Source organism: Parambassis ranga, chromosome 3 (assembly GCF_900634625.1).
Source record: "Parambassis ranga chromosome 3, fParRan2.1, whole genome shotgun sequence".
NCBI classification, from domain to species: domain Eukaryota; kingdom Metazoa; phylum Chordata; class Actinopteri; family Ambassidae; genus Parambassis; species Parambassis ranga.
In genome coordinates this window covers 14689903-14761515 of record NC_041024.1, presented here as the reverse complement: position 1 = coordinate 14761515, position 71613 = coordinate 14689903, and the positions used below count along the sequence as shown (strand labels likewise).

At 41.2% G+C, this 71613-nt stretch overlaps 6 protein-coding genes across 6 annotated transcripts in view; 1 reads left to right on the top strand and 5 right to left on the bottom strand.

Moving 5' to 3' along the window:
- Positions 1-3729, bottom strand: part of LOC114433882 (genetic suppressor element 1-like) — a 165233-nt gene extending 161504 nt beyond the window's left edge. The window contains exon 1 of the mRNA XM_028402643.1: positions 857-3729. Within this exon, the coding sequence (XP_028258444.1) occupies positions 857-3370 (2514 nt within the window). The 5' untranslated portion in view covers positions 3371-3729. The remainder of the gene's footprint in view (positions 1-856) is intronic.
- Positions 3730-22373: 18644 nt separating this feature from the next.
- Positions 22374-24483, bottom strand: LOC114433603 (protein phosphatase 1 regulatory subunit 3E). Its single transcript, XM_028402245.1, has one exon. It carries the CDS (start codon positions 24166-24168, stop codon positions 23242-23244), a length of 927 nt encoding a protein of 308 aa, XP_028258046.1. The 5' UTR covers positions 24169-24483; the 3' UTR covers positions 22374-23241.
- A 5560-nt stretch (positions 24484-30043) lies between these two features.
- On the bottom strand, positions 30044-37198 carry atmin (ATM interactor). Its single transcript, XM_028402597.1, has 4 exons — positions 36853-37198; positions 34742-34867; positions 33740-33939; positions 30044-33643 (listed from the first exon to the last, which is right to left on the bottom strand). Exons 1-4 carry the CDS (start codon positions 37102-37104, stop codon positions 31870-31872), a joined length of 2352 nt encoding a protein of 783 aa, XP_028258398.1. The 5' UTR covers positions 37105-37198; the 3' UTR covers positions 30044-31869.
- A 1356-nt stretch (positions 37199-38554) lies between these two features.
- cenpn (centromere protein N) lies at positions 38555-41398 on the bottom strand. Its single transcript, XM_028402192.1, has 10 exons — positions 41103-41398; positions 40946-40991; positions 40790-40849; positions 40518-40591; positions 40243-40416; positions 40033-40134; positions 39755-39809; positions 39525-39634; positions 39299-39422; positions 38555-38806 (listed from the first exon to the last, which is right to left on the bottom strand). Exons 1-10 carry the CDS (start codon positions 41271-41273, stop codon positions 38688-38690), a joined length of 1035 nt encoding a protein of 344 aa, XP_028257993.1. The 5' UTR covers positions 41274-41398; the 3' UTR covers positions 38555-38687.
- A 428-nt stretch (positions 41399-41826) lies between these two features.
- On the top strand, positions 41827-44081 carry cmc2 (C-x(9)-C motif containing 2). The gene is made up of 4 exons (XM_028401506.1): positions 41827-42123; positions 42621-42728; positions 42814-42885; positions 42984-44081. Exons 2-4 carry the CDS (start codon positions 42648-42650, stop codon positions 43065-43067), a joined length of 237 nt encoding a protein of 78 aa, XP_028257307.1. The 5' UTR covers positions 41827-42123; positions 42621-42647; the 3' UTR covers positions 43068-44081.
- A 158-nt stretch (positions 44082-44239) lies between these two features.
- On the bottom strand, positions 44240-71058 carry LOC114433142 (chromodomain Y-like protein 2). Its single transcript, XM_028401505.1, has 7 exons — positions 70748-71058; positions 55970-56576; positions 52662-52879; positions 47621-47793; positions 47315-47525; positions 46756-46899; positions 44240-46672 (listed from the first exon to the last, which is right to left on the bottom strand). The coding sequence occupies exons 1-7, from the start codon at positions 70769-70771 to the stop codon at positions 46514-46516; spliced, it is 1536 nt and encodes a 511-aa protein (XP_028257306.1). The 5' UTR covers positions 70772-71058; the 3' UTR covers positions 44240-46513.
- Positions 71059-71613: the final 555 nt, after the last annotated feature.

The window sequence follows — 71613 nt, the reverse complement described above, 5'->3', positions numbered from 1 at the left end:
CACTGACCAGAATTACTCATTACAACATGCAGAACTTTGTCATGAATATGAATAGACACTAGAATAATAACAAAACACAGCATGTCTTCAAACACACATTACTGCCAAATCATCCAAATACGGGAAGAATTGGAGCCACAGTGTGTTTACAAGACAGAATGTGGGGCTAGAGGAATAAACAACTTATGGAAGATCTCCGTCGTATGGCATAAAAATTCAAAAGTATCAGTAACTAATAACATTTTGCTTTTATAAAAAGCAGCATTCAATTTGATAAAAAAAAAAAAAGAAATACAGCATTGTGGACTCTGAGAGATTCTCACTGGGCTGACTTTGCAGGTAACCTGTGACAGAGTGATGAAGCTGACCTTTCTAGAGGAAATAAGCTCTAATTAAGAGCAAATTAAGTCAAAAGAAATACATTTCCTCATACACAAACCCAAACAAACTGCTCTGCCCTAGGTGAGATACACTCAGTCAGGCTTGCTCAAATAAACACACACACATACACAGCAAACACATGGTCATCAGATCCCCCATCGTCTTCCTCTGGTGTTTACAGAAGTACGTTTCGATGAAAATATTTGAGTCTCCAGCCATGCACAGGCAAACACTGAGTCATCAGCCCAGAACAGAATACAATACTGCAATAAGCACTTTAAGGATATTAACGCACCATGACCCCTTTATTGGATGGAGAGGTCAACTCAGGGCAAAAGCAGTCTGCACTGCCCTGTGGATTAAGGGAAGTTAACAGCTGACAGGAAGCTTTCAATTCCAAGCTTATGAATTAATTAAGTAAAAAAAAGTGATCAGAAGAATATAACCATGTTAAGTCACATAGAGTTGTTCTTACCTTATGTCTAGACTGTGGTGATGCTATTTCCGGGTCTTTCTTCTCCCTGTTTGATGCTCCAGGTCCACAACGAACCCTGTCCTGCTGCATGCTCTGTCCCACCTGCACCATTGCTTTACATTCCACACATGAGCCAATCACCAGCTTCCTATCATCATCCACCATGAGTGTGCTTGTGCTGCGAGGTGCATATAAGAACACAGGTAGTCGGGCCACAGTAACAGCGCACAGCCTGCCTTGCCTGCTTTGCTCCTGCCTGCAGAAGAAACACACAAATGTCTCACAGCTGTACTGGCGGGCCCACGGGGAGCTGGGTGGCTGTGGGTTGCCACTGGATAAGCCAGAGGTAGAAGGGGTGGAGGGACCCATGATTTTGCTCTCATGTTGTGCCCACTGAGCATGCAGATCATGGTAGCAAAGCTTACAGGCTGACACCAGCCCTGTGGTATCAACTGGCTTGGCACGGGGGGCAGGGGGGTGGACAGTGAGAAATGGAAAGAACGGCTCCCTCTCCCCACAGCGACCAGGTGGGTTGACATGCAGCTGATACTCTCCTCCTGCCACCAGTTCAGCTCCACACAGGTAACACACAGACATGGAACTGCTGGAGTGTGAGGCCCCTCCTGTCTGAGAATGGGACGGTCCAGATGTGTCTGTGGATATGGCTGCATGGTACCTGACCAGGAAGGAGCTGACAGAGGTGATGAGGTCTTCACTGAGGCTGAGTCGATAAGCACCCCAAATCTCCTCCAGGATAAAATGGCACTGAGGGCAGCAGTGTACGCGTCCATTTCTTACCCCCTGAGCATTAGGTGGACAAGGCAACATGTTAATAAAGGGAAAATACATCATGCCACGGGATTTGCCAACCCCAGCTTGTGCATAAGCTACTTTGATATCCTCTCCACACTCCTGGCCACAGAGGTAACAAGCCTCATGGGAGGTTTTAGGTTCAGGTAAGAACTCCACAGGCCCTGTAGGTATTCTTTTTTGTGAAGTAGACTGAGAATGATGAAGAGTGCTGGGAGTCTGGTTAAGGGGGACTACATACAGGCGCTGGAGGACAGGCACATCAGCCAGCTGGAAGCTCTGCCACTGCTGCAAAAGTGATGTGTGACAGCTGCCACAAACCAGGGTCGTACCTGCTGGACTGATAGGCACTGCCCCACGGGGAGCCGAGTGAAGCCACAGGAAGGGAAAGAATGGCTCGCCCTGTGTGCTCTCCTGTTTTTGGACACTGACTTTAAAACGGCCATCACGTCTGAGGCCAGTTCCACAGATATAGCACACACACTCCTCTGGACTAGCATGGTGCTGCAGTGGGCTCTTTCTTGTTGAAAAGTCTTTGGCAGGTTTAAGCCTAGTTGTGTAGCCTGTTTTGCCGTCATACATGTTCCTGTCATCATCACTTGTAATGTTAATCTCATCTTCATCAGAGTTGTCAGAGTTATTCTCTCTGGGAACAGTTATGTGGCATTTAGGGGTGCCAGCTGAGGACAGCGCAGCTTTGGAGCCACCCTCGCCTCTTCCTCGGTACAGCAGAGATGGATGTCTGGACGGAGCACAGCTGCTGTCGGCAACACGCTGGATCTGACGCGGCTCCACACGTCTGACATTCTCTTCTTCCACCCATCGCCTGTTGCGCATAATGACCCCGTTGTCTTGGACAGGTGTATCAGACAGGGGGTTGTCATAGAATCGTTGGGGGAATCTCTCTTGGGACTTTGCCAGAGATTCTGATGATTGACAGACATTATTTATAATTTTAGCACCGCGTCTTGCCGGCAGAACGCTCTCCGCTTTTGGCGATCCCTGTGTCCCGTAAACACCCACCGGGTAGCGCACTGAACGCTGTGAATCTGGGCTGTTTTTAATACTGATGACATTGTTTTTCCTGCTGCTGTCTCTTGATGATTTTCCAGATGCCCTCGGACACTTGTCCTTGCCAACACCGGCTCTGTCGACTAAATCCATCTCCTGGTCTGAAATGTTCTCATTTTCAGAAAAAGATGAGAAATCAGACTCTGCGCCCCCGTCGTAGTTCTGGCTGCTGACACTGATTCTCCTCTCCAGATCATATGATATATTCCACTCCTGTGGGACCCGCCGTGAGTCGCACTGGTAGGGTCGTTTCAACCAGTACATGCGCTTCTCAATTGGCGTCCTGCTCCGCTCGAAGGAGTTCCACTGCTCCGTCAGAAAGCAGTGGCATACAGCGCACACCAGCGCATGTCCATCCGGGCTCAGTTCAGACGCACCCGGTGCTGGCTCCTGATTTTGCAGAAACGGGAAAAAGGGAAGCCTGTCTTTCTGATATGTCACTTGCAGCCTTAATTCCTTCCCTGGTGTAACTCCACTTCCACATATAAAACAGTGAACTAGTCCCCCTAGTCCATTCCGATCAGCCCTCGACGTGTTGCCGGGCAATGGGCTGTCTTGACCGGGCATGGCTGCAGCCATGAGTCGGTGTTTCCGAGATAAGGGTGCCAGGTCCTGGTCACGGGGGGAGTTCATTGTTTTTAAACACCCAAGACTCGGCTACATGGCACAACGTCCACAGCTAAGTCATACTCGTGATAAACACTTTTTCTCCAAGTCAGGAAACCATGCAATCAATTTGTGTCCAAGTTACTCACTGAGTGATAAGATAGACGACAGTCCATTGAAACGACAGCGTGCAGCGAAGGCAGCAACGCGTTCACTGCTCACTGATTAAATTCACTGAAAACGTCCACAAAGCTGCACAGAGGTCCTTGTTAATTGAAGTCCGTGGTCCGCATGTTTGCACTGACACAGGATCACGGGTCGCCTCTGCAGCAAACTTTCCTGCCTGCGCTGAGCAACTTTGGCTGCTAACTCGCTCACACTGTACACAGCGCCATCCCCAATTCATGGGACCCGCTCTGACACCCCTAAGGAAACCTCCACCCCCTGCCAGCCCCCACTCATAATTTTTGCAGGGATTATGAGCACACACTCCTTCAGTAGCTGGCCATGCGTCAGAGTAGCGACCATGCACAGGATATCCAGTTAAACATGGAAGGGGGCGTGTGTTTTAAAAACAGTCCCCCATGGGTCTTCTTCACCTGCAAGCCAAACTTCAACAATCCTCTATCCTCCACGGAGAGCTGTGAGTGAGAAAAGTTTTTATGATACCACAAGATGACTTTTTGCATTTCAATGCAAAATGAGCACAGAATATTTTGATACGATAATAAAATCACAATGTGCTGCAGAGTGTGACGTCACTGAATCATTCACGTGATTTTTATGTAAAAAAAATCACGTAAGTTCCTAAAAAGTTTCTTAATTGGATGTATTGGTCACTTAAACAAAGACAAAAGTTTACATATCTAACATATAGCTACATTAGTTATTTGTTGGCAGCAAATGTGAATTATTATGTTTTTTTTTTATAATCAATAGACTAAAAAACACAATGTTACCACAACAGTGACATGACAGAAACAGACTGCTTAAATGAAGAAAACTGAAACAATGCTTAAGAGCTACAGTGAACTCACACCAATCTTAACGTTCTCTGCTCTTACAATGCCAAACCTGGCCTTTTGCCATGTGCATCTTTAATCCAAAAGCCTACCATTATGCATGGTGGCAACAGCACTGTCTGTTACCAGAGTTCTCTGTAACAGACTTTTGTAGATTCACAGAGCAAAAAAGTCTTGGCAGAGAGCCCTCACTGTGCAGCTCTACTCCAGTATGTGACAACCAAGATTTATTCTTCTAGAAAGACAATGACCCCAAACATAAAACCAAAGCTACATAAGAAACAATGTCTGAATCCAGAGCTAAGACATCTATCTATCTATCTATCTATCTATCTATCTATCTATCTATCTATCTATAGATAGATAGATAGATAGATAGATAGATAGATAGATATATCTATCTATCTATCTATCTATCTATCTCTGTCAACAGTATTCACACCCCTCTTCTGTCTTACACAAAAATGAGACAGCAAGTCGAGTAATCAGACCTCAAACAGTCACGTCATCTAACAATAACACACATAAACAGTTATGACTACTCTACCACTATGTGCAGTCCCTGGTTTTGTGTCCTGTCCAGTGAGCCAGACACAGCCTCTTCAGTCCTTTGGACTTCCCCATTACATCCTCCCATTTTATTATCATCCTCATTGTGTTCTCTGCAGGGAAATTAAGTTGTACTTCCAACCTGGAAGCCTAGAAGGGTTTTAATGATCACAAGGAGCCTCTTTGTAACTTCCAGTGTGTTTTTCTCATAGGGCAACAAAGCAAAGTCACAGCAGCAAGCCAGGAGAGGAGTTTTACTTCACTACTTGTTAATTCATAAATTAAAATACCAGTATTAGCAACATATACCCCAAATTACTCCATTCTCAGAAGTTATTCAAACAGAGAATAAAAAACTGATGATGTGCTGTGAGCATAGATTTACAACACTGCCTTGTACTGTTGTATTTTGGTACTGCATCCTCTGGGAAATCCCCCTATTCAGCCAGAGACTCCTGCAGGCAAATTACAGATGAGCAGAAAAAAAACACTCAACAAACAGAGAGCCGGAGAAGAAAATGAAATGATCATTAAGTAAAAAAAATATGTCCAAAGTAAAAATTGCACACTATCCTCCACTGTCCAGCTACAGTACTGCATGACTTCAAGCTTTCAAACATGGTTATTTTTTAAGGACAAGTGACCCGTGTTATTACTTGTGGTTGTTGCTCTGCTCTCACAGAGCTAAGAAGAGTGAAACGTGAGGCAGTTTTCAGGAAGAAGAATGTGTGTGTGTGTGTGTGCGTGCGTGTGTCTGTGTGTGTTGCAGCGAGAAGACAAAAAGAATGTAGTTTGTGAAATATTTGAATAAAAGTTGAGTGTTGGGCCTCCAGGTTTGTCAGATAGAGGTGATGACAGAGGCAGGAGGAGGACCCAGACCCTGCTGTGTGTGTGTGTGTTAAAGTAGCATATGTAGGCTACAATAAATAAAATCATAACAATACTTTTGAACATACAAAACCTGGTTAATTGCACAGACCCTCATAAATATACCGGTGTATGTGTGTCTGGGCATGTTACATTACTCAGTATCCTGTATGTGTTTGTGCTTTCATGGCCATATGGGAGGAATTACTGTATTTTACAGTTACACCACAGGGCTCCACACTTCACTGGTTTGGCCTCCTGGGACCTGGACATGTCAGTAAGAAGGAAAGGGGGGAACAGTATAGGTAATATTATTATGAAAAAAATACTTTTTCAGTTTATGTGACAGCAGAGTTTAAAGATTATATCTTAAAGCTTCTTGCTGCTTTTACTGTCAGCATGTCCAATAATGAGAGGAGATATAAAAAGATTTTAGACCAAAGAGAGGAACAGAGCACTGATCAGCACAGTATTGAGCCTTAGATGTGTCATTTGTTTATTAAGTTTTGGAAGAAGCAGATCCCTTTTGATGCCAGAAATAACAGCCATGCTTAGCTGCCAGCTACAGCTCTGTATCCTGCCAGGCAGGAAGTGAGGGTGTACATGCCATTACAGGGAGGTAACACGTAGAGGAAGTAAATGAAGCCAAAGAGTCAGAGGTTCATTCACAGCGACTGAGCAGCAGGTTACAAATTGTCACAGTAAAATAAATAAATAAATACAACAAAAACATTGCAGCATTTCAAGTTTGCTATGTAGTTCATGCTGGAGTTTTATTCATGTCCACTTGACACTGAAATGTGTCAAGCACCCACACACCCACAGACACACACGGTAAAGCAGCCTCTGGGGAGAGGCCTGGGCTTTCTCCATGTTGTTTATTTATTCATTTATTTCTGCAGGATCTCTCTTCTCTCTCTCCAAGGTCAGAGGTGCAACTAAGGAATGTGTTTCCTTTTGAACAAGAAAAAAACACTTTATGTCCAGTTCATGCAGACTGGGCCATCACTCTCAGGTTTATTAACTATTTTTACATATCTAAGCAGAAGTTAAAGAAGCTCGCAGTTGAATGTATTTACATACATTTTCTGAGTAGTATTCATGTTTGCCTTAGTCATTTAATCCTAAATTATATTGCTCAGCCTGAATTTCAGTGGAAAGCAGAGAAGACTGTAATGTAAATTAAATGTAGTCATGTGATGTGACATTAAGGTCAAAGAGCCTCTGCTTTCCCTTGTAGTGAACCCCATCACAGCTGTAGTTGACCTTTCCCCTCTTTCCCACAGAGGCACCGCCTGGCTGGAGCCTCTGTGAGCGTGTGTGTGTGCCTGTCTGTGTGTGTCCTCATTGACACAAGGATGACCTGAACCACTTTCACCTGTACTTGTCAGTCACAAGGCCCCTCCCAGGCCTGAGGCTCTAGGCCCATCCCACTGGACACTCTGAAAACTATTGACATACTTCTGATGCACATTCCTGCCTTTTCAGGTCACTGAGACCTACTAGAGGAAGACTGCACATGAGGGAAGATGAAGAGAACATTTAAACGGTAGAGGAAGTAATGAGGAGAAGCAGACAGAAGGAGTGAATGTGCAGAGGAGGAGACCCTGTGGGTGTTTCGCTGTCATACATGTAGGACTGGACAGCTTTGGACACCTGTTCGCTGAAGCAGATGTTTGCAGGCTCTCTATAGGTCACAATGATTTACTGCTGAAAAAGCATGTAGCACTTTAAGAGATACAGAATTGGATAACTGTTTTACTTGACCTCGTATGACCTAAAAGCTCTGGTAGTTAGAGCCCTGTCTAAATGGAATATACACAAACTCCAGCAAGGTTTGTGGTAGCAGAAGCCTTTCTGCCCCTCTGCCCCCCCCCCCCCCTTCTCTGGCAAATCACCATCTTTCGTCTGAGCAGCGGCAGCTAATAACCTAAAAATAATGACGAAGATGAAAACAGAAGACATCAGTGGAGAGAGGAAAGGCCAGCCGAATCCGGGGATGGTGCTGCTCGTAAAGAGACGCCTCGAATAATGGGAAAGGAATGTGGTGTAACGACTCCCCTGGGACCGGCCCAGCCGAAGGCCTTCTAGCTCAGGAACAACAAACGGGAACGCTTCAGAAGAGCAGGGTGCACACATAAGGGCTTTAACAGGACCCCCTTCCCACCCACCCCCCTCACCCCCCCACACACACACACTCCACATACACTCATTCAAATATACACACATGTACAAAGATCCACACACTCACCCCCACCCCCTGCCCCCTTCCTGTGCCGACCTACTGGAGTCGGCTGTTGTTGTTGGCTGCTTGCCGCCTTCGGAAGAAGAGCGCCCTCAGCCTCTCCCTCCTTTCCCTCTCTTCAGTCCTTCTCGCTCTCTCTCTCTTTCTTACTGCCAGGGAAATGCTGATGACATGACATCTTCAGAGAGGTCCCTGGAAAAAGTGATTACCGCCCACCCTCGTCCCTATCAAATAATCCTGTTGCCTGTCTACAACTCGCCTCTTAGTTCATTCAGCACTCAGTATCCACCTCGCCACCTCCTCCTTTCTCCATCACCTCTGTGTCGTAGTGTGTGGTGCTGTGTAGTGTGTATTTCCCATCACCTATCTCTCTTCCCTCTCAACCCCAACAAATTTACACACATGCAGTTCCAGTGGCCAGGAACTTGCATTTTCTTCTCTGCGCTTTATTGCCTGTAATCATATGTGTGTGTGCATTTATGTGCGTCTGTGTGAGCAGTGTATCTGACCCAGGTATGAAAGCCCCTTGCCTACTGTTCATTTTGCTCCAGAGAGCAGAGGTGCTGTCTGATACATGAGGTGCCTGACACACACACAGCTTGTATAAGGAGTCTTTAATTCCCTGCACACACTCACAGACACACACACAAAGACACATACACAGAATCTCCTCTCATGGCTTGTCTGAATTCCTGGGGTGTGTTGGTCACGCGAGGAGTAGTGTAAGCCCTGAGTGTGAGCCAGTAGTAGGAGGCGGAGGAAGAGTTCAGAAAGAGAACGGAGGCAGGCTGCGGCTGCTGTGTTTGGGGCAGAGCCATCTTTACATTCAGCCTGGTCCTTATGCCAGAAATCCTAAACTGCTGAGAACTTTGACTTTTGAGACAATGCCTTGGAAGGCAGCTTAATGGAGGGAGGCACAGTTTTATTATTTGTATCAGTGGGGATGACTAAATAACTAGTAGGTGACCTGTCATAAAATGTTTTTTATAAACGTTAATTTTACCCCTCTGACTTTGTGACATCTACTGCACATAGTCTTTATGTTTACAATGAAATTCTTTCTTCATCTAGAGCAGTGCCCATTCAAACCTGTCTGGGACACACAAATAGCTGCTTAACCTAAAGACATTGAACGTCTTCAGGTCCACCTGACTATTACCCCTGCTATGACATGCAGTAGTTGTCTTATACTTTACACTGGAGAGAAAACATGTGATCAGTAGTATGCATTTCCAGAGAGCAAATCTTTTCCTCTCCAATCCCCAGTTCCTTCTCTCTGTTCTCCTGCTCTCCACCATGACAACCGATTTCACAATCCCCCTTCTTATACCATGCTGGGCCAAGAGCCAGTGGCCTGAGAGCAAAAGAGCCTTTCTTTTCTTCTTCTATCTTTCTCTCAGAAAACACATTTCCATTACATTCAAATCACAATGCTTTGGTAGTTATTGGCCTTCTCTTAAAGGCACTCTTTGCAGACATGGTTCCACAATATTTATTAATCATTAAACAGTGTAGTAAATATTAGCTGAGACATCTATAAAAACATAGAAAATGTATTTATGTTGATACAAAACCATTTACACAGAAACATAAAGCCAATCAGAGCATCATTAGAGGTTTGAAACAGTGCTCTCTGCTCCCTGTGACATCAGTGTGTTTATGATGACACATCAGGGGAGGCATTTCTCATTTGCACCACTAGAGGTCCCTCATATTGCAAAACACTGCACAATGTGCTGGACTGTGTTGTTAAAAGAAGATATCATTAATGTCTTCACCAAACCTCGGCAGATGAAACTAAATGGTCTGTGATGGATAATGTCTGCTGTAATATTGTTAGTTTAACGTAGTCATTTGGGCTTTGGCTGCATTCTGCAGCATCCAGTGCTTCTGTGGTATGAATCAAATGTGTGATTGTGCATAATGTCTGAGTGTGCACCTATTTCTGGAAGCCCTGGGAAGTGCGTGTGTGTTTATGTGTGCGTGGTACAGTGCTCATCCCAGATGTTCTGAGCAGGTGGTCACATTATTCGCCTTTGAGCTAAACTGCAGGCAGCTGAGGCCACTCACAGCAGCTCACACACATATTCACATCTATCACCATTTACATGATGACAGAAAGAGGACAGAATCAAACCTCAGCCTCCTTTTCACTCATGTTTCATTTTATATGTCTGTATGTCTGCAAGTTCTCACGAGTGTGTGCATATGTGTGTTTATCATGATGCCTCACCTCAGCTCTCCCACAGCTTCCCAGCAGCTTCCCGAGGATGAAAGCAAGTGAAACCCCAGACTAGTGGGGCTCCACAGCCAATTAGGATTGTTTATTTAGCCAGCCACGGCCGCCTAACAGAACAGGAGCACACAGCCAGCCACACAGCCCTGCAGGGGAAACCTCTCCGCTCCTACTTTCTTTCTTTTTCCACTCCTTAAAACTCAACTGGCTCCATCTCCTTTCTAGCCTTTCTGCACCCTTTGCCCCTCTGTTCTCCATTACCTTCCAGTCAGATGCAACCATTCCAAGTTCCCGGAGTCATTAAGTCATAGTAGTGATTTGATTTGTTTGTTTGTTTAAGGATGTAATTGTTGCTACTTGCATTACTTTATATAATCCCTCCTTTATTCAGCACACACAGTGCTCACAAAGACTGGACTATTGGTTATTTTCTCTCTCCAGCACTCTGATATTCATCCTCTGGTAAGATAATAGTCTAGTTGTGGTAAGGCCTGTCATACATTGTTGCATTTCCCAGCAGTCCAGTATCTGCATTTATCCAATCTTCAAATGTTGGACTCAGATCATGACAGTACTGTGGTTTCTCCCTGTCTGAGTTTTACAGATTTCTCACCAGAAGAACTCCTCCAGCCTTGTCTGGTGTTTTCATTGCAGAAAAACTGACATGGAGAGTGTTGCTGTGCAGGATTTCTCACGCATATTGGCTCTATCCAACACTACTTTTTATAGTCATGACAAAAACTTCAAAAGTGGATCATATACATATTACGTATGCTCATATCAGCGTGTCTCCATTCACTATCTACATTTCCTTCCAGGTGCCCAGTGTCACTTCACACAAACCATCCGCACGTTTTCTCTCCACACGTGGGATCTGGGGGGGGGGGTGTAGACATCAACAAGGATTCTCTCCCTCATCCATCACTGTGATCAGGGCTTTACATCTTCTCTCGTTCCCTTCTTCTCCCTCCGTAACCCCACATGTGTCTTTTTCTTCCCCCCTTTACTGCTTGTTTTCCCCCTCCTCTTCTCATCAGTATGAATGTCTCATGATGGATTGGCTTACTGACTGGTGCCTGAGGGGGGTTTTAATGTTGTGTGTGCATTGGAGTATGTGTTTGGTGACAGTGGAAAGATGCAGTGTGCCTGCCGAGCATAGAGATTGAGGTGAACGTGCAACATGATATCCCACTAAGAAACATTTAGCTTGTGTAGGATAGCTTCACAGGGGAAAGATAAGTCTTTATTGAATTAACCACTCCAATCACACCTCATACATTTTTAAACACACGTGTACACTCAAGGCGAGTGATCAGGGCTGAGGTGTTTGCAGCAAGACATTTGAGTGGAGAGTCTTCTTTCACTTTATGGAAAACTGAAAACCCTTTGAGTTTTTGTTATATATAAATGACCACACATGATCAAACGCAAATATACACACATACAACGCCGCCTGGGACCTTTGCCCTCCGGAAAGTGGAAAATGTAAACGAATCTTTGTAGACCTCTGCACACGCCTGCGTGACTGAACTCTTGGAAAGGTGGGGAAGTACCTGTTTACTCCAACACACACTGAGTAACCTAATCAGTGCATCAGCCAGGTACTGAAGAGCAAAATGGGCTGCACGTCACACACCGGGCAACAAGCCAACCTGAGAGAGTTCCCTCTGAGGTCACAGAGCAGGGAAACAAAGCTTTCCAGGTGAGAAGGTCAGCACACGAACCAGACAAAAGCAACTTACTGAGGCACATTCAGTACACTCAGTCGTTGTTCAGTCAGAGCTGCCAATGAACCTTTAATGTGACTAAATGATAGAAGACTCACAGAGGTTAAGAAAGTTTGAGTCAGTTTACTCAGAGCAGCTCAGGGTGAGAATAAAGGTCTGTTCACTGACTCGTTCCACATGGGTGCCTGTGGTTTGGGCCTGTCGTGACCACAGTGCATACATGTGTGTGTATGTGTGTGTGTGTGCGTGTGTGTTTCCGCTAAACCTTCCTGAAATCATCACTCAACAACATGGACATTGCTGTGAAGAGCCAATAATCATGGAAACCACCCAAAGTTAAATGACGTCATTTACCAGGACCTGACAGCACTTTGATGAGTAAACTTGGACAGCTGAGAATTAGTTAAGACCGTGTTGACTAATTTCTTTGCTTTCCTTCTGTGGTTGTACAGTGAAGACCTGAACATTTTACCAGAGGGGAGTTTTTTCCATTATTGTGCACCAGTTGTGATACAATACTGTATTATTAAACAGACTAATGACTTCGCAAGACTTTATGAAAGGGCCTTGTAGCGTCAAGCACCCAGGCAACAGCACATATTTAAGACCTGCACCTCGTGAGACAGAACCTTCTTGGATTGGACATGTTTTTCCAGCACATCCCACAGATGCTTGAAAAGTTCTGAGATGTAGAGAACTAGCGGCCATCATTTCTAAAATAACTATGTTTAAATATATAATCATTTCTATATTGGTGTGAGAAAATTCACAAATTATTCAATATTGTAAATAACATTTTATATTTCTGATGGAACAATAGTCAGTGAATAAAATACACAAAAATAGATCTTGTGATACAAGTGTAATCATTTCTAGTAGATTATGTGATCTCTGTAAAATACAAAACAAAAAACACAATAAATAAAAGTTGTTTTTCATCAACAGCACATTCAAGTTACCCAAACGACCCCATCGCTCTGTTCTCCCATTGCCTTGATAGATAATATGGATGGTCACGCACAATCAATCTCCCTTATTCACCCCCAGTGGAAACATGTTAAAAAAAATGCTCTCTGGTCTGTGTTTGGTACATCACAGTCTTTCTCTCACAGTTTCTGTCTCTCTGACTTACTGTCAGGTTGGCAGAGCTGCTGCTGGCCTGCAGACATGCAGGGCTATTGTTTTCATTTCCCTTCCATTAAACACAGCCTTGGGAGAGAGAAAAAAGAGGGAAAGTAGGAGAGGAGGGGTGGGGAACCATCTTGGGAGAATCTGTTGCTACTAGACAGCGTGTTTATCATAACAGCTGCTGTCCACAGGGGAAACTTGGCAGGTTACATCAAAGGCTCATTCACAGCCCACCTCTACCATCTGACAGCCCATACACAAGCATGCATACAGGCGCACATATTCACGTTTTTCTCCCATTCACTGGGAAAAATATACTCAAAAGAGAAACCCTGTAAAAGGCTAGCTCTCAAGATAAAGCAACTCATGTTCCAGCCTTTATTACCTAAGCTGTTAGCTCTCGGCAGTGAGGTCTGTTTTTACGATTGTTCTGGTTTTCGTGTAAATGAATTAAAGTTCCATTTGAGTGGCGCCCCTTGTATATGCCAACACATTCTTCAGATTGAGAGCTGAGCTGGCCTCGATTCAACACATCTCTCTCACAGACTCTCGTTAATAAGCAGCAGTCCTTACAATTCCTCCCCTGAAGACAGAGAAAGCAAGGGGAGGGCCACTGGAAGAAGCCAGTAAGAGCACTTTTACACAGCACTTTTACCAGACTCCTCAAAGGCTCAGAGGATGAGGTTACAATTTATTTCCTTGTTAAATCCCCCTCTGATCTGTCAGAAAATCCCCAATCATGCCACTCTGCTGCCATCATGAGGCCAAACACATCAACTACAAGCTTCCCCATCAAAGCCAGTAGATCTGTTCCTGCAGGTGGAAGTACAAAGCAAAAAATATGTTTGGGGAAAATGAAATAGATTTAAAAGATCAAAGTATATTCAGTCAATTATATAAGCTATTTCAGGGCAGGCAGCTCACTCAGTGGTGTCAAAACAAATAAACCATCATGTTTAAAAGGGCTAGTCATTAACTGTCAACCATATCGTTCCTGACACTGTTAGTGTTGTCATTATGGACAAATGTCACATTGTGAATGTGTGTATATCTGCATACTCATACCAATAAGAATTCAATTTTGTTTTTTGTGACTGTGGGGAAAAAGGCAACACGGATTTAGCATGGTACGGCAAGAAAGTGCAACCTGCCTCGATCTCTGTGTGTGTATTAAATGAATCCTTCTGCCACTGACTGAACAGCAACAGCTGCTGAAAAGCTACTCTGACCTGAAGCTTCCATCAAGACAAAGGTACAGTGTCTGGCTCATGCGTTGCATGAACATATAAATGCAAATATATTGGTATGGTTTTGTGAATTTCTCCTGTAGGGGTCTAATAAAGGTTTATCTTATGCTCATGCAAATCATTGGGAAGTGATATCCACACAAAGATGCTTTGTTCATCCATCTGTCTGTCTGTCTGTCTGTCAGTCTGTCAGTTGGTGGTGTGTGCTGCAGAAATCTTCCCCTCTGGATCTCTCCCTGCTTTCCCAGCTGAAACAACACAGAGTTGAGGACACTTAAGAGCCCTGCTTTATCCTCCCTCACACATCACTGCCAAAACCTTGAGCCCTCTACTCATCTCCTGCCAAACTCTCTTCTTTGTGGCACTGAAGTGACACCTATGTTTGACAGCTTCTGTGATATATCAGTAAAGAACTCCATTGCTTAAGTCAATATTTGTACGATTTACAGAGACATCAGTGTAGTTAATCTGCAGGTACGACTGTCTGCTCACCTCACCAGACTAAGGTCTCACCTGTGAAGTAGTAGCAGGTCACCATGGCAACAGAGATCTTGGTGAGATGAAAGCACAATAGAAAGAGAAAATGGCCAGAGAGGAAAGGGAAGTGCCTGATTAGCACACACCTAGTGAAATAAGTGATTTGCTGTGTCATAAATGTGAGCATGTTCTCCTTTCCTACGTGTGTGTGTGTCTGAGCATGTGTGTGATCATGTTAGTCTGAATGAAAACATTTGGAGCAATTAGAGTGCAATCCTATCTGTCTAAAACACTTCATTGCAGTAGTTGTGATGCTAATAAATGTAGCACTAACTTGAAAGTGGCCAGATGGTGTGGTGTATGCAGTGCTTTTTGCAGATGGAGGCAGTGATGCTGTTTGTGATGACTTAGCCCCAGAGACTGAGGTAGGATCCTGTGTCTCTCTCTGCTGCCAGCAGCCTCGTATTTTGGGCTTTGTTCTCTTTAGTCTTGTAACCTGGGGATGACCCACACAAATGAGGCACATTTAGAGGTTGTAAGCAAGAACACAAGCCTTCAGATGTGGCACCAACAAAGCCTTGTTCAATAGCCTAACTAGCACTGAGAATTTACACAATTTTAAGAGTTAAGCTGTCTGTGTGTGAGCTGAGGTTTTTATTTGTTATGTTGTTTATTTGTTATTTTATTTGTTATTTGTAGGATAATAACAAGTTATTAACTATAAGGCATGTTTGAACAGATTTAAACAAGAGAGGGCAGCAGAGAGAGCGTTTCAGACCTCAGGAGGAAAAGTCACCATATGTAGCTTCAGCGCACACATGCATGAAGAGATGAGTTTGGAGCGTCACACAGAAGCACTTTCTTCTACACGTGTGCCTGTGCTTCTCAAACTCCCTCTTTGGCACACAGAACATTACTATTATGGAAACACTGGTTTAATTTAAACTATATGTATTGTGTGATTTGTTTATATTAATTTCTGTAGAAGGTCAATGTTTGGTCTAAATTCTGTGGTTGACCAGCTTTTGCATTTTTTTCACATTATCTAACAAGCAGCTCCTTCCAAGCTGCAGAAACAGATCATGAAGCAGAACACTTAACACATTGCACTGAAACAAAACAGACACTGCAGGCTACCACACTGGGGTGTATTAGGAGCTGAGTTTAGGGTCAGTGAAGACCTCCAGGCACACACTCCCTCCATGTGACCTGCCAGTGTCTGTAGGAGACAGCACAGAGTGCTTGGGGATAAGAGCCAGACACAGAGAGAGGTGTATGAGAGTGCAGCAATATAATTATTTCATGAGACCTGTTGTGAGTGCAGTGCCCCCAAAGGCAACAGGACTCACAGAGATGTAGCTACTGGGGTGAAAATGATACGATTCTGGTTACCATATAGCAGACGCAGAGAGCGAGGGGGTGACCTAAACATACACACAGCCCTCTGTGCATAGATAACCTCATGTTTTCATGTTCATGCATGGCCGCGGATACATCTCAGCTCTTCAGGACCCATCTGCATCCGCTAAGGAAGATTTGTACTGACAGCAGTCACGTTTTGCTGAATCACTCACGCGCCTGGTCCTGCTCCTAAACAGCAGACAGGGTTTTTTTTTTTTTTTTTTAAATTGGGGGGGGGTTTGTCGTCACTGACGTCATTCCCTGTGACAAAGTGCCTGTGGCATCCCTGACAGTGGTGTGGAGGCAAGGAACGGGCTGCTAAAGTCACCCCACAGCAACACACGCCCGGGCATCAGCATCTCGTGTTACAGACACTGGAGACACACCCTTGGCATCCATTTTTAGCACTGTTGAGAGTTGTTATGGGTGACCTTCCTATGCTGCTAAGTGGATTTTCTCTGATGCACTCTTATTCATAAACATACAACTAAATTGTTTATACACACAGTTCCAAAGTCCTAGATCCTGCCCCAGCTCAGTCTTTATTTATGCCACATCTCTTGGCTCCAGTCCATTCATACTTTTTTTGGTTGTCTTTTATCACTGTAAAACCTCCACCTGTATCACTTTACCTAATCAAATATGAAAACAGCCACCACTTGCTATCCATCATCCACCCGCCGGACCCTGTCCACACGTTTGTGTACTTGTGGTCTACATCCCTTTTTAATCTTGTGATGTTACCAAACATAATAATGTATTAGATGGCAATGCATGAAGTGATGTTTGGGTCCAGTTGGAACTTTGGAGGCCTGTATCACATCATCAGTGCCCAGCATGAGGAATAATGTGTCTCCATAGGAACCAAATACCAGCATCCAGCTTTGTGCAGACTCATTTTATTTTTATGGGCACTGTGAGTCAAACACTTTCACATACTGCACAGATCACTGACAAGTTTGCATTTGTCACCATAAAGGAGAAAATCCTTCATGTGTCCTTACTGAGTAACTTATCTTGGCATCATAGTGAAGACATTTTAGAGGAGGAATGGCAGACCTGTCAGCTGGGAACTGATGATGTTTTGTTCCATTGATTATCTCCTCTCAACAGATGGATTCTCTTGCTCTCTTTCTCCCCCTGTTTGTCAGTGTGGGGCTTTTTGTTTTGCTTGTCTTAGGTAAGATGGTTCATAAGAAGGTGGAAAATGCTTCTTATTGTGGATCAGTACATTATTTATGACTGTGTCTCTGGCCTCATGTTCCTGACTGGTGCCGGTGAAATTTACTGTGTCTGCAGTAGTCTTGCTTGTTGCGTTACTGGAATACAAGATACAGACCAGACCAAACACCTTTGTAAATGAAGAAGGAGAAAAGAGTGGAGAGAAAAAAGAATAAGAGACATATTGAAAGACATTAGCAAATACGTATATGAAACAACTGGATAGAAAAAAAATGAGTGCATTGATGGAGGAATATGAAAATAGTGGAAAATGAAAGAACAGGGAAAGGAAATATTATATTTATGAAGGACTGTACCTTTTGTTTTATTCAGAGTGATATTTCTGGGTGTAATGTTATTATGAGATCTAGTCTTCTGGGGTTCAGGAGGAGATCAGCAGCATACAAAACAGTCGCTGAATGGACTAAACAGCCCTTTGGAGTCAAATTGTGCCTGTAGGTGACAAGACGGCTACTTTTCAAGATTCTACCTTATACTAAAATAATTCCAGTCATTTAGTGTTAGACATATTACATTTGCTTAACACAAAATATCATTATAATCCAGGCATTCTAATAGCATGCACCAGTTCCATGTGGCCATTTGGTGAAAAACTACATATGGCAGCATCTTTGTCAAATACCACATGAATATATCATGTTGTATGATATATTTAATTCAAACTCTGTCGCTCTAAATACAATCATCTTTCCCAAACAGCTGCCTTTCCAGACATCACCAATAAAACTGTAAAGATAAACAGGGGTCAATTCTTTGTTTCTGTAAAGGCAGTTGTTTTGTAAATCACTTACGCAAATCAGTGGTATGCAGCATTGTTATGTTGGGAAAGTGTTTCCTATGAAGCCTCTCTGACTTAGTTCCTTTACCATGTCCAAATATGGTGAAACAAGCCGCCTCGCTTTTTTTATGAACTTCCACTGAGCACTCATGTCAGAAAATGAGACAAGGGCTGGACGCTTCCTGAATTAGATAAAGTTATAAAAGTTGTACACAAAGTGCTTTAACTTTACATGTGAGTTTCAGATAATGGAAAATTATTATTCACACATTTTTTATGAAAGCACTAAGAGCATCTGGATGATGAAGCAAGTGTTGTAAATAAGGTAAAAAGGCAGCTACCTGGGTTGTCTCTGAGTGGTGACACGTCCAAACAGCTAAATTACTCTTCTAGAATTGCAAAACATCATTTATCCTATTAATTATTCAGGTCCAGTGCTCTATGAGACTGAGGTATGGCTGCACACATTGCCACCCTGGCTGCTGTTGAGTCAGCAGCCGATGGTACAGCAATTCTCTCCTATGAAATATTAACACAGGAATCATGAAGCTTCTTCTGTGTTTGTGGACATGACATCATTATTATAGCCAGAGGACGCACAATTTTTGGATGAGGTGAGAGAAGCGGTTCAGGTGGTCTGTGGCTGCAGCCTAATAATGCCAGAAGCCTGAGGCATAGAACAATCAGGGCATCATCATCATCACATGAACCCAGCAGTTATGTAAGCAGCTGCTGTTACACAGCATGACAGTATTGCCTGATTACCCCTGCAGTTGCACAGACAAGCTCATGCACATTGCTGTTACACATGCTGTTTATTTTCAGACACACGTGTATGTATGTTAACTGTACAGTCAATGGTTTTCTAATATTATTATAACCGATAGATCTTTCAAACTGTGAAATAGATTTCAGACATGTGCCGCTTTGCAGTCAAACCAAACTGTGCATGTGTTAATTTCCTGCTTCAGCCTTGATATTGGAATGTTCCTTTATCTGTATTCTGGGGGAATTATGTGATTTTCCAGTTGGAGCAAGCTGCTGAGTAGCTCTAATGAAAGAATGAGATTGGAGTCGCACAGCGGGTTTTTATTGACTAGCCATATGGATTCCCACTGACTGGCTGCTGAAAGTATTAATGCACAGCATGCTGCTACAAACTGTCAGGAAGCTTTAACACAATAAGTAAGCAAAGTTTGACTCCAATTCCTTTGAATGTGGGCCAACACAGCTCAGTCATCACCCTCTGGGGGTTTACAGGGAGATTAGGCAGGATCATGTTTTAAATCTGACACCTTAGCCCACCCTAGACACATACACATCTATACATACCCAACATTTGACCTACAACATATCACTGCCCTGCACACATCACAATAACAGAACTTGCATTATCAAACTCTTTTTCATCAGTGCAAAAAATCTCTGACATTTAATCCTTTTAATGAAAGGGTTGGAGGCAGACTCTTGAGACTGCAGCTTTATTTAATTACTTAATTTCTTTAGGCGGGATTGCCAATGAGATTTACAGAGAGAGCCGTTGGATGAGATGTTGGAAACACTTTACATATTCTTTATATGCCTTCTATTGTCTGCTTATTGATCCTTTGCCTGGCCCCTGCTGTGCAATTTCCTGCTTTGTGCTTGGACCCCTCCCCCCAGAAGGGGGTGCGGTGTCACACTGCAATCGATTCAAGGATATGTTGAGGAATGGCTTCAATGGTGTCGCTGGCTACAGCTTCAGAAATGGAGGACCAGCAGCAGCTCTTTGAAAACAACAGGATCAGGAGCAACACACAGCACACATGCCACATTAATATTAAACAGAGGCTCCTCTTTAGAGGCTACATCCGGTGAATGTGATTTAAAAATTCATTATACAGTATTATGTTTCCATCACAAATGCTTTTATTGACTATTATTTTAACAAAAGTGCTACATTAAAAACTAAACAGACAAAATAAAAGGTGCTTTACATGCAAATGTGGTTAAAAACCAACAAAACATACAGCTCACTGGGCTGATGTTACAACACAAAAAGGTTGCATAGGAATACAAAAAAAAACTCACAGGAATGCAAACAAAAACAAAACATCAGTGCCGTAATGAGATGGTTATAAATTAGATTAAAGTGATTTAGTCTTTATATAATAATGAAAAATCAGTACAATACCAGCAATTCACAGGACAAGCTTTCATGTACATGTGCAGCACTTTCCTTCTTCCCCACTGCATTACACCTGTTTCAGCTGAGTCGGCCCAGTGTCAACTACAATCATATGTCACTCATGCCAAAGTGCATCTCATTAGACCTCATACTTCACATGTTCTGTTATCACATCACTTCCAAACAAATAGCACCTGCTGTCTCCGCTTCTCTCACACTCAGTAAGGCTGCATACACATGTAGCTGTGTACGCGTTTCCAATAGATTCATTTCTTTCAGATACATTATGGTACACATTTTGCTGGTTTTTGCTAAACCAGTTATACATACCAGTTATAGTACAGTTATCTAAAACTATTTTCAAATGGTCCTGAAGGAAAGTGAGATTAGTAGCGTGCTTAACCTCAAATAGCTAAATATGAACAAACCTTTATCACATCTCTCAGCTCTGCTTTTAAAGTTAATCAAAATACACACAACACTGAACAGTAACAGGAAGACATTCAATATGAAACATTAAGACATTTACATACATATCTATATATCAGTGAGTTCTGATGCAAACTGTTATGTGCACACTGAAGTAAAAACGAGTTCAGGATGAACCAATAACAACAGTGGGACAACACCAGCTTCCAACCTATGGATTTTCACACTTTTTTGGATGCTTAACCCAATTAAGAGTCTAAGTCACAAGTGTCAAGCAACTGCAACAATACTGGATGTACAGAGTGAATGTGATCAGGTGTTATTGGTACATCTGTTCCTGCAGTCACCTCAGCCTGGACTAACTGCATGGATGCTTGAGTTTACACATACCAGAGCACACAACATGTAAATACCCACCGATTTAACAACATAACACACAGTAAGCTCTGCCATGGCCTGGCATTTTATATCCACAATCTATGTAAATAAATAAATGACAGAACTGCAGCTCCGTATGTGAAAAAGCTAAGCTGTGCGGTAACAAATATCATTTCAGTGCCGATCGTCTCATCAAAACGAACGCCTAACGTCATGGTGTAGCCCTGACACAAATCATGTCATATTAGGAGACAAACAGCACTGATGGATGCACAGTGGAACTGCTCCAAAACCTAAGTGGTTACAGGAATATTCTACATCCACATCACAACCTGATGGCCTCATTAAATGGAGAGCTCCCCTCTGAGGCCACGATGATGTAAACCAAAGGCCAAAGTGATGTTCAGATTACAGTCAAAGCAGTGGAATTAAAAGCAGCCAGCCTGTTGTTTGTCCAGCTGCTGCAGCCTGAACGCACACACTCATAAAGTCAAATAAATATAAGTGCATTGAAGTGAACTTGTTCACAAAGCACGAGCTTTTATCAACAAAAAGGCTGAGGGGTGGAACAGGATCGAGTTTGGAAGACTACTCACCACTCAGTTAATCAAAAACACAGTGTGGTCTAGAAATGGAAAGTTGGCTGTACAACGCTGATCAAGGTGTATGTTGTGGAAACAAAGCAATGAAAGTGGTTCGTTTTGGTGTAAGGAGTAAAAAGGAGCAGCACTGTTTGCACAGTGGTGAGCATCATGGACATTAACAGCAGCAGAAACTGGTAAATAGCTACTTTTTACAGATAGAACAACTCTGTGAAAAACTAGAAAACTACAAATCAATAAGCATTGTGTTTTAAATCTGCACATGTACATTAATAGATTTTTGATTCAATGTATCTGTTAGAAAATAATAACAGTGAAAATATCTGTTATAACAAGTAACCTGAAGAAGAGAAGGTCCAGAAATAATCTGAGGTAAATTTTAGCTTTCAAATGGCCACAATATATATATATATATATATATATATATATATATATATATATATATATATATATATATATATATATATATATATATATATTCCTAATGAGAACATCAACCGTGCTGGAGGGGCTGAATGTTCAGAAAAGAGCCTTTATGATTTAGTGGCGTTGAATTATTCAGTAATAATGTTGTATTTTAGACTTTGGTTAGACCTTGTATACACAAAATCATTATACATTAGTGCAGAAAATGTACAATAGTTAATGAATAGCTGCAAAAAGGCAGATTCTTTGACTAAGTCAGGTGTCCCTGGATAGTTAGGTTTAATAATGATCTAATGCACCATTCTTTCCAGCCTCAATGGAGAGTATACTATACAACAGGCAGGGTAAAATTTCCTGCATCATGGGTTGGAATAAGGCATTTTAATAGCATGACGGCAGGAAATTATACACTGAATATCTAAGTAAAATAACCTTCTGCATATTTCTGTCTCCTGTCCAATCAGGACATGTTCTGACAGTCTTACCACAGGAGGAGGATGCTACGTGACTTGTTTGGGCTCCTTTCTGCTTCTCGTTAAGTCGTTATTGTTTGCACACATGCAAAACAAATTGACGATTATAATAACAACATGCCAGCAAATGAATGTACAGCATCTTCGGAAAAGGAGTTTGATGCCTGCATGGAGTTGGCATGCCTGGCACGTTTTCCTCAGCACGTGTCATTTACATTACATAACGTGAACATGCCCTCCCAAAGGGCACCAAGGTGTACAGAGACCTGACATCAAGGCAATATTTACCAGCATCCCACACTGACAACCTATCAGGCTTAATGCAGTATGTTTAAACACCCGGAGTGTTATTATTACACAGCAGGGTACAGGTTTGGAATATTGGGGGAATACTATTTTCTGTGTTTCAGACAAATTCAAAATGTTAACAGGCTACAGTCGTATGTAAGGTACCAGGGATTTCATTACGCGTAAATTACGCACACGGTGTGCCACTGCAGACGTTCAGATAAAGTGAATCCATCCATTCTCCCATTCACGAGGCGGAGACATCTTGAGCCGCTGACGTCGCACTTTGTAATTGTTCCCATTATTATTGTCCCAGAATTCTTGCCCTCCCACACAGTATTTTATTGCAAACTGCAGTGTTCCTCCGTTATCGGGGTAAGTAGGCATGACGATCTTAAAACAGAACTTATCAGTGACGCCGTCGCTGGAGTTGGGAACATAAGAGGCCAAACTGTCCATGAATGTGATCCAGTTGTTTAGTGAGTAGCGCAAAGAGACGCTCTTTTCAAAAGCCAGATTTAACACGCGCACAAACCCGGAGAGGCTGAATTCATCCGCCTCTACGCTCTCCAGCATGACTTTCACCTCCCTCACTGTCTGCTCAAAGCCGGGCAGTGTGCCGGGGTTGGTGAACTGCAACTCCATGAACACAGACCGTGTAGGAGCTCGGGGGAATTTGGTGTCCATATGATTAAGGTGCAGGGTTCCTTTGGGTAATTTCGCCAGGATGCGCTCCGGCACCTCTGGCACATCTGTATCATCGAAGTGCTTCACTGTGATCAACTCCAGACCCAGAGAGTCCGCGAACCGGACCTTCTTCTGGCTGGTTGGACTCCTGCTGCGTGAGATTTCTAACTTTGCTCTCTCTGTGGGTGTCGGCAGAGACTTGCACCTCCGACGCAGATTCGGGCTCTGCGAGGGCTTCAGGAAAATCTCTCTGCCCCGTGGTCTCTCGTCCACCACTGGGCTCTCGATGGGTTCACACGTAGTTCCGTTCACCATGTCTAAATCTTCCCCATCTTCGAGCCTCGGGTTGGCTGCAGCCAGACTCCCGAACAGTCCGGCTATGCAGCTGTAGTTCCTTGGCAAGCAGTTCTTTGGGGGCAGCATGACAGCGACAGGATGCACAGGCTCCGCTTCCATAAAACGCAGCAGTCCCTGCACTGCAGAACCGTATGTGTGTTGTCGTGATGGGAAAGACCGGCGAACCGAGCGCTGGAGCCGTCAGGTGTCAGTGTCCCTCTCGCGGATAGGTGCTCCGGCTGCGTCAGAATCTGACACTGCAGCTCTGGACCAATAAAGCAAGCTGTTGCTATTCGACAGCAAAGTGTGAATTTGCTCCTGCAGATGTCACACACAATTTTGGGATGTATAAACACATTTCACTGTCTACACAGTGCAAAAAGCAGCTTATAAACAGAGAACACCTCATCACCTGCACGCTTCCTGATGATGAGCGTGTCGTGGTCCTCTCGGCTCTCCTCGGTCTACGTGCAGAAGTGAGCATCGCTAACCAAAATGGTTTCCTCCTTCTCAAGCAATAAAAGCGTTTGACTTCCTCATTTCACACTGACACATTATTGTACATGATCCTTACAAATCAATACACAATAAATAAACATTTTCTATTATCTGGGCAAAAAAAACATGATTGCATTTGGACACTTTTTTTATAACATTCATTCATTCACAAGTGTGACAGCTCTACGTTTATTTTAGGCTCTTCCATTCATGCACCACTGGATTACCCATCAGGAGATACCGTGTTAATTCATTATGAGGCTATTGCATAACATAGATATAATAATTTGTGTGGAGCAGACTGGACTGCAGCACAGGAGCACCCAGCCCTCCCCGTGTGTCTACGTCAACACCGTCACGGTGTTGCCCTCACGGGTTGTTATGACGACGGCGTTGCAGCTGGGTCTCTGAAGGCATTCACCGCTTCCTCAACTGCTGTTTAAACTACCAAAGAAAACAAACCTCGACAGACTGCAGCATTGTTTGTGAATGGTAAAAAAAGAGAGAAACAAATCCATTTAATATTCAGCATGGATCCGCTGTGCTTTGTTTGGGTGAGTACAAAGTCAGCGGTTTGTTTCTCATGTTTAAAGCGCAGTGTTTGTGTGTTTGTCGGTATGCTGCGCGCTGTGTGTGTTACTTTGGCTGTTTTATGTCATTTTCTAGATATCACAGTGAAGCATATGCTCTAACTACTGTCTGGAAAAAAATATAGACTTTTATGTTTCAGTTTTACAGGTATTAGCATGCAAAACATGCAATCCACAATTTTTACATGCTCTTTTATGTGTCATGAATACTTTGTTCACTCTAAGCAATAAAACTTTTTCTGTTCTATCATAAACAATATTTGTACTGTGTGTCATGTTGTATACAGTAAAAACTGTATCCGGACTCTGGAGCAGACATGGAGCTTTTAACACAGGAGAACACAGCTGGTGAAGAGTCATACAAGACTCCAGAAAGAAGATCCGTTGAAGCCCTGCTGGACATCAGTGAGGAGAACTTCTTGAAAGAGCTGGAGCCACATGAGTATCATTGTTACTCTGAATGGGAAGAAGCTGTGAGTAAACGCTTGGTTTTTATCTTTACCTCTAAGTTATACCTTTCTTGGTCTTTAAAAGCTTTTGCATAAACTTTATTTAAGCATATCAAAGTTTTAAATGTGTGTCTTTGTGTCAGGTGTGTGGTTGGGCCAGAGTTGCTCCACTGAGCTGCATACTTGTGACTCAGAAGACCGACATAAAATCAAAGCATAAGGAGGCCGACAATCCACCCCCCTTTGAACCAACACCATCCAATGCAGACAGCACAACCACCCCTGTACAGCAGAGCTGTGAGTCTCATGTAGGCCCGCATAACTTACAGAGTTCCATGTCATCACAGCAGACAGGATTTTGGAGACAAACTGCTGTGGCAGCTCAGAAAGCAAATACTGCAGAACGGCCTGTTCTCAGTGTCATTCAGAAAAACACAGCGCATCTACCCCTTGAAGAAAACATCAAGACGGAAGGAACTCTTAGAGGAACTACACCTCAGCCTTGCCACATGTCCTCAAAATACTCTGTGCCAGAGAACAGGCCAGTGAAGCGTCAGAAAAACAGCCCCAGGCCCAGTAATACAGTGGTTTCTATTAAAAACCTCACATTTTTTCCACCGATCAAATTACCACACCTGAATCCCAAGGATGGCGCCCACCTCTGCAGAGGCAAGAAGGCCCCAAAAGGCGAAACCCTACAGGTCAACTGTATCATGTTGGACATGAAAAGTGGGACAGGCACGGGAAAAAGAGACCTAGATGTTCCTTTTTTCTCTGCACCCTTGACCTGTCAGCTTAACCCACACGTGTCTGCTGTAAGCGTTTCAGTCCCCAGGAGGTTTCACACACCAAAGATGCCCAAACCTGACATAGTGTACCAAAATGGCTACTCAATGGGCAAGGGCTACTCTCATGCAATTGCACAAGCCCGTATGCACCCTAGCTGCCTGTTCTCATGAACAACTGTTTGTGCTGTGTGTGAAATCTGTGAAATTGAAGATGCTGACATTTACAGTTTTTTTCGGTCGCTAACAACATTTGTCCTAACAATTGTAAAATTTTCAGAACTCTTAATACAACGTGCACAGCATCGGTGTGTTGTGACCATACCATTCACAAATTTCACACAATATGCAGTCAGTAAACACATTTCTACAATGCTTACATTTTCTTAACAGATAACCTATACCCACCACCAAAATGATGGATCATTTTTGTCTTTTTTACAAATGTTAGCACACAACAAAAACAACAATATTCCAACCTTTAGCTACAGTATAAAACCTCTACTTCTGCAACAATATCAGCTCAAAAACAACACATCAACTCAAAAATAAGCTGATAATTAACAAACAGTTCCAAAAAACAGCTGATTTATGATGGATAAATTGGGCCAACCACAGCTGATTGTAGACTGGATTGCAGAGGCAGGTGCTGAGGATTCTTCAATGAACTTGACACACACAGGAGGACCTTCAAGAGTGATGTTTTTAGGAGCGTACACATGAAAAGACAAACAAAGTAATGTCTGGATGAGGGTTCAATCTGGCCAAAAGGTGTTGGCGAGCACGCAATGTTATAGGTAAAAGGGCCACAGCTGAAGTGCCAGGACAGAGAGGGGCAAACATCACAATGTGTGCAGCACTTGGAAATACTGGGCTGATCCATCATAGATGTCAGATTGGACCCTACAATACCGAGCGCCTTCTTGCCCTTTTGAATGACCTTCACCAGCACCTGGTTCCAGAGCAGGATCAGGAGGGAGAGGACATGAGCATCTTCAAAATGGGACACCTGGGACAATCTGGCTTTCCATTCATCTACTCTCAAGCTATCACAACATGGTTTGAAGTGCACCCAAGACTGGTCCGTATCTCCCTTCCACCCTATTCACCTTTTCTCAATCCCATAGAGGAGTTTTTTTTCTGCCATGGAGGTGGAAGGTTTGTGAACATTAGTTACATGACCAGACGTCACTCCTTGATGCCATGGATGCTGCCTGCAGGGACACTGCAGTTGAAGACTGCCAAGCATGGATCCGTCATACCAAGCGGTTTTATCCCCGGTGTATCGCCTTGGATGACATCATCAGATGCGACGATGACGAAAACATTCCCCATGCAATCCACAATTTTTACACTACATTTCTTGGTTGTGCCCCCCCCCAATCTGAGCCTTTTTGTTGCTGTTTTTTGTGTGTGTATATTCAGAATACTCTTTTCATACTTCATACTCCGCCTCCCGACCTCTGTACCAGCAGAGGTCGGGAGGCGGAGTATATGAGTGTGGTGGACAGCTTTGTGGAGTGGTGCGGACAGAACCACCTGCAGCTGAATGTCACAAAGACAAGAGAGCTGGTGGTGGACTTCAGGAAGCACCAGACACTCCCAAACCCGGTCAGCATCAAGGGTACCAACGTGGACATTGTGGACAGCTACAAATACCTGGGTGTCCACATTGACCACAAACTGGACTGGTCCACAAATGCAGAGGCAATATACAGGAAGGGACAGAGTCGCCTGTATCTACTGAGGAGACTCAGGTCCTTTAACGTCTGCCAGACCATGCTGCAGATGTTTTACCACTCGGTGGTCTCCAGCGTCATCTTCTACGCTGTAGTGTGCTGGGGCAGCAGGATGAAGACGGCCGACACCAACAGACTCAACAAGCTCATTAGGAAGGCTGGCTCGGTGCTGGGAGTGGAGCTGGAGTCTGTGGTGGAGGTGACAGAGAGGAGGATACTGAGGAAACTCCTCAGTATTCGTAACAACACGTCTCACCCCCTGCATGACACACTGCTGTCCTACAGGAGCACATTCAGCGGTAGACTGAGACTACCGAGGAGCAGCACAGAACGCCACAGGAGGTCCTTCCTGCCCGTGGCCATCAGACTGTATAACTCCTCCCCTTTCTGTAGGGAGAAGCGCTAGATAATCATGTCAGGCATCACTGTCATTCCTATATTATGTTTACTTAGCACCTTACATCTCCATATTGTATCCATGTATCATATATTGTGCTCATACTGCGTACTGTACTCTTATTTTGGATTATAGTGACACTTATACTCTGTACTTAACTGCATTTATTGTGACTTGATACCTCTGGCACAAGAATTTCCTTCGGGATTAATAAAGTTTTATCTTATCTTATCTTATCTCATACTGTTGTTCACTCTAAGCAATAAAACTTTTTCTGTTCTATCATAAACAATATTTGTACTGTGTGTCATGTTGTATACAGTAAAAAAAAGTGATTTGCTTTTTACTGGAATGCTTTAGAATGTGAACATTACATGTGGACATACAGTTCCCAACCAACAAATGCAGTGTAAAACGGTGGATTGCATGTTTTGCATGCAAATACCTGTGAGACTAAAACATAAAAGTCTATGAAGTTTTTGTAATGCCAACAGTTGCCAGTATTTTTAAGCCCGGTGCACTTTGATTGACTGCATGTACCTTGTGAACTGAAAACACGTGTTTTTCTGTGACACAATAATTTCATTTTCCTGATTTCCAGTGTTTTGGTGAAGTTAGTGTGTTAGAGAAAGATGTATTTTGAAACGAAGTGTTAGTGTATATTTAACAAAATGTGTTTTTGAGAATAAAATTAACCCTTTGGCCGTTTGTGTGTGTCTGTGTTAAGAGTTTAGAAAAAGTATCTGAAGAATGGCTAAGCGCTTGTTAGCGATTGAAAAAAACTGTAAGAATGGCTTTGAGTGCAATTTCTCAGGAACAGATGTCTTGTATACCATTTCAGACCATACCTTAACAAACGGTGAACAGTGAAGAGAAAATTCAAATGTTAAACTCTTCGTTAGGTTGGACTGACCTTCATTTTGTTCTGACCACTTCCCGCAAGTGCTTTTGCTGCTGTTCTTGTTACCTAGCAACAACCTACCCTGTATGAAGCTGTGTCTGGCCCACAGCTTCTGATAGCCTACAACATATGTCTACACATCAGTACTGTTTCACTTTCATGTCAGGGAATGACTGCTGATGGTTGTGCACAGGGTCTCTGTTAGGCAGTGAAAACAGTCTAAAGTGCAGTATTATGCTGAGCTCCACAAACACATAATGGTTCATTTGGAAGATGTTACTACTGTGTGTATGTTATGTCAATAATAAAAAAAAATCAACAGTGATAAGCAGACCAAACCTTTCTTATCTGGATGTGTGTAAAATAAAATGACTTGAAAATAGAAATGAAACAAGTTGCTTTATCCAGGACAATCAAGTTTTGCAGTTTTGCAACATTCAATATGATAAAATGTATTTTTTAAGCCATCTGACTAAAAACTGACAATGTTTACACAAACTTCAACAAAGAACTCAATATGCAGTTTCCAGCTATTTATTAGCAACATCTGTAGTGTAGCTTCAACAATTCAAGGCAACCATTTAACTCTACACATATAGGCAACAGAAATCCTGCTATAACAAATATTTTGTGCTGGAAAAAATATCTGCATGCGCTCCCCACAGGGAGAAAAGAAAGCACTCTAACTGACACTTGAGACTGACAAGGCTTCTACACAAAGTTCTGTTTGTTTCATGGCATTTCCCCCTTCCACTAAATTTGTGGAGAGAAGCTATGCTTTATATGAATTCAAGAATTCATACTCAGAAAGGAGAAATGTTTAAATTTAAAATGGAAAAACTTAACAAGAACATTGTTCTTAAATAAGTTGCAAATGGTGGTGAAAATAGAGCATGGTATAGTTGGGCACAGTGTCATGTTCTGGGCATTCTTTAATTTTATCAGCCTAACCATCCGTTTATAAAAATGGCGAGATGGAATCAAAGTTACTGTGTGCATAGCAATATTCTGTTATGACAGAATATAAATCTTCCAAAAATAGTATGGAGAACAAGGAGCATTCCAATATTCATGCAGTCAAAATGAAAACATCAATACAGAATGAATTAAACATGCAAAGCAAGGACTGAAAGTATTCAGTCTATCCCCCAGTGTTTTTTTCCTTCTCTAAATCATATTCTTATAGAAATATGATAATTGTTTCAAAGCAGCAAAATGATGTGTAACAGAACTCAAGAAACTTGCGCATTAAGGCACCGACCTAACAAAAAGAATAAATAAACAAGGCCTATAGCTCAATGCTCCTTGGCAGAGCAGCCTGTATGCGGTGCCTATGAGGTAATGAAATACATAAATTGTTAAACTGTCACTTGGAGATGAGTAAAAAAATAAATAAATACCATTTTATTAAAAAGCTGTGCCCAAATGTTAAATTGTGGAAAACATGATATTTAACAAGACGTCTTTCAGTAAATATCAGGTGGTGAATACACACAATAACTCTGTGTTAATACTAGCTCTAATCCACTGCTTTTCTCTATAGTAACATTACTGGATTACTTCAGCACAGAGCACTGCTACTGTATACACTTACACCCAGCTAATGAATAAGTCAAAGACGATGACAGACTAGCCTGCTTACTGACTTTAACTGACTGATTAGCTATAGAGTCCCAGACACAAAGAAGTGTTCACACAACATCAGACTTCACAATCACATTTCACTGAATGATGCACAACAACCAACATTTAGAGTTTTACTTGTGCCATAGTTATATGACTAACAATTTATCTTAAACTGGCTGTGACTCAGCTGCAAAGCCTGCATTGTGTTATTTAGTTTATAGTCATGTTGTCACTGACATATTAATATTGAAAAATCAGCCATCAAATGCACAAGAGCAGAACTTCTCTTTTATGTTTTTGTGCTGCTGACCATGTCATGGCTTCATGCACATTTGAAAAACAACTACATGTATGATACGGTTAACTGTACAGCTGAGGAGAGATTGTTTTATGCAGTATATTCATATTTAAAGGTGCCATATAGCAAAACAATTTAAGCCTTTGCATGATGCAGGTGTCATCCTGCAGTACATTTATAAAATGTTCAATAATTTTTGAACTGCAAATTAGACCAAACAGTGAAAACCAGTCACAGTGCTTAAACTGGCATTTCAGACAAGACACAACAATATGTTACCTTATGTGCAAATAAATATGTAAACTGTCTCAGAAGCTGATAAATCATGTCCTTTGAGCTAATAAAGTACAGCAAAGCTGTCAAGATTTATACCCGGAAAAGCTCTAGACATGATGCCCTCAGCGGAATGGTCAACATTTCTTACTGCTAAGACTAGGATCTGACCAGAGGACAGCACAGACTGACTCTTCTTCTAGAACGAGGCAGATATCAGAAACCTGTATGAGATAGACTTGTATGAAGCATCACTAAAAGTGCTTCAACGGTTGGGTTTCTCGGGGTGCTGCAAGAGAGCACAAAGCTGCTCACATGTCTGGGTTTCAACAGAGCTGAAATGGGACTCCATATTCCAAGCCAGGTCTGCTGACAAGAAGTCATCCATGACAGTTTGTGTTTCATTGCTGGTCAGGAAGAGGTGTCCAAGGCCTTCTGCCTGGCTGGTAACAGTCTGAGTCTCTGTGCTGTTCAGTAGCCGTGCTTGCTCACCCTGACCAAGAGAAGTCTGAGAGGGGAGACCTGTAGCAAACGAAGGGAGATCTGTTTGTGTTTCTGTATCTGAGGACTCTGTGCTCATAGAAAAGCTTGAATGTCGTAGGATGCTGCTCAGGGGCATGTGGCTTCCGGCATTCAGCAGGAAATTGAGGTCTGTTTGAGTTTGAGTATCAAACAGCTCCAGGTCACTTGCTTGGGTACGACTTGGTCCCTCGCTTTGGTCCAGTTCGTCCATTAGGAGGAAATCCGTCTGGGTCTGAATGTCCAGAGACTCTAGTGGTGTGTCACCACTCAGTGCTCCCAGCTCACTCTCCTCTGTCTGTGTCTGGATGTGCACAGCATTGAGGAACTCCTCAAAGTCAAAGTCTATGCCATTGTGTTGTTCCTGAACAGAGCTGAGAGCTGACCCACAACCTGCAGAGGCCTCAGTGAGAACCTGGTGGCCTGACATGCTATCAGAAAGAATATTTTCTAGGTCATTTAACAAAGTCATTGTTTGGGTCTGGTTGTCTGCCATGTTATTTGTATTAAGCTCATGTGTCTGCACCCCAAAACACATTCCGCCTGCTGGCTTTGAGTCCTCATACATACTCTCTCCTGCAGCATTAAGGGTGTCATCTATGTTCAGAGTTGTCTGGGTGGAGACACTAAGGGAGTCATTGCCAAAGAGGTCTGAGCACATGATGGCCTGGTCTTGGGCCTTCTCCTCTGCTTGTGGCATGGCAAAGTATGTCTGTGTCTGCCTGGTTTTGTATGGGAGCACAGTTGATGCGGAGCAAGGAATTTGGCTCAGGCACAGGCTGTCTGTCTGAGCTCCAATAGAGGAAGTTGCTTTGGCTTGAGAGAAGAATGTCTGTGTTTCAACACTGACTGGCAGCAAGACTTGGGCACTCACGCTGATGTCTGTTTGTGAGCAGGATGACACTGAGGACTCACTCAAAGAGCACAAGCTTATTCCTTCCCCAGTCCCCACACTAGATGGAATTCTTGACAGGTAGGATTTGTCTGTCTGAATATTAGTGGATGTGCTTCTTCCTCTGTGTCCTGCCACATAGGTGGAGGACTCCTCTGCATCTGCAGGATCCAGACTGACCTGCACTCCAGTACTTATAGGCCCTAGGCTTGAGCGTGAAGTAGGCATCGTATCCCTGAAACCCAAACTTTTAGCATCAAGCTGGGGTACCACTGCTCCCATGGCTTGTGGCAGGAGCTGAAGGGTGCTGACAGAACCCTGGCTGTCTACTGCAAGCACTACAGACCTCAGAGCCCCACCTTCTGTAGACGGAAGGAGAACAGGCAGATGGGCCACCTGCATCACTGGAACACTAACCAAGGCCATCTTGGGCTTCGGTAGGAGTAACTTGTGAAGGCTCCTGCGGGGGCTGGAGTTCTGATTTGTACAGTCAGATATATGAAAAGTTGTTTCAGAGGGGGGGGCTGTCTCTGTCAGCTCTTTAGTGGCATGCTTTGAATCACTAATCTTGAGCTTTTCAGACCCATTTAACAATCTCTCCATCTTTCGCTTCTTTACTGGAGGAATTCTGTGAAGAAACAAAACAGAAAAAGACAAAAACTTTAGTTATTAAACAAAGTTCAACAATTAGATAAAACAGTATTTGGACTATTAGAGCACATGCCTGTGTTCTGTAGGGATCTCGTGACCCGTCCTGTAGATATGTGAGAGTAGGGCAGCTCTGCTAGCATATGGGCAGCCACATGTGCAGTGGTAGGTCTTTCCACAGTCCTCTATGTGCCTCTTTAGGTCCCACTCTGTGCTGTAGCCATTGTTGCACTTGGAGCACTTATGTTTCTTCTCTGCATGCATCTTCATGAAATGCTACAATAAAAGTGATCAAAAAACAAAGAATGTATTGCATTCAAAAGCTTTTTAAACACCTGGTTATTATCAACTTCAAGAATGTAGATGGAAATATATTTAACTATAATATTTATTTCATGCCAATGAGCACTGAGAACTACAAAATTACAGACTAAAAAAAACTAATCATTGGAAAAAGACTGTTCTTATATTCAGAGGGTTATGCTGCCTCACAGGATTTGAACATGTTGGTGATTCTGGCATATTGTAATCGTTTTTGGACAAATTTGTAAGTGGTGAGGACTAAATAATACAAATACTTAGACAAAACATCCGAAGAACCAACAAGCACAGAGATCAAATCAGCAGTAGAACAAAAATCTGCAGACAACCTTTAATCTGTCAAAATAATAGGTCTTACCTCGTAGTGCTCTTGGTGACCAGTAATGTTATGTTATAGATAATAATGAAGTTTATTTTCTTCTCTGCATACTAGAGTCTAAGTATGACATTTCCAGTTGTCCTGTTGTTCCACCACTGATATTTGGATGAGCAGTGTTAGCCCGGTGTCTGCCATCAGCTAAATGACCGATGGACTGATTAGCTTCTCACTTCATGGAAGTTTGTTCAACATGCAAAGCAGTTTTGGTGTTCACATACTAACCAAGCCAAAGCCCTCGTTGTTGTAAGGGCAATATTAAATATTGATATTGGTACTAGTAACAAAAGGTAGCATTGACTGTTTGACACCCTGACTTTAAGTATTAAGCAAAAAGAGGAAAATAAATCATTACAGGCCACTGGAGGAACTGAAGCTTACTTGCTTAACCAGGGAGAACTGGGAGAAGGGTCTGTTTGGCCCCCTGGGACAACCCTCAATAGGACAACAGTAAAGCTTCTGAGAACCCTTCATGTCCTTTCTGACCGTGGGATTAACAATGCCGTCCTGAGGATGAGAGATAATGTTAGGCAGAGATCCATGTATGCATTACAGCCTTTTTGTCACACACTAAGCAGTAGAAGGAATTTAACAGTTTGTTGCGCCACTGTTTTAATAATTTCTTTAACTATCTGTCTGCACATTATATCACTGAAATTGTTGACAGATCACGCTTATAAAAATCTGCACCATTAAAAGTATTTCACTTTCTGAAAGAAGACACCATCACACATCATAACAAGCAGTTATACAGTAGCCTTTGAGCGGTCAAGGTCACCTTCATCTGCTGTAACCCCCGAGGGAGCAGAACGGCTAAAGCTGACAAACCCTCTGCTTTGTCATTAGAAGAAGAAAAGACTGTATGTCTGTAAGCAATGACTGTTTATGCCGTTTGCTCCAGCTTCATCATATGGTCGTAGGCTGACAACTGAGTCATGTCAAGTATTGTCATCAGTTTGTAGGTGGTTGAAGCAGTACAGAAAAAGCAAGCCGAGATTTATGGGTTTTGCAACAGCAGGGTACAGTCTTTTTAAGTACTTATTGCTGCCGCCATTTCATTTCTCTGAGAGTCTGTACACTACAGTAATAAGTGAGAGTAAGAGTCTCTGAACTCTGCTTTCCCTGCTGCTCACAGGGGGGTGATGTGGATTGAAAGACAGCTAAAAAGCTAAGCTTGAACTGCACAGATTAAAATGATATGTGTCAAGTCGTCACAGTAAAACAGCTACATGAGCGCCGACTGCTGCTATTGCTGCTGTGCAGTGATGCAGTGAAGCAGTGAAGCTTTATTGGTGTTAAAGTGCATGTAATATAAACAGATATGGCCTAACTCTCGCAGCATGTCTTTATGAATAATGCAGAAGATGCATAGAGTGAGACATTTCAGCATTAAACACTTTGTCAGTGTTGCTCACTTCCTTTCCTCCGTTTGTATCCCGTAAAGATAGACTCTGCATACAAAGTGGGACTGCTCAGTTAGGGTCTTGGTCACTGATGGAATTGATTTATATCGACATCATCATGATGCATATTATATTGCAAACTTAACGCAGTCCTTTATGTTCGACTGCAGCTTTGTTAAAAAGACTGCACAGTGAAAAATGAAAACACAAGACTGGAATCTGCCAAAATCTCAGACACAAAAGATTACAACGTCTAATACAGTTATCAATGCGTTTAAAATTTGGTTTATGTCAGTAATGATAATACAGTGGAGTAAAAGATGATGAATTAAATGTGAGCTCGAAGTTTTTAATTAGAAATTGTTAAATTATATTATGGTAACACTAGCAGTTTATCGAGCATTAGAACAGACTGCTGGCTGTGCCACATAAAGTTACTTCCAAGAGCTCATTCAAATTCTCACATTCACCTTTTTAAACAAAGAGCTTAGTCTATTGCAGTACAAAAGGCAGCCTTTCCCAGCAAAGAACTTTATTCATGAACGGGAGACAGTGAATTACTGCCTCCTACGATGAAGCCCAGTCCAGTGAGGACGTAAGAAGAACAGGGTCAGAGGTAGACTTTGGTCTGAATGTCTGAATGCTTCCACTGTCCTGATATATATATATATATATATATATATATATATATATATATATATATATATATATATATATATATATATATATATATAGGCTAATAGATTGTAACTTAACTATAAGTGTCAATACTGTCTGTGTGGTCACTGATTTCTAACTCTCTCTGAGTACCAATCTGTATCGACAAAAGCACCAAACACCACGTGATCAAAATAACTGATAACATAAGTAGCAGCTGTCACTGAAAATTAGCCCCATTAAAACCTAATATACCTTTTCAAACGTCACCGTTATTTGCTAACATCATTACAGAGCCTTTTTATGTTAGCTAGCAAGTTATGGATGACTTGCGTTTTCCAATTGTTTGCTTGTTATTGAGTTAGCCAAGTTAGCACTGCAGTTACGCACAACTGCAACCCATACGACCAACCGGGGTTAGTAAGCGATTACCTTTATTCTGTGTGACTTAACGAGATGCATGTTCAGTGCAGGTGTGTTGGGGAGAATCTTGCCACATCCTTCCACGGTGCAGAGGATGTTCGTCCTCACTTCTTTGGTCAGCTCCATAATGGAGGGTTTTATTATTTCCCGGGACTGCGTCAGAGACTCCTCGTGACATTTCGGGCTGCCTGAAGTAGCGTTATCTCTGTTGTTCGTCTTGCCCGTTGCAGAGGCAGCCATGTTTCTGTGTTGACAGTCCATTCTGTGTTTGGCAGAGAGCCCCAGCGGCAGCACTGAATGAAAACAGGCATAACATCCCTCAGCACTGCCTGAAAGGCTGCGTCGTGGTTTGGAGCCTTCCTCTCTGGGACTGGAGGAAAACTGAGCGTACGTCATCTCCGGAACAATGTGCATACTTCCGTTTTTCAAAGTAAAATTTCACACATTTGTTTACTAGTTGTAATTAATGAATTTCATAAAGCACTGTTCCACCAGCCACTCTTCCCTCTTTCCAAGACTCTGAAGACGACAGTCCGCTTGTCTTAACAGGTTTATTGGATAGCAGGAAAGTGTGAAACTGAAAACAAATAAATACAACTAATTACCGCTATGAATGAACGTTTTTAACAGTCAATATGCATTTATGAACTAAAACTGAATAAAATATTATTTATACGTTGTATGTCTAACCTACAATATTAACAGAATAATATATCATGTTATAAACAACTCTACATTCGCACATTTACATCTAATCTGAATCTACACACGCTGCACGGCAATCACAGTCAAAGAACTACTCGATCAAATCACAAGCACAAAACAATACGATCAGATTCCATCTAAAGATCAATTATTATATATTACTTTATATTATTATAAAGTAAAAACAAAAGTTAAAACAAAGTTACATGCTCACGATGCTGCGTTAGGCGTAAGACATAAACTACACTGTAGCTAAAGGCAGCGGCTCCAACTAAAGCTGAGTGTTATCCATATCTCTGTCTCCATGGTAACATGACGCTCTAGCTAAGTAGCTGGGATTCTTAAATAACCACGTCATAGAATGCAGTGAGTATCTGTTTCTAAATAAATTATATAAATAAATCTGCCTTTTTTTATAACAAAACAACTACACTAACACAATATATGGCTCCTACAGTATATATGATTGCCGTTAGCCGTTCCTGTCCTGATCCAGTGGTCGGCAACCCTGACTCGGTAGCAAAGAACGATGGAGGTGGTGGTGGTGCACTAAATAACGGACCGTGGCTGCTGGAAGGATGGCCACTTTGGGATCTCGCCCCTACTGTGGAAAAGGTTCATGGGTTAGGGTTGTGGCAGAAAATGTAAAAATCAAAGAACACACAGATGTATGTTGACAGCATGCAGATAAAACTCCATACAATGTGTAAGAATACCACCTATACTCCTGTGGTGGAAAATTCAGTTTTCTTGCACCAAATGAGGGCTGTGGATTTTGTGCTCCATCTTTATAGTGTAATCATGTTTGTGGAAACTTTCCGTGACAATTGACAGGAAAACATTTTAAGGGTACGCACATGTGTATGGGTTTGTTTATGACGAAGTTACAGTGAAAACATGTTTAGATGTTTTTGGACCTTGAATTAAAACATCAAACGATTATAAAAATATTTTATTTCAACATGGATACATAAATGACAAAAATTGTAACATTAACTGAGGAAAAACAACTGTCAGAGAAGATGAATGTATATTACAAATTACAGATGTGCATGGCAAAGGTTAACAAGATGATCAATGATAGACAATGGAAAAACTGATACTGGTAGAAATAAGAACTGTCAAGGGTCTATCAGCAGTCAGTTCTGTGACTGGGACAATTGTGTGGGACCAGGTCCGTTGTCTGTGACAACAAAATAATTCCGTCCTTTTGAGGGAACAGATGAGAGCAGCGGGGAAACAGGAGTGGAGGCAATTCCTGTAAAACAGAAAAACATAAATTGATTAAACTAAATATAGAAGAAAACTATTCATTTATATAAGAGGGAGGCATGTTAACCGTCTTTCTCATCATAAACATAATACATTATTATTAATAGTTAGTACAGAGAAACAAGGACTGTATTGTAAAACGTTTTTCTTGCTGCCTTCTGTATTGCTTGTTTTTATTATGTCCACCTATGCTGCTCAGTGGAGTGACCTTTAAGGGATTATTGAAAGTCCAGGGACACAGTGATGAAATAAAAAAACACATGTTTGGAAAATAATCCTGGTATTTTACATGAATGCTGTAAGATGGATAATGTTGTAAGAATATTACAGTACAGATACTTTCTCCTGTGTATGTGTGCCCTCTTGTGGACATTTCATGAGTTGCGTTGTTTATTGCTACACAGTTACATGAATATAATTTCCTTCCAAAGGCATACATAGTTTCTTTCACTAGCTGTGGATAACAAATTCCCCATACCTGAGGATGCGCAATGTCTGAATGACTCCAGGAGGTTGGTGCTTGTAAATTTAACAACACATCTGAACGGCTCTTCCCGCTCTGTCATGGTCTTGTTAGTGTGGTCTCTAAATTTAGTTTCAAGCTGTGGAGGAACACAAAACCTAATTTAAGTTAGACCAGATGATCAATAGTTGATTCAGATATTCAACTGCTATTCTGCTTTTACTTAACAGACAGCTGATACCTTGTAAACTGCAGACTGTAGTTGAGGTAATGTACCACGACCAAAGGCTTCACAGGCCATCCGATGTCTGTTTGCTGCAGCCTGAGCATGCTCTGCTTCTATGTGTCTATCTATGTAGACATTCAACATAAAAAATACATGATATGACATTGTACATTTCAACTCCAAATTATAATGAACACAAAATATGAAAGTAGTTTATAGATGATCAAATCATTTCCTAAACATACTTGAGAGAGTTTGATTCTTTTCTGCAAGAGGGCTGGGATACTTTGTTGGAAACTCCTAGAGGGAGGGTTGAAAAAACAGTCAAAATATAAACATTAAAACAGAAACATAAACAACTTAATTCTCATTGTCTAAAGCACTTATTTTAATGTACAAAGGTGGTTTTAGAAATTAGACACAGATTTTGGTCTAATTAGGAAAACACTGTCAACCCATGAGAAGTGAACAAATTTAGAAAAAAACTGAACCAGTATATAAGCTTGTATCACAGTGTGCTTACTTGTTGATATTGCCTCATTAGAAGATCTCTGATGGAAGAGAGGTTCCGACCTCTGAGGTTTGCATCCTTAATAGTTTGATGTTTGGTGGACAGAATCAAGGCCTGCAAAATACACCACCAACTTAGAAGATAATGAGAAGATGCACAAGCTGCCTGGCAACTGTACAAACAATGGGAAAAAACAAATGCATAAATAAGCTCATGGCTCACCTGGCTTAACAGGGGTTTTAGTTTTGAATTCAAGCTTGTCATAAAGACATAAGGAGTCTGAAGATGGTGAACAACATAGGTTGGTTTCAGGTGGTTGGGCCGAGAAAAGTTGTCTCCCCATGCAATACGAATCCAAACAGCTTCATCTGTGTGCTTCTTTATTTTGACTGACACCTTTAAAGTAAAGCAAAAACACCAAGACGTCTATAAACTGCCCATGAATGATGCAACTACAAACTGTTTATAGTATAAACACAGAAGTGTATCTGTCTTACATGTCTTATAAGCTCACTGAGGTGAGATTTAAATTGTTTCTTGAACTGCAGCAGGTCTACAGAGTGAGCCCCCTCTAGAAAACAGAAAATGACATGTTTTTAAACAGGGGTGCAGGTAAAATCTCAACTAAACATTGAACAACCACCTACAAACAAATAACAAACACAGTGACCTAAACTCCAGCATGTTATTCATCCTATTGAGATGGAAAACAGCAACAACAACAACAGCTGTTGTCCCACTAGCTGCTGCACTTTGTGTAGTAACATACCATCAGGATCCAGGAGCTGAAAGGCATTCCACATTCCCAGGTTTGGATTCTCAATGATATCTGAGAAAGTGAAACCAAAGTAAAACAGGAAGTGTTATTGAACAGATATTATTGTATAATAAAACTATAGGGTGGGTTATCAGTCTTTTGACTTACATATCATCTCGAGGTCTGTGATAGACTTGATTGACCATTCATTTTCCTGTCAAGTAAACGTGCTGTTAACAAATAAGTAGCCAGGCGGACACACACACTGCACATTTCTACGTGAATCAGGATATTTTTTAGTTTACAAAGAAGGATTGCAGAATACCTCACAAATAGCGAGTAGTCTTTCTGTCAACGCCCATTTTGACTGAGTGAAATCCAGAGAGTTCCGCTGTGCCTCGGTCAAACGCCCCCACTTCTCCAGCGTCGTTTCCAGCATTTCAAACGGAATCCGTTTTATAATTCGCTGCAGTAAGCGTTTAATGGAGTCATCCATTATTCCTCAGACAGAAATCCAAACCGAACTGTAGAAGTAAAATTTGGACTTTTTGAATCTATTTGAACACAAATACAATCTATGGTTTAGCTAACTAGCTCAAAGGGCAGCGCATTCGATAAATTCCAAACAAACCGCCTGCAAAGGGGAACACGAATCAACCAATCAGAGGGGAGAATACGAATTTACGCGCTCGCTTTTGCGCCCTCTGCTGTATTGGAGTGGTAATACTCCTAGTTCCATGTGGTTAAACTGCTGAAGACTATCGAAAAAAATGCCACTGAATGAATGATTGATTGTACAGTGTGAAACAGGGCTTTCATTCTGTGGTTGTCACATTATGAGATGCGTCTTTTCTGCACATTTAATTTTTTTAATCCATTGTGCTCCTGCTATTTTCTTAAACAGCACAGCAACTAATCCCATCCCTATAAGATTTGGCATAAAAACAGCTGTTTAGAGAACTAACGCACTAATAGGGGTGAGTAAGTGAGTGATTTTAAAAATCCACGCACCTCAACCGGCAGTACTTATTTCCTGTGAACTTCCGCCATCAGACGTCACACGTTTTGTTGAGAGGACGCACGCCATTGGTGAATGAACTGTCATGATAGGGGCTGAACGGGCAGCATGTCCTCCAGGTTGTTGTTGTCTTTGTAAGTAACACTGGTGTAAAATACTTAGTCTGAATCACCGAAGAAGTTTAGGAACCCGCATTGCTGTTCCACAGGGAGACACCCGCCAGGCTGAATGGATTAAGCTGCGTTATGTTAGCTAAGGCTAGCATTTAGCTATCGTGACATTTCACCGGGGTGTGCTGGAAAACATCTCAGATTACACGGCTTCATTGGTAAGTTATATTAATATGGTATTGTCACCTAAAAGTAGTGTAGTAAACAATTAGTTACTTCGTATATAATTTAAAAATATGCAACTACTGATCATTCTGAGCCTACTATTCATGGCGGTGTAAGACCATTCCAGTAAATGTAGGTGGTTAACAATGCCACGAACGGTCACAGTGTTGTGTCCTCTTCTGTCTCTCTCTGCAGGTAAGTGGTCACTGGAAAAACAAACTCCATCATCAGCATGACAGCTCAGGAGGGAGAGGGATGGGGAGGCATTAGTATCCTTTAGAAAACAAGCCCGAGTTTTACAATGTACTGCATAAACCATGAGTAGATTGATAGGCAAATATGTCTGGTTTTCAGAAGTGAATATTATCTGCTTCCACCTTTATTGTGTCATTAGGGGCAAATAAATAAATTAAGCTGTCTGAACACTTTTTCTGTGTCACTTCATGAACACCTGTACTGTATATTCTCAGTGCTCCTCTTGATTTTTCAGTGTTGCTGTGTAAACCCTTAACTCAGAATGCACCCTGACTTGTCACCTCACCTGCATACGGATGAGTGTAATGAACTAATAACTCTTCTCAGGCAGTGCCACAAAGAGGTATGTAGCTTTCTGCTTGTATGTAGTTTATGCTCCATCTGCACAGAGGTCTAAACAAAGTTTATTTTACATCACATCCCATCAGCACAACGTCCTGAAGTTCTTTGGAACATGTAACGATGTGGATCGTGCCATGCGTCAGTGCTTGAAGAAAGAGGTCTGTTTGTTATTTTTACCCTTTCTATAAAAGACATAAATCCTCTCTTTTATTGTTACATTGTGTACTCTGTGTTTACGTTTCTTTCCATTCAACAGAGAATAGAAAAGCGGGAGCGCAGCAAGCAGCATGCACTAGAGATGAAAAAGAGGCTGAAAGAGGGGCCCAAGGAGCGTTTATGAAGGACAGTTTACTTCGCCAATGGGACTGCAAACTGATATTGGAGCTTTACATTAAACATGACACTGTCTGACAGGCTTCCTCTGCTGTTGTGTCAAAATGGAGAAAGAGATGTATCCCTCAATGGCATAAACCACCTCCTGCAAAACAGTAAAAAATTATGGTTGTATGTTTTTGCTTATAACTACCACTGTTGATGGATGTAGGATTCACTTAAGGTTTGAAACACAAAAGTGATGAAGATCTGGTTAAACTGAGACATTAGGACATTTTTTGACTTCTGCACAGCCTAAAACTTGCGAAACGTCTATGTCTACCTGAAAACAACACCACAATTAATACTCTGGATTAAAGGTGGCTTGGTGTCTTTTTCCTGCTATTAGCTCCATCCAATATGTTCCATCAGTGAGATCAGTGCTGATGTCAGTAGAGGTGTAGCCATTGTGTTTTCTGCCAGAAACACTTATGAGGATACTTTTTTCCTGGATACTCATCATGAAAAGCAGGAAAGGGTCCTCTCTAAATGGGTACACACATATTACTATTCCACTATTATTCTGACTCCAACAGTATTTTAATATATTTTCCCAGATATTTCCTAGAGGTGAGAGGTGTGGATTATGGTATTGTTTCCATTTTTTTTTCACTTTTATACCCATTTTTACTGCAGTTTTTGAAGCATGGCCAACAGTTTGCCAGGCTGGTGTGGAGATACATGTCCAAAATAAATCTGAACACTCCTAAACATTCAGACATATAAAGAGATCGTTGAATTGCAAACATCGCAATGCTGACTCTGAATAGGAGTCTGAAAATATACTCCTAAATATACTCCCAGAACTATAATCTGGAACACTGACAGTGATGATGGTTTAGTCAGAACAATGCAAACCCTGGAATATTTTGTATGAGTAAACACTGTTAACATCAGTAAAGGTCACTGCTTGAGAGTTTGTTTGAATGGAAAATCATTGATTCAAGATTGTTTCAAATAAATTGAAATAATTTAAGGATAATGTTGCTTTTATGTGGGTAAATCACACTGTTAACTTTCATCAATATCTTTTTTGAACTAAATCAAAGTTCTGCTGGGTCTCACAGAGTTTCAGGTGTTAGGTGAGAGGAAAAAGTGACAGCAGCGTGTTTAGAGTTTTGACCAATAAACAAAAAGACATGTGAGAGTACTGTTTCTTTATTTGAAGCAGTTCACTCTACCCATCACGATGTATGGATCATCAATCTTTGACAGACATTTAAAGTGTAAGGCACCCCAGGGTGTGCTTTTAAACAACATAGGGAGAGAGAGAGAGAGACAGAAAGAAGAACAGAACACAAGAGATTTTAAAAAAATAACCCCTTAAACACAGAAACCTGTCCAAAGTACGGTCATCTGTAATAAATAATGGAACAAAAGTGAATGATTAAAGTTCTGTTTGATTTACTTGAAATGTCATCACCACATACTGTGGTGGGAACTTGGATCAGGAGTCTAGAAGAGAAACCAGTAGTCTAAAATAGGGACATACAGAAATTCTGTTTTTCCATCTCAATATATCACAAAATAAATAAATGACTTCATATACAGAAACCTCTGTCTTCAAGGATCAGTGTGATTGACACTCAGCAGACCTGAGAGATTTGCATTCATTAAATGCTGTACAGTAGCCACACACACACACATCCTTGTCAACTCTACTCTGGACTCTTGAGCAACACAGCAAATGGGGACAATTATGTCATCTAAGTGATTAGGAACTTATAAATGAAAATTAAAATGAAAATGTGTTGTTTTTGAGTACTTAATGAATTAAAAGTGCTTCATCAAACCATTATTTTTAACCAATTAATGATCACTGACAAAGCTGAAGACTGAAAAAGATTTAAATATCTCATATGTGTGAAAACCAAAGTCATTTTTATATCAATCTATTCATATACAAACCTTAATAAAACACAATATACATTAAATTACTTGATGTTGTTGATAATTTATAACAAAATACTACTCTGATAATTCAAAAGGTAAACATTCAAGTGACCATGGTGTACATTTTGGTTTTTATATTTAAATGATCCACTTTCCTGACCCATGTTGTTGTTAATAATTTAGAAAGGGCCACTAAAAGAGTTGGGGTGCCTCTAGAGCAAAAGGAAACCACATGGCACTGCACAACCAAACAGTTATCTCAAATAAATACAAAAATAAACAGCGACATTTACAATGCTGGTACAAAACGTACCCTGAAATACAAGGTACTGAAACACCTGACACATTTATACAGTATATTACATGCAAAGAGATACAGAAAACGGTATGTAGCCGCTAAAAACATTTTAGATATATAATTCTGTACTGCATGTGTACAACTGCAAAATGGACGAGTTTTTACAAAAACAATTTACACAAACCTACATACATTTACATCTTGGTAAAACAAAATAGGTCCCTAAATATAATACACACTGCAATATAAAAGTTTGAATCATCACATGCAGGTAGGGACAGATTTGCTACACAAATGTTCCATTTCCACAATATTTTTCACTGACAACCAAGGAGGACACTGTAGGACCAAGTCATAAGTGTTATTTTTTTGTGCCCTTAAAAAATACACCACTAAAAGAACTGTCAGGCAACAGCAACAGCAGATTAAAAAAAATAAACAGACCATATGAACCATCACAGTATTTGCATGTAAAGCTCCTATATAGCACATACTGAAATTCATTCCCCACTTGATATGTGCCTTTAATTTAATCACGTATAATTACTGCTGTTGCATTCCTGTTAAACTTCTAGTGTTCTCCATTTCCATATACGTATTGCAAGATTTTATTTGTATAAATAAAACCTTAAGCTGTCCTGCTGCAGGTGAGAAACTGTATAAGGATGCAGAGACAGATTGACAGTGACTGGAAAACACAAAGTCTCTGTATAGTTTTCAGCAGTTGCTGAATTAGAAAATGTGTTTGAGTGTTTGTGGGAGGTCCGTACAGAGAGGAGGGAATGTGCCTGGTACAGAGCAAGCGACATTGTTCTCATGCAAACTTTGGTTCATAACTAAAAACAAAAAGAGGCTAAAAGAAAATCCTGACAAATGCATCCGATGGACAGAAAGCTTTTTACACTCAAATATATATTAATATATATTATCATTTCTTAGTCATGTGCAGTCAAACATTGGTTTTAACTCAACCTTTGTATACGTACAGAAGCACTCTGCCCCTCCATGCTTCTAAAGCGATGCATGTTTGGCCCTTTACTCTCTGACTCCTTAAAAAGAGAGTGGACACCTGGACAGTCGAGGCTCCGATAAAGTAAAGCTGCTTTACAAAAGATGATCATGAAACAGAGTGTAAGCAGAGTCTCCTCTGCTGCTAGATGGAAGCAATAAAGCAGTTTAACATCACAGCATTGTCATCCTGGGTATTCCTGGCTGTGGATGCCTCACTTTTCATGTGTCTTGTTCTGCAGGTAACTGAAGAGGGCCTCAAGTCCTTTGGTTGAACACCACAGTTGCTTAAGCATCTGACACTCTTTCTCATTCACTTCTTCCAGGACTGACATGAGGATACTCCTCACCAGACATTTGGATTCTTCTAAAACCTTTTGAACACAGAGAAAGAGAGAGGTGAGGGTCAGACAGGAGACACAGTCTTGCCTTCTGGGTTGTCTTGATCAGGACCTACCACTGCACTGCAAGATGCCATTTCCTTCACACGCAGCATCACCTCCTGGTTGAATGTGGTTGGCCAAAAGACTTGAGACACCAGACCACGACTGCATGCTTCCTGTGCTGTGAGTTTTCTTCCACAGAACAGCATCTCGTTGGCCTGCAATCAGGGGAAATGTTTTGTTTGGGCTAATGACCGAGGCTGAGAGCACACACAGTTTAACAGCACACATGCACAGTTAGTATAACTGTTAATTAGGCCAATAGAGATATCCATGGCAGGGGAAATATATGAAGCAAATCCCTATAAGTTCCAACGGAAGAAATCTTCATGCACAGTGGCCCACCATGTCTTAAAGCCACATCAGAAATAAGCGGCCACCAAAATTGCAAAGATCATGAACCAACAAACTAGGCTTTTAAATGTATTCTCTGTCTGTAGAGAGTATACATTTAAGTTAGGGAGGGGTATGAACATCATGAATGCACACACATGGATGTCCACAGTCTGAGATTAAGAAGATGCTGCTCTTGTGAGATGTTTACTTGAATCACACTGTTTTGCTTGGACTCACCAAAGCGACACCCAGTATCTGTGGGAAGGTGTAGGAGGAGCACCCGGAGGGGGTGAGGTGAAGGGCAGCACATGGAGTTTGGAACCAAGCCCTCTCACTAGCCCACACCACATCACACAGTGGCAGGATGGATGCCCCTAAGCCCAGAGCAGGCCCATTTATTGCCACCACTATGGGTTTCTTAAAGTGGATGAATGCCAGAACAAAGTCCCTAAAGAAGTCACAGAACAATCAGTGGAGGCTCAGTCATTCCGAATGGCAAGTGATGAAAGAGTCAGTGTCTGCAGTGGAAAGAATCCTTCTTACCGTACAGCATCTGCGATGCGGGTGCTCTCTTTCCTGCGGTCAGTAGACAGACGTCCTATCAGGTAGGATGGCTCGAGGCCACTACAGAAAACAGTCCCAACGGAGCTGAGCAATAATAATTTACTATCATCAGCAGCTGCATTACCCAAAGCTCGACAAACCTCCTTCATGATCTGGGAAGAAAAAGGGAGAGAGAAGTGTATTACATCTTTAACTCACCAGAAACACAAGAAAAGGTCAATTATACAGTAGGGTTTAAATCCTTACAATTAGGAAAAATATGTGCTACAACACAACTGTCTACAGTGTGAATTATGTGTTATGCCTGAGAATTACTTGATGATTCCACAAGAGGGCACACCAGAGACCTTTTAACTTTTATGGAAGATTGGTCTCACTGTGCTGACAAAATTGGCAGTTCAAGTGTTTAATGACTAGTGGTGAAACTACACCATCATCAACACCCTCTCTGTATTTTTCCTAAGTTTTAAAGCAGGTTTGTACAGTGGCTATGGCACATCACGCAGATTCTGGTAAGTGGACACTGTTCTCTTGACTTTGTCTTCACATCCCCATATTTTCACTATCATTCATGTGCATAGAGCATCTCAAATACATGCACTACTAGGCTTTTACAGAGGAAGTGTTCAACCAATGGCCAAAATGACACAGCACACAGTATGTGGCAGCTCACATGCACACAAACGCTTAGTTAAAAGCACATACATCACTAACCTAAGGCTAATTTTTTATTGCAGACACAGACTCGACGATGCCACTTATCACAACATATCACTGTGAAGTGGGCTTCAGTTATTCCTGTACACACATGCTTGTTCAAGATACATAATGTAAATATTTAAGATAATGTATAGTAAACATTTCCATTGATAAAACGGTAAAAGCCTGAAAGTTTTTCATTTTTTAGGCATAACTATAACTAACAACAGTAACAGGTATCACCATGTGGAGACTTTATTGAAATGGAAGAAGGTGAATGCTTGGTGAACTTCTATTTATTCTTACTTTCTAAGCAGGGGTAGGATGTGGGTATAATGTTGACATGACAACATGCTGCACAGCTTGTTTCTTACACAGCCTGTCTGCCAGACCTAACCGTATGTCGATAGCAGTTACTCCTGCTGTGGTGCTAGTGGGTATAAATAGAAGGAGTTGTGAATCTTCTTCTATTTGACGTGAACTTCGGAAATATTCAACATGGTAAAAAATTAATGACTGGACAGTCCTCATTTATGGATACTTTGATACTTCAACAAAATAGATTCATGCAGCAGGCTGTGGACAGATATGTGTTTCCTCCTGCCAGTTCCTGCCAGAAACCATTCAGCATCAGCACAGGTCTGTTTGGTCTTAGTCTCTTACAATAAAAAAAGGGGTTGAGCTGACATTGTCAGACAGCTGACCTGATAAGAAGGCCTGTGGAAACCCCCCCACCCTAGCCCCCCCCATACCAGCACATCACTGTCTGCAGTTGAAGTACACACTCTGTTGCTGCATTTTAATCAGATTATCACCCCTGACCCATATTAACAATTTAACCTCAGAGTGAACTTAATTCTCTATGTCTCACCAAGCACATAATCTGTCCCCATGTTTTAACTGTGCTATCTCATGCTGTGAGAACAATAACACAAGGGCATGCCTTCCTTTTGGGAACTTCAACATTAAAAGGAAAGAGTTAAGGCAAGTAGTGAGACAACTCTGCAAATGAGATTATTTTAAGCAAGGTGAGTTAAAATCCTGCTGACGCACAGATGGACAGATGCTAGTTCCACTCTGTGAAACACAAGAGAGCCGTCGAAGTGACATTCATGTGCAGTGAGCAGAGATCTTGTGGATAATTGTGGACAAACAAATATGGCAGCAGCAACAAAGATACAAAATCCATCAGCTCCCCAGGAGAAGAAGCTTTAGTGATTCAGTCAAGCAACCACACAAAGTATCTGAAACTGACACAAGCCTTTTTTAGACTGTGCTTTACCTTCAAATAAAAATGTCATGAGACATTAATGCAGCATGTATCAGCTTTAAAGCAACTATTATTATTATTATTATTCTCTAAATAAGCCACTTTTTATTGCTTTCTACTCAAACACGTGTTACTCTGATGTCCATTTTAAAAGCACTGTCTACCTGTGCATGGTTGGCTGTCCTGATTCTTTTTTATATTCTATACAAGTATGTATTGAGTCTGGTCTCTTTGGATTTGAGTTGGATTTCCACAGGACAGTATCAATGGATGCAGAATAAACTGCCTCTGGACACTTTGGATAAACATACAAATAATCAGAGTAAACTAAACAGAGTGACAACAGACTGGTATCAACAACAGACATCCAAAACAATAGAGTGGAACAGGTACATTATTGAATGACTGAAAATCTACTTTCTCCTTTTATGTTACAATGAGGGTTCACTCCACATTACACAGCCCAAATCTTAAGGACTGCTCTGTAATTTGACTGTATTTATGTCAACATTAAAGGAACTATTCTTGAGATGTAGCCCCTTTTATCCCAATGTGTCTAAACTGCAAGGGTTTAAACAAATTTGGGAACTTGACTTTTTGTGTTTTGTCAGCTGCTGTGCATAAAATGGCAAATCACACAGAGAAGCACAAGTCTATTGTATCTTCAACAATGAAGAAAAACCCCATTGCAATGACACAGCAAGTCGTGAATGCTCATCATCAAACAGACAAACACATTTTTGTTGTCATAGCCAAAATCAACCAGAGTTTGTCCTGAGTGAAAAAAGACCACACAACAAGCCAAAGCTCTAAGTGTCTGAGCATATCACTAAAAAAAAACTAATAATGAATCTGCAGATTCATTATTTTTTGACAAAGTAATGAATATGACAAATATCATGTCTATGTCTGAATCTGTTAGTTTCAGGATTCCTTCTGTTTGTATATTGATAAAATGACATTAAAACAAGGTGGATTCAAAAAGCAGCATCACATCACATTAGGCCAGAAAGGTGACAGAAAAAGACGAGTACAAGTTTGTAACTTAGAGCAAGCACTGAGTGTGAGGGAGAAAAATGTACTGGGATATCTCTCCGCGCTACCCCATTCACTAAAGCACATCAGCAGACTCTCTTGTTCCTGTAGCTTCAAAGACTGAGAGACAGAGAAGGAGCCATCCGAGCTGTTTGATAAGCCCACAGCTTACGGGCTTACTGTCACACATAAATTTACACACACGCACACATGTGCACACAGTTTAGGCCACTTCAGTGCCTGTGAAGTACAGGCTGCTGTGCCCATGATGCTGTATCAAAGCTTGAACCGCCCCTCTGTGGAAGATCTGAGACACAGCCTACAATCTGAGAGGAGACAAATCCTCTTTGCTTCGAGTTTTCAGCCAAAGGTGGATGATGGTGATACATGCCATTATCTGTGGCTAACCCAGTATTATGTTAATGGCCCTCTAAAGAATCTGTTATAAAAGGACATTTTTCTTCATTCGAGTCTAATGCACCAAGGCGGTCACACAGCTGCCATTTACCTATTTACATCTGTGCCTTTGTATATTCATACTTTTGGAATATTGTTCACCTTAAAGGGTTAAATTACACACATAGCTGCCAATGACTTCATGTAGATTCATTTGTGTAGGTTTAGTTTGTTATAACTTTAACTTAATTAAAAATTTTAGCAGGTTTTTGAAAACATTAGGAGAAACCTGCCTGCTGCTGATTGTAGTCAGTCACAGGCTGATAAGAGTCTCATAAGATGCTGGTTTAACAAGTGAATCATCACAATGCACAAAGCAGCAAAGCAGAGAGCCATTAAATAGTATTATACAGATGTTCCTCTGCAGCCACAGTAGCATGGCTAATACTGTGATGGCCTGTTTAAAACAGTATATTGTCGACATTACTGTTAATGCACTTTAGATAATGTATGACATATTACTGTGGGAGATTATAATGAATCAGAGCTTCCCTACAGGATGCAGAGTTTGTTTTGCTAATCGCAGTTGATTTTATTGAAAGAGTTTGACTGACATGGAGTTAGCAGGTGATCAACAAATTGCTGAAAAAACACATCAAAAAGCCAACGAACACAGCTTGGCACAGATTATGCACCCTAAATGCCTGTAGAGAAGACTCAGCTGGCAAATCATCAGACCTAATCAAAAGTTCTGCTAAAAATAGTCACATGCTTTTCTGTGCAAGCAATTTATGAATAATTTACCCAAAACTTTTAGTTGTTTTAGGTCAAAAACAAGAAAATTCTGCGATGGCTATAGTATATGATAAATATTTTATCATCAAAGCTTTTATGTATCTAATAAGTAAGTTGTTCAGGTTTTCTAAGATTTTACAAATGCTGGAATGTGAACTGATGACAGACAGCTCCGTGCTGGGATGTAGAACTACCTGCTATACTAAGATTTATAATATTCTGTAACATTTATAGAACTTAAGAGGAGTTAATCATCTGTGTGGCTTTTTTGCAAACACTGCTATCTCAATCAGCATTGGGAGATTCTACAAAGCAAGCCATGGAAATCATTATAAATCATCTCCAGGGTCTCCAGTTCTCCTCAAAAATAATTACATAGGGTTCTCCTCTATGAACTTGCAGCATCATTTCTTCACTTGTTCAACTGACTTTTTTTACCGCAGTAACAACAGATGGGACAGAACTGGATTATTATGTACCCGTAATGACCGAACTTGAGGAATCTGTGTCACTTTTTCTTCATGCCATGCATTTGATTCATGCAAGTAACATTTCCACACCTGGCAGCTAGTAGTAGTAGCAAGTAGACTAGACACTTTTTCTAAAGTTGTCTCCTGAAAACATCCCCTGGAGCAGCTGGGGAGGTAGTGCACAGCTCCAGGGCATTTCTACAGCCATTACTTGGGAAACGTTTTATTTTTCCCCAAACAGAGATCCGTGGCAACGGAGATCAGAACTAATATAGTTCTCGATACACCTGACCAAGTTGAGCTGTGTAAGCTGTGTGTATCCACAGTAGAACATCATAGGAGTGCATGATCTCACCTCTGGTGTCAGAGCGTTGTTGTCAGTCGTTTGGCTGGACAGCAGGACGTGTGTGAAGCCCTCCTCCTTCCTGACCACAATGTCTCGGAATCGACAGTTGCTCTCATTCTGTCGCACGTTGTACCTGAGCCGCTTGTCAAACACGTAGCCTTTCTCCTCAGCCAGCTTCCGCTTTACTGAGCTGTGCAGATGCATCTTTCCATTGGCTAGAGGGGAGCCTGACACAGACGAGGGATGACAGAACAGGTCAGTCTGTCTTCTAGGACTTATTAGACAACTGCAGATGAAACTCATAACTGACATAACAAACATATGTCCCTCAAAGTTTTTTCAAAGCATGGATGATTTTACTTAAGTGACTGTCCTTAATGTCTGATGATCATATAGCTAGAGCTCCTGAATGACTTGATTTATGCCCATTACAGCTGCACATTTCAGTTGCCTTGTGGACTTATTTTAGAAAAAGTTTTGACCTTGCTTGTGATTTCTAAACTGCTGGTTATCTAAGCAGTTTTTTCTGAGGGTAAAAAAAGAAGAACCATCCTGTACAGTGAGTAATTTGACCATTTATTTGCACATGGAGTGGCCTGTCTTAGCTTAGAAAAGCTGCTCCTCCTCCTTCCTGTAAGTTTGGTTTCACTGTGTGGTCTGCTGCATGAGTCTTTTATATCATCCATCATCTGAACCCGCCTTGTCCTGCAGTGCAGGGACACAGGGGGCTGGAGCCTATCCCAGCTATCCACCGGTGAGAGGCCGGGTACACCCTGGACAGGTCACCAATCCATCAACAACCGACAGTGATACCCGCTGCACCACCATCAGTGAAGATAGCATCATGCATTAAAGGTAGGATAGGAGATTTCATTCTGATGCACTTTTTGTTTAAATTAATTGTTTTTTCAATTAGTGTAACTTCTCTTTACAATCCGATAGCAACCGATTAGTTCGGCAGTTTCGCTTTAAAACGAAGAATATTAATCATCTATGGAAGCTATAAAACGCTGGAAACATCAGCCAATCCTGTGATGTATGATGCATGATGGCCGAAGTCACAGACTGGTTGGGAGGCGTGGCTTTGGGGTGAGCTCCGAGAGAAAGGGGCGTGTGTTTACTTTCAAAATCTGGCTGACTCTCACTGAGTTTTCAAAATCTCCTACCCTACCTTTAAGTGTTTAGCTTTTAAAATTTCTTAGTATAATCCATATTATGAGTTTTTTGTTTCATATTGTTTATCTGTCTAACATTGAAAGCTGGAGGCAGACATGGAACATATCGTTCATAATAAAGTTTCCATTAGAGCATAATCAGCTAAAATTATGAATTGTGCTTTCATTAGCTTAGAATGACCCTTTCATATCCAGACAGGGAGTGTGTTTTTTATGCTGCCATCTTTCTATAGTAACCCAAAATGTGCAAACCAAACAGTGGAGGGGAGGAGTCAGTAAATCCTTCACACAGGACCTGGAAATCTGTTTATTTATTAATTAAAACCTTCCCTGAAAGGACCTTTGATCACAGCATGATATATTTTTTTTGCAGTTCTTTAGCAGGTGATGTTAACTCTATGCTAGAAGCCACTTTAATAATGTTCTTTTTGTAATCTATGTTCCATGTGTTTATCTGAACACTTGCAGCTGGAAATCATGTCATTACAGTGCCAAGATAGTTTTCACCTCATATATCTGTGTCATCTGAGGGTGTTCTCTCTGCAAGATATCCAAACTGTCACAGCAGGATTCATCGAATTCCAACTTGATTGCATTAACATTTCAACAACAAAGCCTCCAATTACAGCAGCAGTCCAATAATCAACAACGCTAAGGTGATTCAATGGAATTGTATAAAACCAAAAATCGATCTCAGTTGTGGACCTTCAGCTGGTAAACTGAAGAAAGAAAGAAGAACATCTAGTGAATACTAACCCAAACACAAGTCATACATCACTCAGGAACACAAGCACACACCACAGCCAACGCTGTGATGCTTTTTCAGCCAAAAACGTCAATGGTGATATAAAAACAAAGGCTCTGATGGTGAACTGTTCCAAATTCTGCATTTAGCTGAGACCTGAAATTACAGCAAAACCTCCCAAAAACAGCCTCAGCCTGTTTTTAAGCATGAGTGATTTCTAGATGAATAATGCAATAAAGAGGTAGACCCAGTCTGTGCTTCAAAAATCACTCAAAAACAGGTTTACAATCTTCTATTGCATTACAACTATCTTTTGGCCAATTCACTTCTTGGCCAAAAAAATAATAAAAACAGAATTTCTTTCTTTAACAAAAAAACAAAAACAGTGGACAGCCTTCAAAAAGTTCTCTGGACCGCCTGGACTTCTTTCATGGTTGTATCTTGGTCATTATGTTGTGCATTCCTTAATGCAACTGCATGCCATTCAAGCTTGTAGTGTGTTGTGACACATAATAGACTTTTGTTAAAAGGTGAGAGTGGCAAGAGTAAAGATGCATTACAAACAAAAGAGCAAATCTGCCATGCCCTCTTACTACTTTAGAGACTTCAAGATGCTTCACATACTCCAGTAAGATGTATCGTGGTGAAATGGGATATGGATGTTAAATGGTGGTCATTTAAACGGGCATCTCCAGTTCCAAATTTTTGTTTAAGGTAAAACACATTCATAATAAGTTTGATACATTACAGCACAAACAAATACTCACAGTTACACAGTTAAACTATATGACCTGTGTGCATTTTTGCCGTCAGTCAGCAATTAGGGTTACACCCTCCACTGTAGCAGGTTACTGGGTGGAGCTGAGGGTGCAGAATGAGGTGAGCAGGGTAGTCTTTTGAGGATTAGGAGATTAGGATCCATAATAGCTGTCAGAGTCATAGCCATCAGGCTGTGGTGGCATTGTTGCTTACGCAAACGAGTTCTCACTGTGTAAATTATGATGAATAAAGTGACGAACTGACAGGTTGTGATGTATCATTTTGAACTGTTGTGTCCCTGTACATTTGTACAAAATCTTCTATTCTGATGTTGTTTTTCTTGTTTAACAAGTCAAAATGACTTTTTGAAAACACAAGTAATGATTGACTAACATGGTTCAGGCCCTGGACTGTGACCCAGGAGTGAAATTCAAATGTGTTATCAGCTGTTCCTGTAGTAAAGGCCTGCAGTAGGAGTTTTTATGAGCTATATGTGCCATTAGATCTCTACAGAGTGAATGTTTGCCAGCTAAACATGTTTTTTTTCCTAAACTAGGTTAATCATGATTTATAGTATATATAGTTACATACCAATATCTGTATCACCTACCATTTCATTCGCTGTCTTAGTATCTTACCTAGTTCAGTGGTGAATTGCTGTCCAGTGTTCTCCATGTGTCCTAGTTCTCCATCCGCTCTGTCTGAGGGCAGTCTGTGTGGCCTTGGTGCTGTCCTGTACATGAGAGGCTCCATCTCTCCATTCTGGAGTCCATTATGAGGAACCCTCAATGCAGAAACAAAGTGCGGGCCACCTGACGGAGGAGCCCTGTACGTCATGGCTTTGCTCATTCTGTCACCTAAAGCATGTTTTCCTGAGCCTACTCCCACTCTCCTATGCTTCTGAGTAGGTCCTGACCCTCCACTTCCAGTCCCAAGAACAGCTCCCACTCTCACCCCCACAGCTGGACCACAAGTCCTTTTCTTCTTTCTTGCCTCAGACCGAGCTCTGGAGCCTTCTGTTGCAGACGGATGACTGGGGATGAGGGACTCCCCACGATTTTTCGGGACTTTAGGCCGTTTATGTGAGTGCAGTCTTAAGCTGTTGAACTGGTCAATAAATTCCTCACAGTGCAGTAAGTGGTGCTCCGGCTCCCAGGTGTCCTCCTTACTTCCATAGCCTTTCCACCTTATCAGGTACTCCCACTTACCCTTCTTGTTCCGCCTCTTGTCCACAATCCGCTCCACCTAAAAGGAAGCACAAAAAGGAGAAAGTAGTTAGGTCCCTTTTGACTAATAAGGGTATGCAGATTTTTACCTACCTTAAAAAACGATGTGTATGTGTATGTGTATGTGTAATGGATCAGCACAAAAGAGCACATTAACAGGTTATGAAAGGAACTAGAATTACCAGCAAGTATGCCTGTACGTCATCCATTCAGTCAAGTTGGATATCTGCCCATACTCATTTGTAGATTTTAAATGTAGTGTTTTTAAGTTTTGCTGAATGTTCTTTAATAGCAATAGTACTTTAACTTTAATAGGCAAAAACATGTTCCCAGAGGTCATTGTTTTTGGCCATTAAAATCTAGTTAGTTCCTTCTTGAGTTCAAAATGCAATGTTTGTGCTAAATATGAAGATACTTCTTTAACAGGGAAGGGATGGAAAAATGAGGCCATGGCTGTGACTATGACCATTACCACCATCAGGGTATAAAACCAATAAGTGCATTTCTACTATTTACAGCTGGAGACAAAGATATTAGCCCCCTGTGAAAATGACCAAGTCTGGAATTGAAGTGTCAAAAAAGATAGTCATTACAGAGAAATAGACTTTGCTGTTGCAGACCAAGAACAAGTAACAAGAGTAACAAGAAAAAAGACACCTTCAAGCCAGACTAGACACCACATGACCAGAAATTACACATACTGGAGGCGGGGATAAAACGGAACTAGAGCTCTTTGGTCACAGAAAGGAGAGGTGTAAAACCCAAAGATCACACCTCCCACAGTCAAACATGATGGTGGCAGTATAATGCTGTGGGGAAGCTTCAGTGCATCTGGACATAGGGATCTAACTTGATGATGACCCAAAGTGCTACCTACAGGAGAGCAATGTGATGGTTATTGCCTGCCCTCCACAAAGCTCTGACTTAACTAAAAATCTGTGAAGTGTAAGACCAGGGTCCATGCCAGGAGACCATCAAATCTGGAGGAGTTTGAGAGACTAACCAAATAAGAATGGGCTAGTATTCCTCAACAGACAGGTGCAAACAGAAAGGATATACAACTGTGACTTGAATTTCTTTTGTTTCTGCGTACAAGGTAAAATAATGTAAGCTTCCCGAATAAAATTAGTATGTTTGGAAATTCTAACATTGCTTTGCTCTATTAAATGAAAACTGCTATTTAAAAATGAATGACATTTTCATAGGAGGGTAATAATTTTGCCTCCAACTGTGGCTAAAGAGTCTAAAATTAAGGATATAATGGCCATGTTAGTATCACTGCTACCAATTTCCTAAACGAATCTTCCAAACCTTAGTATTTATGTAAAATTCTCATCTTCTTTAGCAGCTTTTTGGACTGTTCATGTTATTAACCTACTGCTTATTCCAGGAGCTGAAATAAATACACCCTTCAGGCTGAAGGTAGAAGACTATAAACATTGCATGAGGTGCTTTAATAGATTAGTGGAGACATTCTGTCCCAGTCAAAAACCTGTCAAATGAATGACCACAAAGTAAGCAGGCCAGTTTTCACTGTCTGTTAGTTGCTTTGGTGATACTTGGTAAGCAAACCTAAAATTGCCTTTATAGCTTATAACTTAAATCCCATGATATGTGTTACTGTAAAAAGACCACCCAAATCTAAATACTACTGACTACTAATGCATTTCCATTTTACCATTTCTTTCTAATGCAAAGAAATGTGTAAAGATTTAAAGAAAACGATGAATCATAAGCACTCCTAACCTAATGGGCAGGCTTCCATTTGGTTTTCTGACCACATTCAATGTTTCCCAGAGAAAACTTCCACTATGTTGACTTGTAATTTGAGACACTGCCAGGGAGTGTCAAATCATAAAAAGGTACATTTTGTGACATATGTCAAGTTTGAGATTAAGACTAATTCCCTGCACAAGAAAGATAAGGGACCAGAGTGGAACATAGACGAGCTGCAGGCTGCATCACAGACCAACCCTTAACATCAGCTTTTTGAGGTCTAACCACCATTTTACAGTGATATTAGGAGAGAGCTTTGCTCTGTAAGTACTGTGTCAGAGATTACTCAAATTATACATAAATTAAGCTTCTAGGTTGTGTTTTGGGGCAGTATTGCTGCATAAATAATACATCATTTGCACAGTTTGTACTGTTCAGCTTTACACAGTGTATGCGTTAATCACTCAAATAATAAGTGAATTACTACTTTGCAATTCATTTTGATTGCATTCCACTTGATTTACAAAGGTGTTGATTAGGCTCAAGGTGGAGACATTCCACCTTGAGCCTAGTCAGTGTTCATTTAACACAACTTGATGAAGTAATGGCAACTCTCAATTAAGGACAAATATTTTGTACACCACACTGGGAAAAGTTGCTGGTGGATAGAGTTCATTCAAGGTTCTATATATTACAATTACCAATCTATGTAACATTTGGGTAATGTTTATGTCCTTGTTTGTGTTGTGAGTATACATTTAATGTACATTTGGTGATGAATACTCGTGTGTTTTTATTTACATTTTACACAAGCCAACTCCATAAAGCCCTGAGAAACATGTTGAATGAAAGCAATAAAGACCATTGAGAGAAAGAGAACAGGAATAACATGTTTCAGATGCTCCATCACAAACACCTACACACGCAACCTCATACCTAACACACTATAGACATCACTGAAGAATTTTCAAAATGTAAATAACAATCAGGACCAATGTTGACACATCTCAGGCATGTAACATTTACATTTTGTTTGAAGGTTCTGTATACCTTCACTCTTGTATGGGGGGTACGTTAACATATGACTGGCTATATAAAAATCTCACACATCCTCAGGCTCTCTTTGATTCTTTGATTTCAAGCAGTCCCTTTAACACAGGTAACTTAAAAAAATAATAATCTATATGGTCTTTTAGTCTTTACATTATTCTATAGTCATACTAAGACACAAACAGTTTTATAAAGAATATGTTAAAACATTTCTTTGGACTCATTTAGATGTGGCATGATGAGCCTCATGGAAAAAGATTGGAAGGTTTCATTAGAGGGTGGTAATAACTGCTCATTGGCTTCTCAGATGTGCTGTGCACATTAACCGGAGTAAACAGCCTTTGATGGGTGAGCCACAGGGGTGTCAGAGAAATGAACAGATGATTAGATCGCTTACAGTCCCAGATAATGTCACACTCAACAGTGAGACACACACAGGGAAAAGGGAAGAAAGGGGAGAAAGAGAAAAACATGGTAAACCTGTGTATACAGACCAGAAAGGTTTAAACTCCTGCAAACACAATTTGCATAGGGGCCAGACCCTAGCCACTTCACAAACACTCAAAGGAACCCTCAAGACCCCTTCTTTATTTTACCTTGCTTACATTGAATGTGTCCAATCTTAAAATGAAATTGGCATAATAAAGCATCAGTACACACTTTCAAAGGAGATGCCATCATTGTGCAATCAAAGCCGTGCCTCTTGTCAATAGTTTTCTATGGAATGTTCAGCTGCGCTGGGTCACCCATTCGATCAATTTGGTCGATTCAGCGCTGCTGCTACCTGTGATGGTGGCTCAGAGGCTCAACAAAATGCTCTGCAATTCTGCCTCTGTGTGCTTCACACAGAACACAGAGCTGCAACACAGAGCAGGTGTGAAGAGGGCACAATAACTGGGGCTGCACTGTTCCACGAGCACTGACCAAACAGGGGGCACTGGACCTCTGGTCTTTGGACATTCTAGCATATTTCAAGTTTAATAGAAAATGCAAGGAGAGTGTTTGGCCCACATTTACCCTATGGTGTGTAACACAAATAAATATTTGAACATTTCATCTCCCAATTTCAGCCCCTTATCCATAACAGGCTTTGTATAGACTCAAAACACTCCCTCTAAATGCCAGAATTGCCAAACAAGTACAAAATTGCAGCACTGATAACAATCTACACTAATAACCTACAGGTCAACCCATTCAGTGACACAGTTCACATAAATAACAAGGATAATTAGCTTCATACCTACTGTGAGGGTGCGCTGCATATGACACTGATACATCCTGGTTCATGTTGGACTAGTTTCACTTTAAAATGAATGCTTCAGATAAGATGGTTAAATTTACTAAAACCTGTTTGGTTAGGAAGAACTGCCTATCCTCACACACTGATCAGGACATTAATATATATATTTTACAAACTTTCACATTGTATATATGTTTTCTCACACAGAGAAAAAAGAGGTTTACAATAGATCAAGTTAAGATAGGTAAACACAGCATCAGATATATGAAAATTTAATATTTTAATTTATTCCTATGTATGCAGCTCAGAGTAATGACAATAAACAGCACAGCAGCGCTCCTTCTCCTCTTACATTGTGTGCATTCAGGCAGGAGACTGAGTTGCTATGGTTACAGGGACGCTCTACATCAATCTAAAACTTTCCTTCAATCCTCATTACCTTAATGCTAAAATCTCTTAACATTCACAACATGATTTTTGTGAATGTAATGTATATATATATATATATATATATAACAACAATAAGAGGAAGCCCCATCATTATTTTTGATTAAAGTCAATTGATAAAAATAACTTCAGCTATTTCTAAGCTAGCTGCCAAGCTAGATCTAGTTTGTTTGTTTTCTGGATTTATTGTCTTTGGACAACCCTTCTCTCCAGCACCCCCTCTCCCTTCTGTTCTTCGGATGCCACATTTTAACTACAAAATTACTTCTGAAAGAAAATGTCCAGACATGCTGGTTTGGTCCTTTTGGTCTACCACAATGAGATGAGACAAACGATGGTCAAATATCTTCACATTCACTGACTGACTTTACTTTTTTTTTCCATGAGTGCCAATTGTAACTCCTGCAGTGTATAAGGTCACGGAATGCATAAAATGTACTTTCACCAAATCTGATTCCATATAAAATTGAATGGCAGCCCTGCTCTCACTCTCAGTATTGTGCTACAGTATGCAGCTGTATTCAGCAAATTAGCTCAGATAAGCAATGATCAATGATTACTGCTTTAGCTTTGACTAGACGTGGATTGTTACACAGCATGTTCCAGAGCACAGACTGTTAGAGATATTCCTATACTCTTTAGGAGACAGTGTGTGTAAGGTGAAGGGTTGTGGTCAGCAGGGTTGCACAAACTTCAGAATTGAATGGAGAATGACCCCTTAATTCCAATTCAATGAATTTAAATTGCGATTGCAAACAGGAAGCGTTATTAGAATTCAAATTCAAATGGCAGGAAGTAGAATTAAAATTCCATGAAATTCACAATACACAATTAAGGTATATTTAACAATGAAGCTTTACAGTACTAATGTACATTATACATATGGTTACAATATGAATTTCATACAGATATCATTGTATGGATATGTACACAATCATTTACTATAGTATACAGGTCTATGTTGTTTTACACAAATTAACATTCAAAACTACTTTATAAAACAGATTGCTTAAATTGTACTGACTTTCAAATCGGGAAAATGATAGGATAGCACTTCATTTCCCAGAATACCTTGCTGTATCCAGGTCTTCAAAATGGTTGTCCAAACATTTAGGCCATTTTGTTTGGAGTACACTTAAGTGAAATAAGCTACCTGAGAGACAGAGCCGGTTTGTACTTTTGATTTTTGTAATTACAACACAAAACACACGTAAAAGAAATTCTATGCTCGTTCATTTTGGTGAGCAAATTCCTACAACACATGGAAACCACAGAGCAATCTGCAATTGCTGCAGTGCTCCTCCATAAAGGCTACCTCACATTTCAAACAGCACCTCCAGGTAAGTTTACAACAAGTTGTGATCTGTCTTTTATTTTGTTGACCATGGCATGTATTTGCATTGGGAACTGTGAATCAATCATAACGATTGATTAACTTAAACCCTACTGTCTTTGAAATACAATGACTACATAATAATAATACATAAACAATTTCTCATTTGTCTGTGCAAGTACAAATCATGAATCTTGGCATTATATTTGAAAACAAAGTAGCCTTGGAGGTAGGGGTCTAGGCACAGCATTATAGAGTAATTGTAGTATAACATAAAAACTTACTGGCACTTTTATCCAAAACATGAACACTCAGACCAGAATCATGCTGCCTCAATGACAAAACATTTGAGGAACTGTTGATGTTAACTGTTAATTTAAATTTAAATTCATTCATTGAATTGAATTAAATTCTGAAGTTCAGAATTTTGCACAATCTTGTACTAGCGTTCTGGTAGATGTGTTTTTAGTTGTGTGTGTGACTGGAAAAAAAGGCTTAACAACTCATTGTTTTCTTTTTTCCTTTATTGACACTGGACTAGCCTAATCACAGTGGTTAGTGATTGCAGGCAGTGGCACAGTTGGTAAGGGGAGTGTAAAATGGGTGGAGTGTGATTAGTTTCAATGGGCCAGTCTGAGCCAAAAGGCCAAGGACAATTAATTTTTGTCTCACTCAACCCTAGTCATTGTCTCACTCAGCCCTAGTCATGGTGCTTTGTGAGCCACTATAACCCGCTATATAACTGATATATACATCTTATATAGTAATCACCCCCCACCCCGTGACATCAGTTGTGGTGTAAACCAAGTCTTTCAAGAATCATTTCCTGTGGAAATGTTCTGATGTGTCGTCATATTGTTCATCATGTGTGTAATAGAATTGCACTGCTTCACTGAATGACCTTGGTACTTAACATTGCCATGAATTGAAAACCATCTATACAGACATATAGTCCCATTTGGTGAACAATGGTTGCTTTAGGAACTGAAATAACTTGGCAGATGAAGACAACACATGAATAAACACTTCAATATTTAGTTGTTGTCAAGAGTGAAAAACAAACAAACTCAGCTGACGAAGAACAATCTCCACACAGAAAGGCCCAAACTGGTCAACAGGTTAGAACCTCAGAACCTTATGCAGCAAGGCTTATTTAACTATATAGTGAACCGACACAACAAAAAGCAAATAGATGGGTTGTTGAGGTATTTTGCTCCAGCTTGAATTTCTTAATCCTCATTTACATCCATCATTCATTTGGATTTTTGATTCAGGCTTGAGTTACTTTAGGATGTGGTCTGAACAGGTTAAAATAGTGGTGCTAAATCAGATGTGTGCATCTGATTTGTGACCATGCGTCATGAATGAAACAGTCAAGTCAGAATTCACGTATGCCAATACGCGTGTGCAAACCATTAGCATCATTTATCTGCACCTGACGTGCCACCAACAGCTCCTAAAACAGCAAAGAGTCTATCAGCAACCGTCTATCTTTTTTTTGTCTGCTTGTTCTTCAAACACATGCTTGACTGCTGCCATCCTGTGGAGCACTTGCGATGCAATCGCTCTCATTTCCTTTTTCCCTAATATGAGCCACGTTTAACAGGTCTTAAGGGGTCTCATATTCTCAGATCTCAGATTTTTCTTCCACCGCTAGTGACGCTCTAACCAGAAGTAACCGGAAGTAGAATAAAAAAAAAATAAGACGAAAAAGCAATGCAACGAAATAACTACGCTACTTTTTCGTTGGCAGATAGAACACGCACGACAAATTACTAACTGGTAATTATTTTACAAATCCTCGCCCCTTCATCATGGAAACCACACGAAGAAGTTCATATAAGGCAAGTTTTAAGTTGAAGGCCATCGAGCTTGCTATCCAGGAAGGAAACCGTGCTGCTGCACGCAAGCTTAGCGTCAATTACTCTATGGTGAGACGTTGGAGGCGGTAGCAAGAAGAGCTGGGCCGTCATGGTGTTTCAGATTTATGAGACGTAAAAGCCTGTCCATTAGGGCACGGACCACTCTCTGTCAGCAACTCCCTCCTGACTATCAGGACTTTCTCAGGACTGTTAACAAGACAGGTGCCTCATCCATGTAGTTGAAAACAGGCCACGAGAGAACGCACTTCACCTGCGTTCTGGCATGCACAGCATCCGGACAAAAGCTTCCACCAATGGTGATTTTTTAAGCGCATAACTATGCCGAAAGAACAACTCCCGAAAGGCATAGTGGTCAAAGTTAACACCAAAGGGTGGATGATGGAAGACCTAATGAAGGAATGGTTAAAGGAGTGCTACGGTAAGCGCCCAGGAGGATTTTTTTCACCGGAAAAAAGCACTGCTTGTTTTAGATAGCATGAGGGCCCACATCACAGATTCTGTGAAAGCAGCGATCAAGAAAACAAACTCCATTCCAGCTGTGATTCCTGGAGATACAACAAAGTATTTGCAGCCACTTATCATTAGTGTGAATCGGGCATTTAAAGCTGCACTCCGGGTTGAGTGGGAGACTTGGATGACAAGTGGTGAGAAGTCCTTCACAAAAACCGGCCGCATGCGAAAAGCATGCTTTTTTGATGTCTGTCAGTGGATCCTAACAGCGTGGAGTGCTGTGAAAGAATCCACCATCACCAACGGGTTCCGAAAGGCTGGACTGCTACGGGCTCACCTTCATAGCTAACTTCACCGGAGGATGACGGTGACATGGAGAGCAAGACTGATGGAGACAGATGTGACGAAGCGCTTTTGAGGCTGTTCAACTCTGACACTGAAGAAGACGACTTCATGGGTTTCAGCGAAGATGATTAAAGTTGACTTGTGGTTTAAAACACAGGAGAAATTAAGGTAAATAAATACCGGTTATTTTTTCTTGGTTCTGTTCCGTTTTAATCAGCAAAGTTGCTGCCGTGTTAAAAGGCACTGTTTGGAAAGAATCTGTTCAGGTACATACATGTACATTTTCAGTACAAAAATCATTCTGTACATGCAGTAAATATCTAATTTTTCAAAATAAATATCTGCGGCTTGTAGCCTGGGTGCGGCTTGTATTTCTTTTCTTTTTCTTTTTTTTTAAAAATAGAGCAGATGCGGCTTATACAGGTGCGCTCTATAGTCCAGAAAATACGGTAGTCATGAATGTGAGCTGTCAGGACAGGCAAATGTAATATGCGTGAAAATATTTTTAAATCGCCAATTAGCCTAACATGCATGTTTCTGGAATCAGAGGACGCTGGAGCACCTTGGGAAGTCACAAGCATGGAGATAATGTGTAAACTGTGCACAGACAGCAACACGCCGCCAATCTTCTTCATCTACAATTTGCAAATATTTTGTTGAATCATTTTTTCCTCTATCCATGCAGGCTGGCTCATATGCTGCTCCATTTTTTTTCAAAACAACATTAATAATTTAGTTTCAACTTTATCTGCCCAAAGCCATAAATTCCATACTACTCTCGATTATCCTGATGGTTTTTACAGTGCAGACATTACATATGTCACTATATGTAAGTCACAGTTAGGTTTCCCTCTGATAACACTTCTATGTAGACACTAAATGTGCAGCCAGGCTGCACAGTGAAGGGTGCTCCGCCACCCTTGTATCAGCTAAACCTACCCACAGCTCCTCTGTAGGAGGTTTTGCTCTGCCTTTCTTCTCAGCAGACACATTTCATTCACACGTTTCATCTCAACATTTACTTTGTCTTCCAGATCTCGCCCTTCACAGCTCAACATTTCAGACTGTGGAAATTGCAGGCAGGATTTTTTTAGTGTTTTCCTAATTGTAAGCTTCTTTCTCAGATTCTCAGCATCTGCTTAGAGGAGGAGGTCACAGGTACCTTGTACAAATCTGACCAAATTTCATTTTTTAAAAGGTATTTATGCTTTAAATTTGGTAGAATAATTATTAATATGAGCTTTCAGATGGGCCTTTATTTTATTCATTTATTTCTACTCAAGCGAAGCAGGCTAACTTTCAAAATAGAAAAACAGGGATGTTGCTTTCTGGGAGAAAACGGTAAGCCTCAAAATTCTATCTTCCAAAGCCCTTTGCATATAATTGCTTAGATATGAAAAATTATGTTTGGGGAAAAAATGTGAATAACCATGGCATACTGAAGCACTGTGATGATAGCAGACCTTCAACCAGGTAGGGGTAGGTACTGAAACCTGGTAAACCTGGTTTACCTGGTTTAGGGACAACAGTGGCGCAGTGGTATTGCAGGGTTGTCTAGTAACCAGAAGGTTGGTGGTTTGATCCCAACTCCTCCCTAGTCACTGTTGTGTGTTCTTGGGCAAGACACTTCACCCTGTGGCGTGCCTTGCTAGTCATTGTATGACACTGCTTGGCAGCAGCCGTAAGGAATTTCCCTCTGGGATTAATACAGTAACTAAAAAAAAAAATAAAAAAAAATAATGGGCCCTGAGGCTGTTTTGTTGTTTGACTACAACCTTATTGATAAGATATTGTAATCAGATGTGTTAGAATTCTTGAGTTTGAAAAGCTGTATTTTAGAAGAAGATGTTAGAGAAGATGCCGTCTGGTCTGAAAAGGCTTGAAGCAGGCAGTGACTTCTTGTTGAAACAGATGAAGACCAAAGCTGGTTACTCTCCCTTGGAGGCGGTGCGAGGAGAAAAGCAGCTCTCTCTCTCTCACACACACACATCCTAAAGCAATAGCTGAGCATGAGACATGTAGTAGTAGTGAGTGTGGCTGAGGGAAAATTAAATGAACAAGACTTTACTAGGGCTGACACTGACAATGTTCATCATCAGTGCAACAAGTTGTTTGCTCATGAGGGGGAAACAAAGAATGTGTCACACTGTAGCAATAAAGTGCACACAACCTTCACTACATCCCATCTAAGATGTCTAATGGCCTGTGTAGTCCTCAGCATATCGGATATTTAGAGCAGATATGAGTAAAATATGACCACTTGACCACAACAGTGTCTATCAGTACATGTTTCAGGACAGTTTTGAGAAGGTACAGTATTACAAGTATTGGCACATTTGCCCAAATGACCCTTAATTACTTTTAAAAAATACTAACCTTGTAGATATTATTTTAATTGCAGTGTAATGGCTGAGCAGAAATTTAATCTAAAATCTAAAAATGAATTACAGTACATTTTAACAGGAGTGCACAAAACGTCAAGGGTAAGCTGTGAGGGTGTCAATGAAATACCAAAGACTGTATAAAGTATGGCTTAACTGGTTATTCCAAATACAGACATAGAGATGAAGTGTTAGTGGAGCTGACGTGGGCAGGGATGTCTCAATACAGACCAAAACCATCAGGCCACCATCACCAGGCTGTAATGTTTGAATCTGCTTTAAAGCTGGATATTTAACATGGGGGGGTCTAAAGAGCCAACAGTGGGGAACTGTTTTTGACACTTATGCATGGGCTTCATTTGTTAGCCCTGGAGGTCCCCACTTATAAAATAGACAGAGTTACATGTAGAGAAACAAAGGAGAGTGGAGGAGGTAGACAGAAGAGCCGAGCTGCATACACAGAGCAGAGCGGTTTAGTAGCATGAGCTGGAAGAGTGGAGGAGGGCCTATACTCCCCTGGTTACTAAATTTCTTTTCAGCTTCCTCCAACTAAAACACAGCAAGAACAACATAGAAACATCTATCAAGGATGTCAACACAGGGGTGTAGTGTGCACGCTGACATGTGGTTACAGGTGTAGTGTAGTCGGTCCACCACACGCATCAGTCATCCTGGGTCTGCACCAGCATCTACACCACTGCACAAATTCCACCACTCATATGCATAGGACAAGGAAGTGACATCCAACTACATACAAAACCAGCGACTAAATTCCCTGGAAGCATCCAGCCAATCCCGCAACAGTGTAGTACAAAGACAAACTTTCAATGAACATTTGCACATATGCAAACACTATGGTTCGTAGAACATGACCTGCCGAAAAAAGTGCAACCCATTAAATTGTTGCCATTTGATTTTTAAATAGTTTAGTTTAACAGTTTAATAATGCAATTTGTAACATGCTTTTTGCACAGTTTTCTACACAAAAAAGGCCTACAAAGCCATCAAAGGAATACTTTGAATGCTTTTCTATTGGGTTTTTTGTGTGAAAGCAGAATCATTCCATGCAACTCAGTATATTTTGAGAAATTGGTCAAGTCTGTTAATCCACTCTTTTCCAAAATGCTTACACACTTTTTTCAGCCTTTTCAGCTTGTTATCATGATATCTGTCCAATACAACACTTCATTTTCAACCAAGGAAGAGACTGATGGCCTAGTTTACTGAAGACGAAAGCATGCAATAGATCAGAATGACATTTTAGGAACGCCCTCAATGGAGTCTTACAGACTGAATACTGAATTTGGGACACATTTATACAGGTGAAGCGTTTAACCATTTCTCAGATAACAGACAGGCACTGAAGTTCATTACCCAACCTTGGTTTTGGCCTGTTCCAATGACAAGTCACCGCCTGCTCATTCCAAAGCCTTTCAGACCAGACTGCATCTCTAACATCTTCTTCTAAAATACAGCTTGTCAAACTCAAGAACTCTAACACGTCTAATAAAAAAAATAGGTTTCACAATATCTTATTAGAAACCTAACAGTGTCAAGGTGTTCTTCATTAAAAAATATCCAGACTTATTCCCAGCCGGGGTGACACCAGTGAATCCTCCCCTGTATAAAACTGTCAGCTGGACAAGTACTGTCCTCAGAATTAAATATTTTCTTTCTAAATCTCTAATTGTCCTAACAGGCCTGCTGAATGAGTCAAAGTCCAAAAATGTCTTAACAATCTTCTGCAGCACAATCAAATAAACCACAAAGCCTGCACAGGTTCAAGCCCTTCAAAAAATTATTACTTTCTCCACATTGCTCTCCTCTATGTAAATGTTTATCTTGATTATTTTAATACAAAAGCTGTACAGCACAATCCAACTCTGGTTCAGCTTCTACAACCTGGCCAGTCTAAACAGGACGGTCAACCGAGGAGCTGTTGTCACGTTAGCACAGAAACGATGCAGGAAGCTTAAGTTACTGTGGACCTGCCATGACATCATGATAAACTGTTCAACAAGGATCCGTCATTCATAAACCTCCACTGACCGGAGCAATCGTAGCACAGGCTGCCTCATGAGGCCGATTTCACATCAAAACCAACAGCCTGCTTGGAACAGGAAGCATTCTCAATTTGAGGATTCATGATTTCAAAACAAAAGTACAGTATTGCTCAGAACTACCGATGCTCACAGCTACAGCACAGGAGTAGGTGAGTGGGCTTTCCCACTCTGCAGCAACAATATGACTTAAATGTGTCATATAACCTTGATTTCTTCATAGTTTTTGAGGACATATTATGCATTTTTAACAAACATAAATACAAAAGGAGTAAAATAAGTAAACAGAACATGGCTTCACGTGTGTTATCATTTTCCAAAATTAAATGTTTCCTGAATAAAAAGCAATAATCAAAATTGTATACGGTCAGCAGAAGATTATAGGCCTGCTGCCCGAGGCTTTTTTAATCCATTGTCTTCTTACCGATGTCCTGCCTGACTCATTGTGCATTATTTGTCAGTGCTGAGAGCTGATAGTGTTATCTACTCCAACATTCAGAGGATCCCCACGTTTTTTTTGTCAAATGAGTAAAACGTGCTCAACTTTATTTGTGTGTCCTTGGAAGTCATCATCACACACACAAATCTCCTCCATCTCCCTGTCTCCACCACTAACTAAAACACATGACAACATGTCAGCATGACAAAGGCTAAGACTAAGCGTCTGATTAGATGTAGGAACCGGTCTTCGTGTCATTTCTGGCACCGGCTCCGGAGTGATGTTGACCTTCCTGTCACCCGTTTTGGGCAACTTTTCTTTACGCCCAACGCGGTGAGAGTCATCATTTGACAAATTCGAGCTCACACAGACTTGTTTACACCGCTCGGTAAAAATAAACGGTGTCTCGTCCTGTGTGCCGAACAGCCTGTGAAACACTCACGCCGCTGTAAAAGGCTGTGATGACTAAATATCTTCTGGCGTGTATGCGCACCTTCAGAACCATCACTCCGTCTGTAGCTATTCACCATGCCCGTCCGCTGAGCGCTGCTGTCACTTTACCACGACTTTCAACTCGGCGACAGACTGAGGAGTTCAGCACGTAAATGACATCTTGTCCATTTCCTACAGTCGACAAGAATTCTGCCAAAGTATATCAGAAGCGACATAAAGTAGAAGCATTAAATGAACCAACCTTGTCTTCGCAAAGCTTGTGAGGGGTTAGTTTCGCCTGTTAAAGGGCTTAGGACACCGCTTTTTACATACGCGACGCCCTTCCCTTTACTTCCTAATTCCATTATTCGTCAATATTACAGTGCATTTTCCTTGGACAAGCTTTTATCCTACCTCGTAAAGGTCTCCTGAAGCCATTGTGGGGTGCGGGCAGCGGCGGCGCGGCGTTCTTGCCTGCCTTGTTGGCTTTTTTTGGACCCTACTCTCTCGGTGTTTCGGCGAAAGCCCCGATAGACGGGAATTAGCGAGCAGCCTTGTTATTCTGAGCAATCCGCAGTAGCAGATCAGCAGACAGTGTCAATCGAGCCCGGCGCTCTGCGATGGATCGTTCCACACTTAAAACAAACAACCATCGGGGCGGTGCTGTTTACCCAGACCCAAGTGGAGGACTGGAAATTAGTCCCCGGCTAAGAATGCACAGCCTGATGGTCTACATGCGCCCAGCTCCTCTCAGATTTGTTGCTATCCAACTACTCAAAGGGAGATGAAATGTTGGAGGTCTGGTGCGTCCACAGACACCGGCTGAGTCAGATCCCTCTGTATGATCCACTCTACCTGTCCACACAAGGACCTGACCTGTAACATCCATAAGGAAATATCTAGAACCCATGTGATGGAACTATTTATGATGGAAGCTGCAGAGAAAACTCTTCATCATTGACCATACTTTCATCATATATTACTATTGTTAATATTTTAAAATATATAATATACATTTTTGCACCCTGTTGCATCTAATAAAGCCATCTCATTCACCAACAACAGGTTTTACAGTTAACCTAAGATTTACATGTTACACCTGAACTCATATGACTTTGTGGATACTGCATCAAATCTTAAATCAAATGATTTAATATTAAAATATTCAAGATGAGTTTTCCCTGTGCCATGCACAATGTAGAAAACATTGTTCTTTAAGATGTAGGAAGTTTGTAAAGGTTGTCTTTTCTTTTTTTTTTCCCCTTTGGAAATTTTTAAAC

Excerpts from the sequence above, each read along its gene's own strand:
- LOC114433142 (XM_028401505.1), bottom strand. The coding sequence starts at position 70,771 with ATGGCTTCAGGAGACCTTTACGAG. Across the intron at positions 56,577-70,747 it reads CTTCAGGAGACCTTTACGAG|GTGGAGCGGATTGTGGACAA; the intron begins GTAGGATAAAAG and ends GCTTCCTTTTAG. Across the intron at positions 47,526-47,620 it reads CGCATCGCAGATGCTGTACG|GGACTTTGTTCTGGCATTCA; the intron begins GTAAGAAGGATT and ends TGACTTCTTTAG.
- atmin (XM_028402597.1), bottom strand. The coding sequence starts at position 37,104 with ATGGACTGTCAACACAGAAACATGGCTGCCTCTGCAACGGGCAAGACG. Across the intron at positions 33,940-34,741 it reads AGTTCTCCCTGGTTAAGCAA|CATTTCATGAAGATGCATGC; the intron begins GTAAGCTTCAGT and ends CTTTTATTGTAG. Across the intron at positions 33,644-33,739 it reads GAGATCCCTACAGAACACAG|AATTCCTCCAGTAAAGAAGC; the intron begins GCATGTGCTCTA and ends GTTTCTTCACAG.
- cenpn (XM_028402192.1), bottom strand. The coding sequence starts at position 41,273 with ATGGATGACTCCATTAAACGCTTACTGCAGCGAATTATAAAACGGATT. Across the intron at positions 40,992-41,102 it reads GACTACTCGCTATTTGTGAG|GAAAATGAATGGTCAATCAA; the intron begins GTATTCTGCAAT and ends TTTACTTGACAG. Across the intron at positions 40,850-40,945 it reads CACAGACCTCGAGATGATAT|ATATCATTGAGAATCCAAAC; the intron begins GTAAGTCAAAAG and ends TCACTTTCTCAG.
- LOC114433603 (XM_028402245.1), bottom strand. The coding sequence starts at position 24,168 with ATGGAAGCGGAGCCTGTGCATCCTGTCGCTGTCATGCTGCCCCCAAAG.
- cmc2 (XM_028401506.1), top strand. The coding sequence starts at position 42,648 with ATGCACCCTGACTTGTCACCTCACCTGCATACGGATGAGTGTAATGAA. Across the intron at positions 42,729-42,813 it reads TCAGGCAGTGCCACAAAGAG|CACAACGTCCTGAAGTTCTT; the intron begins GTATGTAGCTTT and ends ACATCCCATCAG. Across the intron at positions 42,886-42,983 it reads GTCAGTGCTTGAAGAAAGAG|AGAATAGAAAAGCGGGAGCG; the intron begins GTCTGTTTGTTA and ends TCCATTCAACAG.